At 39.2% G+C, this 72,089-nt stretch overlaps 1 protein-coding gene and 2 long non-coding RNA genes across 5 annotated transcripts in view; 1 reads left to right on the top strand and 2 right to left on the bottom strand.

Annotated features, from left to right (window-relative positions):
* Positions 1-22,788: 22,788 nt before the first annotated feature.
* Positions 22,789-35,041, bottom strand: LOC110903475. 3 transcript variants are annotated; one of them, XR_004884443.1, is made up of 10 exons: positions 34,606-35,041; positions 34,292-34,346; positions 33,957-34,044; positions 33,583-33,879; positions 32,620-33,486; positions 32,465-32,511; positions 32,349-32,385; positions 23,144-23,201; positions 23,026-23,070; positions 22,790-22,868 (listed from the first exon to the last, which is right to left on the bottom strand). It is a non-coding gene; the product is annotated as an uncharacterized LOC110903475 (long non-coding RNA). The 3 variants fall into 3 exon arrangements; XR_004884442.1 differs by having other exon boundaries at positions 22,789-23,070; positions 34,606-35,027; XR_004884444.1 differs by lacking the exons at positions 22,790-22,868; positions 23,026-23,070; positions 23,144-23,201 and adding an exon at positions 31,469-31,567 and having other exon boundaries at positions 34,606-35,028.
* Positions 35,042-64,888: 29,847 nt separating this feature from the next.
* LOC110919806 (CENP-B homolog protein 2-like) lies at positions 64,889-65,664 on the bottom strand. The gene is made up of 3 exons (XM_022164058.1): positions 65,560-65,664; positions 65,204-65,447; positions 64,889-65,127 (listed from the first exon to the last, which is right to left on the bottom strand). The coding sequence occupies exons 1-3, from the start codon at positions 65,662-65,664 to the stop codon at positions 64,889-64,891; spliced, it is 588 nt and encodes a 195-aa protein (XP_022019750.1).
* Positions 65,665-67,960: 2,296 nt separating this feature from the next.
* Positions 67,961-72,089, top strand: part of LOC110918060 — a 12,349-nt gene continuing 8,220 nt past the window's right edge. Inside the window, exons 1-2 of the long non-coding RNA XR_002581048.2 lie at positions 67,961-68,174; positions 68,257-68,528. This is a non-coding gene — a long non-coding RNA (uncharacterized LOC110918060). The remainder of the gene's footprint in view (positions 68,175-68,256; positions 68,529-72,089) is intronic.

Consider the following 72,089-nt stretch of genomic DNA (forward strand, 5'->3'; position numbering starts at 1 on the left):
TGCATGTTTGAAAGTTAAAAACTAAAATTGACAAATTTTAAACTTTCAAACTGTCGGACGGTGTTTGATTATGACATGGTCATTCGTGTGTCATGAGTGTATAATAACTATATTCCAAGCAGTTGTTCTCATTATGCGTTTAGATTTCTTGCATGTGCAGATTCTAAAGGCTGGGAGAACATAGTCGATGACAAGCTCTGGAATGAAGACACGACGAGAAGGCGCTCAAGTGATGAAAATGATCGAGTTGCCGTTGGCCATCATCAACACCACAAGGATCTCACTTCATAAAGATAAAGTCTTTTCACGAGCATAACTCAAGGGGGAGCTTATGTTAAGGGGGAGTTTGTCAACACACTTCCTACATGATACGGGTAGTTTGTTGATACACTCTCTGCTTTCAAGACGTGAAGACTTTGAAGATCCTCCGACTTTGAAGACTTGAAAGGACATCAGAGTTTTGAGAACTCGAAGACCCAAGACCGTCGAAGTTCGAGACGAGTCCACAACTATAGAAGATAAAGACAAAGCTACAGCCAAGGGGGAGTTTGTTGGTGCACTTGTGTCTGTACTTTGTCTGTATTCGGTCTGTATGTAACGATGTCCTGATTTGTGTTGTAAGTTGACCAAGTCAACCATCCTCCGGTTTGACTTGGACAACAGATTGTATGTTGAAAGATGTTCTGATCGAAGGATAGTTCCTCGAAGGATGGTGTTAATCCTTCGAGGTGCACGAAAGATATGGTTCGACTGATTAGACCTCGAAGGATGATCCTTCGAGGTCAATGCTCATCTTTCGAACATGTTGTGATCGATAGATGATCCTTCGGACCATCTATCGGATCCTTCGATCTGGCATCATGGGCTGGGTATATATATACCCATGCAGTGTATGTGTGAGTTAGTTCTGCCATTTGCACATTCGAGAGATAGAAAGCTTTGAGAGCATTCTGTCCAGAACTCACACACACACTTAGAGAGAGTTTATAGAACATTTCTGTAAACATTGAGCTTGTAACCGAACCCTCATTGCATTAATACAAGTTGTGTTAATCGGTGAACTTGTGTGTTTCTTTCTCTACTTGCTACTAACTCGGTTTGCTTGCTAGCTTGGATTCCGCACTCGCTAGTAGGTTTGTATAACAAGGTTTAGGTTCGTAATCCTCCGCGAAAAGGGACCTACAGATGGCAATAGCGTGGATGGTGCCATAGTCACTGATTAAAGTTTTGAGACTATGTTTTCTCAAAATTAAAGTTTATTCTATTGAGATTTTGCTTTCTTACCTATACGAAAGGTACTATTAAAGTTTTGAGATTTTGCTTTCTTACCTATACGAAAGGTACTATTAAAGTTTTGAGATTTTGTTTTCTCAAAAAGATTTATGCTATTGAATATTACACTGTTAAAATTGAGTTACTTGATAAGAATACAATCTGTTTGAAGATTTCTATGTTTCCAGAGATCTAAATGATGGTTCGTTTAGAGAGTTTTGTTAAGATCAAGTAAATTTGTTTATAGTGGTATCTTTGTTATTGCATTTTGCGATTTCTAGTTTCCAACGTAACCAAACTTACAAAACTGGAAGGATACTCTATGTGTGCTGTTTGTCTAATTTGTAAATTTTATTTCAATATAGATGAATAAAAGATGCATTTCAATAAATTTCTTACACTTTTAAAATTTTCAAGATTGAAAAATTTTCAAGGTTGTGTAAATAAACTAATCTTGTTCTCGCATTATTTTTTCTTATAAATCGAGCCTTTCCATATATTACCAGGAGCTTGAATAGTCAGTTTTCCTTCAATACTGTAGGGATGTCTGGAAAGCAGAATCAAAATGCAAGCAAAAGGAAGAGATCCAAGACTATTACGAAGATGATGATACACCATCCTGGTCGATCCCAGAAATTCCCTTGTTAATCATGATGCGGCTGGGAGTTGTCGACTTTCTTGCATTCAGTGGTGTGTGCAAGTTGTAGCGGACAAGTGCCCCATCAAACAGGAAAAAAGTTCATGTTGTCTAGACAACCGATGGCCATACACATCTCCGCTCGAGTGGCTAAAAGAAAAGAGTGCTGGTTAGAGGACTGTGACGGAAGAATGTTCCGGACCATCCTTCCCTGTTCTAACGGAAGAATATCCTTCCCGGTTCACGTGGTTGCTGATCTAAATGCCTTTCAGGGTACCCTTGTCTTTTCACAAACAGCGGATAGTGGTTGCTGATCTAAATGCCTTTCAGGGTACCCTTGTCTTTGTGATCTCATCCTGACACTCTAGGACAATATGGTTCTCGTTTAGTGGTAAACGAGCGAGCTGGACTCATCTGTCATCCAATGTCCCAATCAGTGATTTCACATGTTTTAAAGGAAAGATATATACCCTGAACAAAGACATCGGTTTATGTTAAGTGAGACTCGATCCTAACCCCGCCCTGACACCGCTAAAAATGAAGAATTTGTTGACGTCACATGTCTTGCTTCCAGAATTTGGAATTTTGGGTGAAAAGCTGCTCATTACGGGTTACCGGCCATTCGATCCATTCCCTGTTGAAGTTGACGTTGACGAAATGCGATGGGTGATTAAAGAACCAGAATTCTGCGGGGATCCTCACATGCTATGCGGGTGGGTTAGTTACGTTAATCGCAGTGGTAAAGGTAGAAAAACGCGGGTGATAGACATGCCGTACTTCCCTCATGAATGTTGGGATGCTAATATCCTACATGAGTGATTGTTCTCTCTGTTTTTTGTCGAGTTTTGCATGTCTTCAAACTTTTTCAATCCATACCTATTTCTAAGATATTTGAGAACCACCATAGATGGATTTGTATCTTTGTATTTTTGGTTTGAACAGTCATGTCTCGCATTATTTGTTTTAGCTGTGCAGAACTGTTACGTTTACTCTTTTAGCCAGTTGCAGAAAAATCGAATCATGACAACAATTGATTGAGAAAATCAGACAAAATCGAATTTGCTTGAATCCACCTACTTAATTAACCGAACCGAACCGCATCAACATAAAAAACACCATTATTTTTTATAAGTAGTATGTTATGTGTCCAATATATGATTGGATTTATTAATTGAAACTAGCTTGAATCCGCCTACTTTATGTTGGTTCGGTTTATACCAAATTAACCAAATTGTGATTTAGATTTATTAACTCGATTATGAACAGTTTGGCTTATTCAGTGTCAGTGTCGGTGAATTAATTGAACTATTTTCTCCAACAACAACTGAGGGGTTGTTAGGTTACCTCTTATTCATTCAGAGGGTTTTAACCATTAAGAGGTAGCATCTGAATGGTCATTAAGAGGCTACCAAACAGCCCCTAAATTAAGCAGATTGTTTGTAATCTAATCATATTGGTTATGAAATCTAAAAACCGTTTACAAACTTGGTTTTAGCTCAAACCAAACCAACAAATGCTCACCTCTAGGTATATATGTATAATATGAAATAATTGAATTAAAAGGTAATGAAAACCCAACTTTTATATTTTCTGTAAATAATATCTTATATGTCAGTAAGCTTTGTTATAATTTTGTATTGTATATATAGTATATCATTTTTCTCTTTTATAGAGCTTATTTATATTGTTTTTATTTGGCTCATAAGTTGGTCTGTAAACGAACCGAACGTTCATGTAGGTGCATATTTTGTGTCTGTAACTTGTTCTTTATTAGCTTTGTTATTTTACGGTCTTTTATTTATCGACTCTGTATGTATTCGTCAGTCGACCAAGTCGTATATCCTCCTATCTAACTTACGTCCGACAGTTGTCTCTTTTGTATGTATGTTTAAACTGATGCATGTTGAATTTGGTCAATAGTTTATGTCTCGTCGTACATGTGTGTGACGAAAAACCTCTTGACTCATCACACTCTCTTTCGTCCCAACAGTGATGAAAAACCTGGTTACTTGTCGACCAAGGTTTGTCGTCGGGTCCTTTATGTTTTTCGTCATGATTGGGCTGGGCTGCCTATACAAACCACACTTGGTCTTCTGTGTGAGGTCATGAGAGCATAACCTACTGTGAGTTTATCTTCAAGCATTGTGTGTATATGTTTGATGTTGTTCTCATCCGTTTTATCAATAGATTGTGAATCTTTGGTTACTTCGTGTTCTTGATATTTTGTGTTTGGTTTTGCGTCATCACGAGGATTCCGCACTCGTGACCGTGTTTGTTATAAACAGGGATTTGGTTTCATAATCGATCCTCCGAAAACGGACCTACAAGTGGTATCAGAGCATTGGCTCTGCTCTTATCCTTGTTTAAAACCAAACATAGTTGTGTTTTCATCAAGTGTTGTTTGTGATTTTTCAGATTTGTGTTCTTGAAAAACATTCATAATTTTCTGAAAAATTCCTTAAAATCTGTCTAGATCTTGTTATTTGCTAAAAGTTTTATCAAAAAACTTTGTTATATTGCTTATTCACGTGATAGAACTGGGGTTTCATTGAAAGTTTGAGCAAATTTGCGTTTCGGAAAAATTCTCTAGTGAAAATTTTGGCCGGAAACTTCATATCTGCATCAGTTATCCTTCAAACCTTCAAAGTGTTCTTGATTTTAAAATTAAAAGATAATTGATTAAAATATATGGTACACCATCATGGGTTGGTAAGATGGGTGTATTGTTAGGTTGAACGAGTGTCCTTGTCTGTACAAAAGATAAGATTTACTTTTTGAAAAATCTCACCAACTCTCTGTGTCTTTGACCATCTTTGACGAAAAACCCAGGCGACGAATTACCTAGTATTTCGTCAAAGTAACTTCCTGTTTTCGTAAAAGTGTTTTTGACGAAAAGCCTGTTTTTCGTAGCAAGTGTTTTTGACGAAAAACCAGTTTTCGTCTAATTTGTTTTTTCGCGAAAAACGTAGTTTTTCATGGGGGTCTCTAGTGATATTTTCAACAGAATGATTGCAAAAGTCATTTAACAGTTTCTTTTCAAGTGTGTGACTAGGTATTCAAATTCATACATCAAACATGAGTTCTAGTCCATGGGATTGGAGCACTGGCTCAGGCTCGTGTCTGGATCCGACCTCCGCAGTAGCTTGGATGAAAATGATGATGCCACAACAATCTATTACTGCAAGTCAATGGGCATGCATAACGAATCAAAATCAAAGCATTCATAATTTGTTATTAAGTGAAAGTGAAACGGATAGCAGCAATCGCCCACCAAAGCTCAATCATATGAACGACTATCCATCATGGAAAGGTTGATTTCACACTTATGTTCTAGGGCAAAACACCGAGCTATGGACGTGTTTCACTACGCCATATAACACAGCTCTTGAAGAAGCAGGATCAAATCCAACAACCTTGGTAAATATGCAGGAAAACGACAAAAAGGCATATGATTTGGAAAAGAAGGCGTTTGCTATCATCAATTCGTTTATTGTACTAGCACGAAAGCCTTATGGGACGCCTTGGTAGCAAGAGGAGAAGGAAATGCGGCTGCAAGAAAGACACGCCACGATTTGTTGAAAAAGGAATTTGAAGCATTTCAATTCATGGAAAACGAAACATTAGATGATATGACAAGAGTCTGAGAGTGTGAATTTGCTATACACTCTAGTTGGTGATGATAAAGTTTATTCAAACAAATATTTTCCGATTAAAAACCTGCTGATAAACACATTATCCACGAAGAACCATGTTGGTGTCTACCCTCTCACGAAGAACCCATGGTCTACATGAAGAACATACTTCGTGAAGGTGTTTGTTGTTTGATGTTGTGATGTAGTGCGTGGTACGATAAATGAAGATCAAACACGTTGATTCTACGAATATACCTCTTGAGAATCACATTCTATGTGATCCTACTGCAAAACCTGCTAAGACTGTTCGGGTCGAGTCCACTTCTGCACAAGAGTCTGAGAGTGTGAATTTGCTATACACTCTAGTTGGTGATGATAAAGTTTATTCAAACAAATATTTTCCGATTAAAAATGTAAATCAATCTTTGATCAGTAATGTTTTTAAGGATTCGACAAATAAGTTTTTGGGAGAGTCGAGTTCACGAGTTGTGGTAAAAAGCTAAAGTTCGAAAACAATATGGAAACCAGAAATTACCAACAGAGAAAATTCAGCAAAATCACACCAAACCAAAAGGAAAATCGACAACTCAAGGTCGAAAGGAACAAAACCAGAGAAAGAACAAAAAGGTGAACTTTTTGAAGTCGAAGGGAACTCATTAAATTGAAACATTTGAAAACAAATCTAACATAGATTATGTTAAGCAAGTTGAAATTTTGAAAAGAGATGGCAAAATAACTCAAGACCAAGTACCTCGAAATCACAAAGTTCATCAACAAGACATCAAAAGAGATACTTCGGGGTTTGTTGAACGAAGATCATGTTTCGAGTGTGGTGAGTTTGGAGATATAATTCGAAATTGTTCATATCTTCATAAGTTAAAGGCTAAAGTTGATGTTCCCCGTGAGCAAAATTACCAAAAGCGATTTGTTTCTTCAAAACAAGATCCCCGTGTTGTGAAAGAAAGGGAGAAGAAACAGAAATGCAAGCAAATCAAGGTAATTGAAAAGGCTCTTAAAACCGATGTGGTTCAAAAACAATCTGTTTCAGTCAAACCAAAAATTTCAATAATTTCAAAAACTTCAAACAATCATGAAGTTAAAGTTTCAAACAATCAAACTGGTAAAACTCAACAGACTTGGAAACCTAAATTGGTTAAAACTCAAGGGGAGCATCACCATTTCCAAACCATCGCGAAGTTGAAATAACTTTTGTCGATGAAAATGGAAGACCCAAGTCCACGAAGGCTTGGGTCCCCATCTCCAACTGCTCGTTTGAGTACATGTGCAGGGTGTTCCAGGAGGAACTATCAGTAGTCTTTGGATTGTTGATAGTGGGGCATCCAGGCACAAGACCGGCGACATGAGACTTCTCTACGACGTCAAATCTATTAGATGAGGTTATGTTGATTTTGCTAGAGATAAAGGCGGGTATACTACAGGTGAAGGAATGGTATCCAACGGGGTTGTCAGTTTTGACAAGGTCAACTTTGTGCAACAGCTTGATCACAATCTTTTAAGTGTTTCTCAAATCTGTGATAAGAAGTTTTCTGTGCACTTTAATGCCAAAAAATGGATTCTCTTATTTGCTCCAAGGATTAATGATTTGTATGTCCTTAATATGAGCCAAACAATTACAACATCTACACAAGTAACGTGTTTTGTTACTAAAGCCACAGAAAAGGAAACAATCTCTTGGCACATGCGGATGGGACACATTCACCGAAGGAAAATGAATCATCTGGTGAAGAATGAGTTAGTAACTGGAATCATCTGGTGAAGAATGAGTTAGTAACTGGTGTTCCCGTCAAAAACTTTCATCTACAAGACGTCTGTGTTTCGTGCCAAAAAGGAAAACAAAGAAAGAAATCGCACCCTATAAAGAAGATCAACACGGTAGCAGTGCCGATTGAACGCTTGCACATGGATTTATTCGGTCCTGACAAGCATAAAAGCATCAGTAATGACTCGTACTGACTCGTGGTGACCGATGATTATTCCAGATTTTCTTGGGTGGCGTTTATGGCACACAAGAGTGAAACATTCGAAATTATCAAAAACTTGATCACAATGAGAATTTGTATACTTTGAAAGTGAGATGCATACGCAACAACAATGGAACTGAATTTAAAAATCATGCTGTAGAGGAGTTCTGTAAATCTAAAGGCATTCTTCTTGAATTCAGTGCCAGATACACTCCTCAACAAAATGGCGTCGCTGAGCGTAAGAATAGAATATTGATCGAAACTGCAAGAACTATGTTGGTAGCATCATAGTTGCCCGTTCCTTTCGGGAGTGAAGTTGTGGCCTCTGCTTGCTACACGATGAACCGAGTCCTTACACTAAAAAGACACAATAAGACCTACTTTGAGCTACTGCACAAACGGAAACCAGATTTACAATTTCTTGAATTGTTTGGGGCTCCTTGCACTATGATCGATCCTGATGGTAAATTTGGGCCAAAAGCAATTGAGGGATACTTTCTTGGGTATGCCACCCCAAATTTAAGAGTTTGGAATCTTGAAACGAAAAGGATCGAGGAATGGTCTGAAGTCAGAGTACAGAGGCACACATTGCCAGTCAGATGTCCGGGTCAGCCATGGATGTTTGAGTATGATGACTTTTTCAATTCGATCAATATTGAGGAAGAAGTAGTAGATGCTGCAGCACAGATATTTTCCGAGAGTGACAAATCAACAGATTCACCATTGGTTCGTCCAATTATTGTCAACAATCAAGAATCATCATCAGTTAACAATAATGCTCTCGAGAATGAGGATTTTCACGATGCTGCTGAACTAAACGAATCTTCAGATGATGATGAATTTCTCGATGCAGACCAAGAAGCTCCTGCAACAGTTGTGCATGGTACTTCTGAGGCTACACCTCCTGAGGACTGCACTAAAATAGCTGAAGCTACTGCATCATCCTCTTCGCTAGTTCAGGGTATTCATTTGGTTGTTGATCTCAACTTCAACAATCTGGGTATAAGTATTCCAGTTTCGGATAATCCAGAAACAAAAATCCATAATACCCATCCTTAACAAAACATCATTGGTAATGTTCACAATGGCGTGCAGACGAGGAATCAGTTGAGAAACAACAACAATGCTGGTTTGTATGCAGCGATCAAAGAATCGGGTTTGCAGAATGATTGGTCCTTCACGTGTTATGTCTAACAAGAAGAACCAAGGTCTTGGAAAGAAGCTATAAAAGATAATTCTTGGGTGGAAGCTATGCAGGAGGAACTGCAACAATTCTAGAAGCTTGGTGTCTGGAAACTGGTTGAGAAAACTGAGAACTACAAGAAGATTGGCACCCATTGGGTTTTTAAATGCAAAAAAGATGACCATGGAGTAGTTGTCCGAAACAAGGCGAGATTAGTTGTTCAAGGTTTTCGTCAGGTTGAAGGGATAGACTACAACGAAGTTTATGCACCAGTTGCACGTCTTGAAGCTATTCGGATCTTTCTAGCCTATGCTTCCTTCAAAGGATTCAAGGTTTACCAAATGGATGTGAAAAGTGCATTCTCACATGGTGTGGTTGAAGAAGATGTGTATGTCGAAAAACCTCCGGGTTTTGAAGATCCTATTCATCCTGATCGGGTTTGGTTGCTCAACAAAGCTCTCTACGGATTACATCAAGCACCGAGAGCTTGGTATGCAACCTTATCTAATTATTTGCTGGAGAACGGTTTTCGCTGGGGTCTTATCGATTGCACTCTCTTCATCAAAGAAAAGGATGGAGATCTTCTGTTGGTTCAGGTATACGTAGATGATATTATCTTTAGTTCAACTAACGATGTTTTGTGTAGGGACTTCGAGTGTGTTATGTAGGAGAAATTCGAGATGAGCACCATGGGGGAAATGAGTTTCTTTTTGGGCCTACAAGTTTAACAAACAAAGTCTGGGATATTCATCCATCAGACTAAATATGTAGGTGACATCTTGAGCCGGTTCCAGATGTCCGAAGCGACGCCCATTGGTACCCTACTTCTGCAGAATCACAGGATTACTCCGGACTTGAAGGGTGAAAGCGTTAACTCTTCACTTTACCACGCAATGATCGGATCTCTTATGTATCTCCTAGCCTCGAGGCCCAACATAATGTATCCTACGTGCCTGCTCGCCCAATATCAAGCCAACCCGAAGGCCTCACATCTAGCAGGTGTAAAAAGGATTTTCCACTATTTGAAGGGTTGCCCGGACACCGGTCTGTGGAACCCTAGGGATGATAGCTTCAACTTGATCGCGTTCAGTGATTCTGACTTTGGTGGCTACAAAACAGACGGCAAATCCACAACGGCTGGATGTCAGTTTTTAGGAAATCGCCTGGTCACATGGCAGTGCAAGAAGCAGACTTGTGTCGCTACATCAACCTGCGAAGCTGAATACATTGATGCCTCAAGTTGTTGCTCCCAAGTCCTGTGGATCCAATAACAAATGCGCGACTACGGTTTTGAATTCCTATATACTCCTATTTTCATTGATAATTATGCCGCATTACAGATCACTAGAAATCCTGTGCAGTATTCAAAGACCAAACACATTGAGATCAAAGTTCCCTTCATACGTGATTGTTTTGATAAAAGACTTATCGATGTTGTTAAGGTCCACACCGATGACCAATGTGCCGACCTTTTTACCAAAGCATTTGACAAAATCACGATTTAACTATTTACTAATGGTAAACGGCATTAAGGTCAAGCCAGAGTAAAACCAACATCGGAAAATCATTTTTGTAAATACTAATTTGTGTTTTCTTAATTTCTCGTACTTTTTGGGTTTTAGGGGGGGTAAATTCGAAAAATTTCAAAAACACAAAAACAATAGAAAAACAAAAATGGGTTTCCTGGTGAGAAAAAACGAAAATGATAGTACATTGGTGGTCTGGCGAAATCTCTTGGAACTTATGTTGATACATATCGTGTGGATACAGCTCGGCTCGGTTCGACTCGGCTGCGAAGTGAAGGCCGTAGTCAAGACAACCTCCTGTCTTGACTCGGTATGCGATTTACTTTGTATCGTTTGATGAACATGTAACTGCGTGTGTGCAGTATACATGATTAGTTTGTGTTTAGATTAAGTTTGTATGTTGTCTGTTTGGTTGCTTGGCCCATCATTGATGAAGCCCATGTCCAGGCCCAACACATGTGACGAAATCACATGTGATGAAAACCAAATAGGACGAAATCCATAAGTGGTGAAAACACTTATGGATGAAAACCAAATAGGACGAAATCACCTGATTTCGTCCATATTCTTGATTTCGTCCATGTGTTTTCGTGGGTCTTGATTTCGTGGACCACTTTACTATATAAACACAGACAACAGACATAACTTAAGAGAAGTCTGAATAGATTTCCACAGAACACACACACGAGAGAGAGAGTTTACAGAGCACATTTGTAAACGTTGATTTGTATTTTCATAGTATTAATACAGTGGTGTTAATCGTTGAAATCTCGTGTCCATATTATCATTGCGTGTTCTATCTCGGTTTGCATCTCCGGTAGGATTCCGCACAACCGGGTGTGTTTGTACACAAGGATTAGGCGACTAGATCCTCCCCTAGCCGGACCTACAAGTGGTATCAGAGCCTTGGCTCTTCTCACCGAGAGTTTTGGGGTGTGTTTCGGGTGTTTGAAGTTTTTATTTTTTCTTGAAAAATCTGGTTAAATCTTCAAATATCTTCATATTTTGCTGGAAGTTCACATAAAAACTTTGTTATTTTTCATTCTTACATGTTAAAAGTTGGTTTTTAGTGAAGTTTCGAGCAAAACCGCGTTTCAGAAATTTGTCGGTTCACCGGAAAACTCATAGTTTCACCGGATAAACCATTGTGTTCTTGACATATTCAAGTGTTCTTCAAAGTTTTATACTTTTTGATCTTTGAAAGTTATTGTGAAAGTTGTTGTTGTTTTGAAAATTGTGATTGATTAAAATAATCCATCACCTTACTGCATTGGTAATTGGATTTGATTATAATATTGTTCATCATCATTTGGTTGGTAACTTGAAAAATGTGAGCCTAAAGCAAGACAGTGTGTAAGGGTAAGGTAGCTTTGACAAAGAAGTCTTTGTGTCAGTAAGAGATAAGGGTTGGTGTTCAAAATATCTTCTTGTCTGGTTCAATTGTCAACGAAAACCAGCTGGACGAAATCACCATACATATCTCAGTCAACGAAATCATTTTTGTTCAGTCAACAATATCAAGCATCCTTTCAACGAAATCAGAAACAAATCACCACTTCTGGACGAAATCACCAAGTCTTCATCAACACTTGTTTGGACGAAAACAGCCCTGATTTCACCATACATCCTAGACGAAAACACTTCTGGATGAAATCAACTTATTCTAGTCAACGAAATCACATTTAGTCAACAAAATCAAGCTGTTGGACGAAATCACTTGCTGATTGGACGAAATCACTTGTTGTTGGACGAAATCACTTTTCCTGACGAAATCAGAAGTGTCAGTAAAACATTTCAGCAACGAAATCACTTTTCCTGACGAAATCAGAAGTGTCAGTAAAACATTTCAGCAACGAAATCACCATTTCAGCAACGAAATCACCATTTCAGCGACAAAATCAAACATATCAGCAACGAAAACCCCTATTTTCGTCACATATCTTTTCATATTGTTAACAGAAGCTTTTTAAATCATATTTAACTGTTTGATTTAAGTGTGTTTTTCAGGTACTCACTCTTACATATCAAAATGAATCCGAGTTGGTGGGGTACTCCGTCTGTAAATGAAGGAAATCCGAGTTGGTGGGGAACTCCGGCTCCGGATGAGGGAAAGTATAGAAATACAAGTTCATCTCCCTCATGGTGGGGAACTCCGGCTCCGGATGAGGGAAAGTATAGGAATACAAGTTTATCGCCTTCATGGGCCGAATCTCCCACACGACCTCGAATTACGGCAGAACAATGGGCATCGGTTACTAATCAAAAGCAAAGTGAGCCGAAAATGACAACAGATTTATATGGAAATCCATTACCACCAGTTGCCTCACAATGTCATCCCTTTCTACTGAAGCACCATCATGGTGAATCCTCGGGAGGTAATGACAGTTCTGAACATAGGATGGATCTGAATGTGAATGAGGGTGATACAACTTCAAGTTCAAGCGAGGATGGATCTGAATGTGAATCATCAAGGGAGGTTATTAATTCTGATGCAGAAAGGCCAACACCTGAGAGTGATTCCAGTCAGGTATGTGTCGATGAACCCACTGCTGTAGATTGTGATAATTGTGCTAGATTAAGAGTTAAGTGTGCTGATTTAGAAGCAAACATGTCTGAGTTGCAAGGGAAACATGATGCTTTACAAGCTAGTTTGTTTGACTTGCAAGACAAACATGTTTCTTTGAAGGATCAGTGGTGTGAATTGCATAGCAAACACGAGGCTTTGCAAGAGAAATATGATGTGACATTCATCCACAATCAGAAGTTGACCGTGGATCTTTCAAAATGTACTGAAGCCAACATGTTTTATGAGAACCATGAAAAAGAGTTTAAGTCGGTAATTGAGAACTTGAGGAAAGATAAAACCGAATTAACTAAAATGGTTTCCAGAAAACAAACTGACATTAATTTATATATATCTCGCCTTGAGATAATGCAAAAGGAGATGGCTTGTGTCAAAACTGAAAGTGAAGCGATCCAGCTTAAGCTAGACAGTTATTTGAGCTCTAGCTATGTGTTGGATCACATCATTGACGTTCAGAAAGAAAAACGGGATGTCACATGCATAGGCTACAAGAAATGTCCACCACCAGTGAGACACAATTATGATGCAATGCCTGACGAGGAGGATAGAGTGTTCTTTGAACCATCTGTTCCTCTAGATGTAAAGGAGTTTGCAACAGGACTCGAATATAAGAAAGATGTATCATCCGATTCAGATGTATCAGCAGATACATGTGTGTCTTCTGCTGAACTGAATCAGGATCCTCCAGTCATTACTGAGGATGCTGATTCTTCTGATGATGAATCTGATGATGCTGTCCCAGCAAAGTCTGATGCGGTAGTCAAAAATGGGGACATACCTCTCGAGAATTACATTCTATGTGATCCTCCTTCAAAACCCGCTAAGACTGTTGCAATCGAGTCCTCGTCTGCACAAGAGTTGGAGGGTGTGAACTTGCTGTACACTCTTGTTGGTGATGATAAAATCTACGCTGACAAAGATTTTCCTATTAAGAATGTTAATCAATCTTTAATAAGTAAAGTCTTTGAAAATTCGACAAGTAAGTTTTTGGGAAAGACAGGACCACATGTTACAGTTACACAGTGTCCTCCTATTCCAAAGGCCGAAATTCGAAAACAATATGGCAATCAGAAATTACCAACAGAGACAAGGCAGCCAAATCATACCAAACCTAAAGGAAAATCACCGACTCAGGGTCAGAAGAAACAGACCCAAAAGAAAAACAAGAATGTGAACTTTGTGAAATCTAAGGGAACGGACAAAATCGAAACTTTTGAGAACAAATCTAACTTAGATTTTGTTAAACAAGCAACAGTGTTGAAAAGAAATGAACCAGACTGTTCAAAACCTAGTACCTCGGGATCACAAAGTTCATCATCGGCAAGACGATCACATGATACTTCGGGGATTGTTGAACGAAGATCATGTTTTGAATGTGGTACAATTGGACATATAATTCGAAACTGTCCATATCTTCATAAGTTGAAAGCAAAGGTTGATGATCCCTGTGAACAAAATCATGCCGCCTAAGAGAATGGAAAAGGCAAACAGGGCGAAAACCAGAAAAAGGTCCGGAAGATAAACTCCGTGAAATCAAGAGGGACTGATAAAATTGATACTTTCGAAAACGAATCCAACAAGGATTCTGTTAAACAAAGTAAAATTTTGAAAAGAAACAGTCAAAACAACTATACACAACAAACAAACGATTGTGATGTAGGACCAAGTACCTCAAGATCACGAAGTTCATCATCCAGCTATTACAGTTATGATACTCCAAGGTTTGTTGAGCGGAGATCATGCTTTGAATGCTGTGAGTATGGCCACATCATTAAGAATTGTCCATATCTCACCAAGGGAAAGTCAAAAGTTGATGCCCCCCATGGTAACAATTACCATAAAAGATCTGTTTCACCAAAACAGGACCCTCATCTTGTTAAACAGCGAAAAAAGAAACAGAAAAAGAAACAAAGAAAAGAAGTTGAAAAGGTTTTAAAACCAGAGGTTATCCAAACAAAATCTGTTAAATCGGATGTTAAACATGAAAAACAGAAACAAATTTGGATACCAAAACCGGTAACTGTTTCAGGGGGAGCTACATCAATTTCGAATCATCAGGAAATGGATGTTACAATTCTCGATGATGACGGACGACCCAAGTCCGTGAAGGCTTGGGTCCCCCTCTCCAACTAATCTCTAAATGAGTGTGCAGGATGTTCCAGGAGGAACTATTGATAGTCTTAGGATTGTTGATAGTGGAGCGTCCATGCACAAGATTGGCGACATAAGGCTCCGAAATATTGTTACAAACTAGGAGAATGTTGTTGCCATTGATGGAGAGAGAGGAAAGGAAAAAGAAAAGAAGACAAAAATGTCTGATGAAAGAATGTGTTTGAATGAAGTTACAAAATTCGACCAGATGAAGAATGTGCCAAAATTTGGTTGTTATGGTTTTTGATCGGGTCCTCAGGAAAGATTCCAATGAAATGTACGCACCTGCAGAACGTCTAAAGTTCAAAATCAACAAAATGGACATGTAGTGTACATTTCTTCGCGGTGTGATTGAAGAAAATGTGTTTGTTGAACAAACCACACCGGATGTGCGAATGTCTTGGCATGGATTGAACAACCGCACACTACTTCTCAAAAGGAAGACAAAGACCTTCGCTGGTGCAATGTGGAAGACCAGCCGGATCCAAAGGTTTTTGATCGTGTTGCTGTGAAGAGATTTCTCAGTAGCTACAAAAATCGGCCTTGAAGTCCACAACGGGTGGATATCTAGTTTGGGAGAGTGCTCAGATTCCTTGCAATGCACCAAGCAGTTGCAGGATACGGTTTTGAATTTCTAATCTCTCCTATGCTTGTCGATATTTAAGCTTCCTTATGAATTATTATCATCTCGTACAGCACTCTTTGGCCTGACACGTTGATCTCGAATATCACCTCACACGTGTTTGTTTCTCTATGAAACTTGTCAATGTTGTCATGGTCCGCACCGCTTACCGACATGCCAACTGATTTTTCCAAAATTCAATAGAATCATTTCTCATTAAAATTAATTTTGGTAAACGGCATTGAGGTAAAACACTAGTTAACCAACATCGGAAAATCATTTTTGTAAATACCTTTGTGTTTTAAATTTATCTTAGTTTGTTGATTTTAGGGGGAGTAAATCCAAAAATTTGAAAATCCAAAAACATCGAAAAATTTCAAAAACACAAAAACAATAGAAAAGCAAAAATGAGTTTCCTGGCGAGCAAAAGAGAAAATGATAGTACATCAGTGGTCTATCCAAACCTCTTTAAACCTTAAAATGCAAAACGATAAGCAGCTCTATATAAGATGTATTGGTAGGCTCACAATCATTTTAAAGTGTGCAGGGTGATATAAATCTTAAATCGACTGAAGACCAGGTGGGAACCATTCATTGGCATATGGTCTTAGTACCGAAATTTCGTTTGATAGATTGCCGAGGTTCTGAGATATTCGGTTTTTATGCTGCTTATCATCTGGGTATCATGGTTATATCTTTTACCGAAATATAACGGGGACGCAAGTCTAGATCTTCCATGATACTATACATACGTGTACATATTGCATACGACCTCAATAAGTGATCAACAATCACATGTCCCTCAAAATAAGTGATAATATATCACATTTATCCAGGAGTCAAGTTCGTCTCTCTGCTGTACGAAAGTACTGACCTGTTCACGGACTTGCTCCTGTGCCCTTCATGCATCTGAAAATCAAGTTCCTCATCAATAAGTGATTATATCATATAGGGCTTGTTTTCAATCAAAATAAGTGAGAATCTCACATCATATACGGTCAAACAGATGATAAATGGTATACTCACCAGTAAGATGAACTCTCGTGCATACCTTGATACGGGAATGTGTCGTGATGTTGATGAACACCGATCGATAAGTATAAATCATACCTTAACGTATCCCCTCGCCATGATTACATATGATAAGTTGAGCTTATGTGGATAACAATACCGATAATCGTTATGGGATGTTTATCAACTGTTAACGAATTGAACAACAAGAGCGTTTTGGCATGACCGTACACTGATATGATTCTCTTACCCTCGAAACTCGCAAAAAGAATGTCTGTAAATATTTATTTAATGCTTTCAGTTTCTGCATCTTTGTATATATTTATTTACTGCTTTCAGTCTTTAAGTTTGAAATATTCAAAATACCAAAAAGATTTTAGGTGTGTTTTAATATAAACTTTCTAAAAGTCAAAAAGATTTTATTTCTGCTTTAGTTTTGATTAACCGATGTTGGAACTCAAGTCTTCGTTGCCTGAAATCTGTTGAAAACCGCATTGACTAAATCTTCATAAACGGTCGAAATTTGCAAGTTTTGAAAGTGAGAAATTAAAATTGACAAATTTGTTAAACTTTCAAGCTGTCGGACGGTAGTTGTTTGAACATGGTCATACGTGTGTCATTTGTTTATGCTAACTATATTCCAAGCAGTTGTTCTCATTACGCGTTTAGATTTCTTGCATGTGCAGTTTCTAAAGGCAAGGAGAACATGGTCGATGACAAGCTTCGGAATGAAGACACGACATGAAGGCACTCAAGTGATGAAGATGATCGAGTTGCCGCTGACCTTCATCAACACCACAAGGATCTGAAGAATTGACAAGTCGAAAGATTCACGAGCATAACTCAATGGAGAGTTTATTTTAAGGGGGAGTTTGTTAACACACTTCTTAAATGAAAAGGGAGTTTGTTGATACACTTCTACTTACGACGCGTGAAGACTTTAAAGATCCTTTCCGAGAATGAATGCACCATCAAGAGATGGAGAACGAGATTACGAACCTCGCGAGCAGCATCCAAGGGGGAGTTTGTTGATACATATCGTGTGGATACAGCTCGGCTCGGTTCGACTCGGCTACAAAGTGAAGGCCGTAGTCAAGACAACCTCCTGTCTTGACTCGGTATGCGATTTACTTTGTATCGTTTGATGAACATGTAACTGTGTGTGTGCAGTATACATGATTAGTTTGTGTTTAGATTAAGTTTGTATGTTGTCTGTTTGGTTGCTTGGCCCATCATTGATGAAGCCCATGTCCAGGCCCAACACATGTGGCGAAATCACATGTGATGAAAACCAAATAGGACGAAATCCATAAGTGGTGAAAACACTTATGGATGAAAACCAAATAGGACGAAATCACCTGATTTCGTCCATATTCTTGATTTCGTCCATGTGTTTTCGTGGGTCTTGATTTCGTGGACCACTTTACTATATAAACACAGACAACAGACATAACTTAAGAGAAGTCTGAATAGATTTCCACAGAACACACACACGAGAGAGAGAGTTTACAGAGCACATTTGTAAACGTTGATTTGTAACTGACTTTTCATAGTATTAATACAGTGGTGTTAATCGTTGAAATCTCGTGTCCATATTATCATTGCGTGTTCTATCTCGGTTTGCATCTCCGGTTGGATTCCGCACAACCGGGTGTGTTTGTACACAAGGATTAGGCGACTAGATCCTCCCCTAGCCGGACCTACAACTTAAAATGAAAAACGATAAGCAGCTCTATATAAGATGTATCGGTAGGCTCACAATCATTTTAAAGTGTGCAGGGTGATATGAACCTAAATCGACTGAAGATCGTGTGGGAACCGCTTATTGGCATATGGTCTTGGTACCGAAATTTCATTTGATAGATTGCCGAGGTTCTGAGATACGTGGTCTTTATGATATTTATCATCTGGGTATCATGGTTGTTTCTTTTACCGAAAACAACGGGAACGCAAATGATACCATACATACGTGTAAATATCATTCAAACATGTATATAATACATGATGCATACGACCTCAATAATAAGTGATAAACAATCACATGTCTCAATCAATAAGTGATAATATATCACAGCTTTTATACGGGAGTCAAGTTCGTCTCTTTGTCGGTACGATGGTACTAACCTGTTCACCGACTTGCTATTGTGCCCTGCATGCATCGAATATCAAGTTCCTCATTAATAAGTGATTTTATCACATAGGGGTTGTATTCATCCAAAAATAAGTGAGTATCTCACATCATATATGTTGAAAACAGATGATAAATGGTATACTCACCAGTAAGATGAACTCTCGTGCATACCTTGATACGGGAATGTGTCGTGTGTGGATGAACACCGGTCGGTAAGTATAAATCATACCTTAACGTATCCCCTAACCGAGAGTACATCTGATAAGTTGAGCTTAAGTGGACAATAATACCGATAATCGTTATAGGATGCTTATCTAAATATTAACTAATTGAACAACAAGAGCGTTTTGGCGTGACCGTACACTAATATGATTCTCTTACCCTCCAAACTCGCAAAAAGAATGTCTGTAAATATTTATTTACTGCTTTCCGTTTCTGCATCTCTGTATATATTTATTTACTGCTTTCAGTCTTTACATTTGAAATATTCAAAAATATCAAAAAGAGTCTTTACATTTCAAATATTCAAAAATACCAAAAAGATTTTAGGTGTGTTTTAATATAAACTTTATAAAAGCCAAAAAGATTTTATTTCTATTTTATTTTTGATTACCAGATGTTGGAACTTGAGTCTATTCTACCTAAAATCCTTATTGAAACCTAAAACAATTGCATCTTCATAAACTTTAAAAGTTAACGAGTTTTGAAAGTTTAAAACTAAAATTGTTCAAATTTTACAACTTTCAAACTGTTGTCGGTCGGTAGTTGATGGAGAGTTGGTCACATGTGTGTCGTTTGTTTATGTTAACTATATTGAAAGCGGTTGTTCTCATTATGCATTTAGCTTTCTTGTATGTGCAGATGCGACATCAAAACCAGTTAATGGCGAAGAGAACATGTTAGAAGATAAGCTTTGGAATGCAGACACGACATGGATACAATCAAAGGATCAAGATGATCGAGTTGTCGCTGACCACTCATCAACACCGCAAGGATCTGAAGATTTGAAGATCAACATCTCACGAGCAATGTCCAGGGGGAGTTTGCTGATGTACTCCATGTCCGTGACACGTGAAGACTCTGAAAGATCCGACGACAATGTGAAAAATGAACCATCACGAGCAGCGACCAAGGGGGAGTTTGTTGATACATATTATGTGGACGCGACTCGGTTCGGTTTGATCTCGTTACGAAGTGAAGACCGTGGTCAAGATATCCCCCTATCTTGACCCGGTATGGTGATTAAACTATGTTTAGTGTAAAACAGTTACATATGAGCAGACTGTTTTATGATAGTGTTCTGTTAAACTGTTGTTTGCAACAAATCTGCAAGTATGTGTCTGCATGCAGCTTCCTACGAAGAACTGAGATACTTTGTTATGATGGTTTGCTGAGTATGTTCACTACGAAGAACCATCATCCACGAATAACCTCACTTCAACGAAGAACCTGCTGATAAACACATTATCCACCAAGATTCATGTTGGTGTCTACCCTCTCACGAAGAACCCATGGTCTACATGAAAAACATATTTCGTGAAGGTGTTTGTTGTTTGATGTTGACTCCCACGAAAGACCATCCAGCCGAAGAACCACATGCACAAGATTGGCCGCAGAACCCCTCACCAAGAACTCATGTTCTTCGTAGGCTTTCATAACAGGCCCAGTAGGTTATTCGTGAGCTGTAGATAAGTTTAGTATATAAAGGCAGCAGTAGCAAACAGATCTGGGAGAACACACAGAGAGAACCTAGAGTGGGTGTATTCAGAGAGTTTGAGAGTTTTCTTGTAAATCTTTGTGTTGTAACTCTTATGAATATAATACAAGTGAGTTTTAACATTGAATCTTGTTCTTGTATCTCGTGTTCTTGTCTTGGTTGCATACCCGTTCGGATTCCGCACTTGCGGGTGTATTCTGTAACAAGGATAAGGTTACTAGATCCTCCTCTAGGGACCTACACATTCATTAGGCTACGTTACTATGGTCATTTGATCATAATTTTTTAACGACAAATTTGGACTACTGACGGACTACTGGAGTATTATCGTGCCACCAGTGGAACCACACGATCATGTCCATCTCCACTAGGCATAAATGCCTATACACCGTTTAGCCTTAAGATTTGCTTAGACATGGTTTCTTCCCTCACTCTCACGTACTTGTGTTATAATACATATAAGGAGAATAAAAATGGTAATTTTACGTAAGACTTTAAATAATTACAACTTTTAAGACATAATGTAGGTTCTTAAACTAATTTCTCACAAGGATTTTAAACAGTTATAACTTTTTTACGTTAATATTCTTTTAAGTAAATCAAACAACAAATATATGAGTATTTTATTTTCTTTAATTTTATATTATTATAACTAGATTAGAACCCCGTGTGTATTACATGGGCTGAATAAATGTTAATTTATATACTAAATAATAAAATAATATATATCTTTAAAAACTTTGTTTATTACACGAATTGAATACATAAAATTTTATATACTAAAAAATAAAAAGTTATATTTTTAAAAACCCCGTGTATTGTTGTACAGGTTGAATAAATGTAATTTTATACATTAAATAATGAAAAAAATACTAAATAATAAATTATTTATATATTTAAAAAACCACGTGTATTGTACGGGTTGAATAAAAAAGTTATATTTTTAAAAAACCTCATGTATTACACGAGTCGGATAAATGTAATTTTGTATAGAAAATTATAAAAAAAGTTACATCTTTAAAAAAACACGTCTATTACACGGGTTGAATTTATATATCAAATAATAAAAGAATTATATTTTTAAATACTTCATGTATTACACGGGTTGGATAAATGTAATTTTGTATAGTAAATAATAAAAAAAAAAGTTATATCTTTAAAAAACTACGTGTATTACACGGTTTGAATAAATGTAATTTTATATAGTAAATAATAAACAAGTTATATCTTTATAAAAGCTCGTGTAATACACGAGTTGAGTTCTGATTAATTTTAGATTTTGATTTCGTGCATTTTATCTCCTATTAAATAATAATAATTTTTCTCTCCTTAAAATTACATCTTTAAGTATAAAACATATTACTGATTATATAAAGTTAAATATATTTAAAACATATTACTGATTATAAAGAGTCATAGACAATTTGAATATTTTGCCTAAATTTGAATGTAAAAGTATAAACTTAAATATTAAAATAAAATCTCTCTACGATATAATAAAACTATCATGTAACGAATTACTATATCTAAGGAAATATATTATAAATATAATAAATTAATATTAATAGTATATTTTCTAAATAATATATATACATAATGTATACATGGGTTGTAGTGGTTTGATTCCGCTGCGTTGCACTGGCTTGACGAACACAAATTTATAACACCAACTAATTCACACGACGTAAAGCATAGATGATTGCAATCGAACTTATACCGACACATATTAGAAAGTCAAGAGGATGAAGGAGATAATATACAAAAATTTTAGAAAGGGGAGGGTGAAAATGATTGAAAGTTGAGGGGAAGCAAGAAACTCTTTCACTAATAGATGAAAAAAATAATTAAGTGGCTTTATGGTATCAATACACTGTTGACACTCAGTGTAACAATCGAAAGAAAAACTCCCAAAAATAAAGTTGCTATATCGAAAACCATAAAAAACAAATCAGCAATAGCAGTACTATGATACTAAATTATTTGGATTGCACCAACTCGGTTCCTCACGTTCTTTCAAATTAACGAAATATAACATAGAAATTATTATTTAAATATATGTCTTTAAGGTAAATGAAAAATCAAATAAATCAAACTTTAGTGGTGGAAAGGCAAAAGTCAAAAAGAGACCTGGCGCAAACTATCGATGGTACTTGATATATATAATAATATATATACATATATATATATATATACATCTTAAATAATAATAATATAATCTAACATGACTCTTTTTATTATCATTATCAGTATTTTTAGTAACTAGTGGGGAGCCCACGCGTTGCAGCGGAGTCGACAATACAGACGGGAATATAAATCAAAAAATGGTTCTGTATACCAGGCTGACCCGTTTATAATCCTTAATTCAGCTGCACCAACCATTGGGTCTGCAGCGAAGAAATGCTAACTGTCCCAGCATGTCCCTGTGATCAATAGCCAATACTTTCGAACAAACTGGGTGATAAAAACATATTTATTGATTGATAGGATTACTACATAACTACTTGATTGAATGACTGAAGTTAAAAAGTATGCCATATATATGAAACTATGAAAGATCGAAAACCATATTTTGCGTACATCTGCACTCAAATATTTCCACTTCTCTCCAGCAGGTTTCCCGACCTATACGCGCAAAAATATTACACATAACATGTAAAACCACCCAAAAAACCACCAGCAGTTATGTAACCTTTACAGCTGAAACAACTTTCACATTTCAATTGTCTTTCTTGAACGTCTTCCTGAACTCTTCGCTGTAACCATGTAGAAGTGTACACCCTTAACCCACCTTATTTTTTATGATTATTTGTGAACATGAATATATTTACGGCTTTTTTGGACTCATTTAGTGTTGATACACTTTGTGTGGACGCGACTCAGCTCGGTTCGACTCGGCTCGGTTCGACTTGGTTTCGACACGGTTAGGTCCGGCTCAAGCCCGACGTCACGACATTCCTTCGTCGTGTGCCCCAGAGTTCGACACGCGAAGCACGGAGCGCCGCAAACCAAGTCCCGGTGACACATCACAATGACATCATCATTGTGATGTCATGATGATGTCATGGTCATTGAATTTGTGAAAATTGTTGAACGAAACATGTGCTGGGCCAATCAGTTTGTTATGTAAATGTTGTGTGGGCTTGCATTTGGGCCGTAACTTCCTTGAATTTGGGCCAAATTACAATCGACGAAACAGGAAGTGGATTTAATATGTATGTCGACGAAACCGATAGTGTTTCGTCGACTTTAGTGTTTCGTCGTGGCTTCGTTGCGTTTCGTCATTGATCTGTGTGTCTGTTAAGTATAAATACCCCTCATTGTTACTGTGTGAAACAGATGAGCACAAAGAGACTTAGTGAGAGTCCGTTAAAACATTGTTTGTATATGTTTGTGGTTGTACTCATCCATAATCAATAGATATTGAATCTTTTGGTTACGCGTGTTCTTATTTTACACTTTGTTTGGTTTGCACCGTCACGGGGATTCCACACCCGTTACCGTGTTTGTGATAAACAAGGATAGGTTTTCGTTATCGATCCACCGGAAAAACGGGACCTACAATTGGTGTCAGAGCTTTGGCTCTAATCCTTGTTTAAAACCAAACAAGTTTGGGTTTTTATCAAGTGGTTTTTGGTGAATTTTCATATTTTGTGCTTTAAAAATTTATATATTTTCTGGAAAAGTCACTAAAATCAGTGTTTATCTTGTTGTTTTTGCTATAAGTTTTAGTGAAAACCTTATTATTTTGCATGTCTACATGTTAGCATTTGGTTTTTTATTGAAGTTTTAAGCAAAATCGTATTTGATAATTTTTCCGGTGACGAAAACCCATCGAGTTCATCACTGTTTTTTGGATCTTCAAAGAGTTCTTATCGTTCTTCATAAATTATTTGATTTTGATCTTTAAAGTTGTGCATGAATTATTGTTGTTAAAATATAATATCATTGTTTGAATTTAGGGTACAAGGCATGGTGTATGGTTGGTAAACACATGTGTCTTGGTAAGGTGTGTCTGACATTTTGGTTCACGAATTTCCATAAGTGATAAGATTTGATTTTCAAAATATCATTTCATTTGTTTGTGCACTAAAGACAACGGAAACTAGGTTTGAAATTTGTGGCCTTTTGTCAGAGGGATAAGGTTTTGTGTTAAAAAAAAAAAAACTAGCCAAAAGATAAGATCACATCAGTTTGGTCAAAAAGAGTTCACACATATAAATTCCATTCTGTTTCGTCGCACACTCCAACATAATTCTGTTTCGTCGCAATACTTACATCATTCTGTTTCGTCGCAATAGTTATATCAAACAGTTTCGTCGCAAAATCTGTTTCGTCGCATAAAATTCTTAAATCAGTTTCGTCGCAAAATCTGTTTCGTCGCATAAAGTTCTGAAATCAGTTTCGTCGCAAAATCAGTTTCGTCATATATATATATCAGTTTCGTCGCAAATCATTCTGTTTCGTCATATATATATATATATATATATATATATATATATATATATATATATATATATATATATATATATATATATATATATCAGTTCCGTCGCAAATCATTCTGTTTCGTCATATATATATTAGTTTCGTCGCAATTCATTCAGATTCGTCATATAAATCAATTTCGTCGAATCATTAATTTCTTTTGAGTTTCGTCGTTCATTAACATCAGTGTTTCGTCGAGAAACTTATCAATTTTAAACAGTGGACTTCCAAAAGTGAGATAACAGTCTGTTTTCAAGAGTGTGATCGGTTTTCACATACATACATCAATCATGAGTTGTACTAGCCCTTGGGATTGGAGTACGGATCCACAAGCAGGTCAAGATCAAACTTCCGCAGCCGCGTGGGCAAGAAATATGATTCCTCAACCATCCATAAGTGCAAGTCAATGGGCTTTGTTGTCGAATCAAAATCAAAACATACAAAATCTTTTGGTAGCGAGAGGAGAAGGATATGCAGCTACTAGAAAGACACGCCATGATCTGTTGAAGAAGAAATTCGAATCATTTCATTTCTTAGAGAATGAAACCCTAAATGATATAACTACTCGTTATTATCATTTGATGTGTGAAATGTATTATTTTGGTGTTCTTGCATCTCAACAGGAAATGGTAGCACGGTTTGCTGATGCTCTACCTCCAAAGTGGAGCCCATTCATTGAGCTTTTAAAGCATACGGGCGTTTTAGATGCTGTCAATGTTAATATCTATGAATTCATTCAGAAGTTGGAGCACAAAAACGAAGAGGAAATTCGGAAAGCTAAAAGGATTGCACCCACTCAAAACACAGAAATGTATTTGCCTGGTTTTGGTCCTTCAGCTAGCTCTAGTTCCGTTCAGCAACCGAAGCTTCAAACGGCGTTTGTATCCAATACAAGCTCTTCTCCGTTTCCACAGTTCAATCAAGCCCAACCACAGTGGGATCAAAGTGCTTATCTTTCACAATCCATACCTCCACCTCAAGTTACCACTACTCAATCACTGTTCGATCAAAGTGCCTATCTTTCACAATCAATACCCACACCACAAGCCCAAGTTTCCACAACACAACCTCAATTTGATCCAAGTGTCGATTGTGGTCCGCCCATACAGTTGGGAAACGGTGATCAAACAGGAACTGTGTTTTATGCTGAAATTGTCAAGAATGTCAATGATGGTGAATCTTCAGGAAAGATGATAGTTCGGAATACAGTGGCAGTTCGGATGACGAATCGAATTTGAATGAAAGAACTGATTCTAAAGCTGATAATTTGCCGAATGATGCTAACAAGAAATCTGACTTGATCAAGAAAGCTGATGCTACATCAGAAGAAATGGAGAAGATTCTCACTGAAGATGGATCTTTCTCTTCTCAAACTGCCTTTATGGCAAATGTCTCAGCCTCTACAAGTCAGGTAAAATCTGAAACTTCTAGCATATGTAGTGATTGTGCTGATATAAAACTTAAATGTGCTGAATTGAAACGTGAATATGAAACGGTTCATAGTCACAATCAGAGTTTGGTTATTGAACTGTCAAAGTGCAAAGAGGCAAATATGGCTCTGGTTAGAAACGAAAAGGAATTTAAATCTGTAATTGAAACATTAAAGAAATGTGGTTCCGAAGTGAAAAAAGTTGTTTATCATAAACAAGTTAGTATTAATGATTACATTAACATCATTGAGGAAACCAAAAAGGAATTAGCCATTGCCAAATGCGAGCATGATGCAATCAAACAAAAATTGGAGAGTTATTCTAACTCCCGATTTGTGCTCGATCACATAATTGACGTTCAACAACTGAAAGGGAACATGAAAGGCGTAGAGTATAAGGCGTGTCCACCTCCTTTGAGACACAACTATACCAAAATGCCCGATGAAGAGGATATGCCTCGGTATGAACCCAGTGTGCCTCTTGATTATGAGGAAGTTACTACTGGCCTAGGGTTCAAACCGGACAGTTCATCGGAGGGCTCATCTGATAACAAAGAAAAGTCGTCATGTGCTTCAAATCAAAGTCCTCCAACTATTGAGGACTATGATTCTTCAGATGTGAGTGACCAGGATGAATCACTTGATGAGACGAAAGGAGTAGAAATTCCAATTGAGAATCATATTCTTTGTGATCCTCCTACTCCTGCCGTGCAACCTGTTGCCAAGCAAGTGATAAATCTTGTCAAGGATGTCAAAGATGACAAGGAAGGTGTGTCTGCTGTTAAGAGCAATAACTTGTTGTATACTTTGGTCGGTGATAGTAAAATTTATTCAGACAAAGATTTTCCAATAAAAAACGTCAGTCAATCTTTGATTGACAAAGTGTTTGAAGATACTACAAACCAGTTTTTGGGAAAGACAATTCCGGGAGTTACTGTAACTCAATGTGATCCAATTCCAAAAGCTGAAATCAGAAAACAATTTGGAAAACAGAAATCACCGACAAAGCAACAACCAATTGCTTTTAAGGGTAAACAACAACAACGAGCTTCAAAGCCAAAGGCTAAGGTTGAATCAAAAGGAGCTCGTTACAAGAAGAAAGCAAAAGATGTTAAATTTGTAGCATCAAATGGTACGGATAAAATTGAGACTTTTGAAAACAAATCAAACACTGATTTTGTACAACAAGTCAAGATTTTGAAACGTAATAGCGATAACAATTACACCCAACACACAAATGGGTGTGATGAAAGAGCAAGTACCTCAGGTTCTACAGGTTCGACATCTGCTAGTCGATCAAATTCTCCTAAGTTTGTTGAAAGGAGAACGTGTTTTAAATGTGGGAAGTTTTGGCACATCATTAAAGACTGCACAAACTCGCCCAAACGAAATTTTGTTGAAAGAACCCCTTCTGAACAAGGTCACTCACAACGTCGTCCTGTTTCTCCAAAACATGATAAAAGAACTGTTAAGGAACAAGAAACGAAACAAAGACGTCATAACATCAAAGCTGTTGAAAAAGCTTTAAAATCTGAAGTCAAAACGGTTAAAAGGAAACCTAGTTTGTCACAACCATTAAAACCAGAAATTATACATAATACACAATCTGGTAAACGGAAACAAGCTTGGAGACCTAAATCGGGTGAAAGTTCAGGGGGAGGTGCTGTGTTTGAAAACCTTCAAGAAATTGAAATTACATTTCTTGATTCTCAGGGGCAACCCAAGTCTATGAAGGCTTGGGTCCCCCTCTCCAACAAATCTCTGAGTGAGTGTGTAGGATGTTCCAGGAGGAACTTTCGATAGTCGTAAGATTGTTGATAGTGGAGCGTCCTTGCACAAGATAGGCGACAGAAGAAATTGTTGCCTTTGATGGAGAGAAAAAGAAAGGGGAAACAGAGTTGTCTGTTAAAAGAAATTGAAAGCTTCGACAAAATGAAAATCATTTCAAAGTTTGATTGTTTAAGGCTTTAATCGGGTCCCCGGGATAGATTCAAATCAAAATGTACGCACCTGCAGCACGTCTGAAGTTCACAATCAACAAGATTAACGTGCAGTGTACATTTCTTCGCGGTGTGATTGAAGAAAATGTGTTTGTTGAACAAACCAACCGGGTGTGTGGATGCCTTGGCGTGGATTGAACAACCGCACACTACTTCTAAAGGAGAAAGACAAAGACCTTCGCTGGTGCAATTGGAAGACCAGCCGGACCCAAAGGTTTATGATCTTGTTGCTGTGAAGAGATTTCTCAGTAGCTACAAAAATCGGCTTTGAAATCCGCACCAGGTGGATGTCCAGTTTGGGAGAGTGCTTAGATTCCTTGCAATGCACGAAGCAGTTGCAAGATACGGTTTTAAATTTCTAATCTCTCCTATACTTGTCGATTTTTAAGCTGCTTTATGAATTATTATCATCTCGTACATCACTCTTTAGCCTGACACGTTGATCTCAAATATCACCTCACACGTGATTGTTTCATTATGAAACGCGTCAATGTTGTCTTGGTCCGCACCGCTTACCGACGTGCCAACTCATTTTTCCAAAATTCGATAAATCATTTCTAATTAAAATTAATTTTGGTAAACGACATTAAGGTAAAACATGAGTTAACCGACATCGGGAAATCGTTTTTGTAAATATCTTTGTGTCTTTTAAATTTTATCTTAGTTTGTTGATTTTAGGGGGAGTAAATCCAAAATTTAAAAAATCCAAAAACATCGAAAAATTTCAAAACACAGAAACAATAAAAAATCAAAAATGAGTTTCCTGGCGAGAAAAAGAGAATATGATAGCACATCAGTGGTCTGTCCAAACCTCTTTAAACCTAAAATGAAAAACGATAAGAAGCTCTATATAAGATGTATCGGTAGGCTCACAGTCATTTTAAAGTGTGCAGGGTGATTTAAATCCTAAATCGACTGAAGACCAGGTGGGAACCACACATTGGCATATGGTCTTAGTACCGAAATTTCGTTTGAGAAATTGCCAAGGTTCTGAGATATTCGGTCTTTATGCTGTCTTATCATCTGGGTATCATGGTTGTATCTTTTACCGAAAAATAACGGGGACGTAAGTCTAGATCTTCCATGATACTATACATACGTGTACATACTGCATACGACCTCAATAAGTGATCAACAATCACATGTCCACAAAATAAGTGATAATATATCACATTTATGCGGGAGTCAAGTTCGTCTCTCTATTGTACGAAAGTACTGACCTGTTCACGGACTTGCTCTTGTGCCCTCATGCATCGAAAATCAAGTTCCTCATCAATAAGTGATTCTATCACATAGGGCTTGTTTTCAATCAAAATAAGTGAGTTTCTTACATTCTTTTATACGGTAAAACAGATGATAATCGGTATACTCACCGGTAAGATGAATTCTCGTGCATACCTTGATACGGGAATGTGTCGTGTGTGGATGAACACCGGTCTGTAAGTATAAATCATACCTTAAAGTATTCCCTCGCCATGATTACATCTGATAAGTTGAGCTTAAGTGGACAACAATACCGATAATCGCTATAGGATGCTTATCTAAATGTTAACTAATTGAACAAAAAGAGCATTTTGGCATGACCGTACACTGATATGATTCTCTTACCCTCGAAACTCGCAAAAAAGAATGTCTGTAAATATTTATTTACTACTTTCAGTTGCAGCATCTTTGTATATATTTACTTATTGTTTTCCGTCTTTACTTTTGAAAAATGAAAATTCCAAAAAGATTTTAGGTGTGTTTTAAAATAAACTTTATAAAATACAAAAGGATTTTGCTTCTAGTTTATTTTTGATTGACCGATGTTGGAACTCGAGTCTATCCTAACCCAAAATCCCGATTTTAAGCCGGAAAACAATTGCATCTTCATAAATGTTCGAAGTTAACAAGTTTTGAAAGTTAAAGGATTAAAATTGATCAATTTTTAAACTTTCAAACTGTTGTCGATCGGTGTTTGATTGAGATTTGATCTCACATGTGTCGTTTGTTTATGGAAACTATATTCCAAGCGGTTGTTCTCATTATGCGTTTAGATTTCTTGCATGTGCAGATGCTAAAGGGGAGGAGAACATGTTCGATAACAAGCTTCGGAATGAAGACACGACATGAAGGCACTCAAAGGATAAAGATGATCGAGTTGCCGATGACCCTTCATCAATACCACAAGGATCTGAAGAATTAACGATCAAAAGATTCACGAGCATAACTCAATGGAGAGTTCATTCTAAGGGCGAGTTTGTTAACATACTTCCTAAATGAAAAGGGGAGTTTGTTGATACACTTTCTTCTTACGATGCGTGAAGACTTTGAAGATCCTCCGACATGAAAGACACAGAAGACGAACAATCACAGAAGACGAACCATCTCGAGTAGCGTCCAAGGGGGAGTTTGTTGATACACTTTGGGTGGACGCGACTCGGCTCGGTTTGACTCGGCTCGGTTCGACTTGGTTTCGACACGGTTAGGTCTGGCTCAAGCCCGACGTCACGACATTCCTCCATCGTGCGCCCCAGAGTTCGACACGCGAAGCACGGAGCGCCGCAAACCAAGTCCCGGTGACACATCACAATGACATCATCATTGTGATGTCATGATGATGTCATGGTCATTGAATTTGTGAAAATTGTTGAACGAAACATGTGCTGGGCCAATCAGTTTGTTATGTAAATGTTGTGTGGGCGTGCATTTGGGCCGTAACTTCCTTGAATTTGGCCCAAATTACAATCGACGAAACAGGAAGTGGATTTAATATGTATGTCGACGAAACAGATAGTGTTTCGTCGACTTTAGAGTTTCGTCGTGGCTTCGTTGCGTTTCATCATTGATCTGTGTGTCTGTTTAGTATAAATACCCCTCATTGTTTCTGTGTGAAACAGATGAGCACAGAGAGACTTAGTGAGAGTCCGTTAAAACATTGTTTGTATATGTTTGTGGTTGTGCTCATCCATAATCAATAGATATTGAATCTTTTGGTGACGCGTGTTCTTATTTTACACTTTGTTTGGTTTGCACCGTCACGGGGATTCCACACCCGTTACCGTGTTTGTGATAAACAAGGATAGGTTTCGTTATCGATCCACCAGAAAAACGGGACCTACATTTAGGTTGTTTTTAAGTAGGTGGTGCAAACAACCCGACCTACTCGAACTCGGCTCGAAAACAAGCTTAACCAGGCCGAGCTTAAAACAGCGCGACTCGAATCCTAAAAAATACAAACACGCTCGTTTAGTAAAGCCCGACCGACACTTATCTACCACAATCTAGGCCACGAACCTAATTGAGCCCACAATCTATATAACTTTTACTAAATAGTTATAATTACTAATTATAATATAAGTTATTAAAAAACAACAAGATTATATATAAAAACTAATTAAAATCTAATATAAAGTTATAATTAATAAACAAGCCAAAGTGGAGCCGACGTTGAACTTGAAAAATTATCGACCAGCCAACCTCGAGCTCGAGCATTCATAACTTAAACTTGAGCTGACCTTCATCTCATCGTCAAGTGGTTGTAATTTTGCGTTATTAACGCAATAACTTCTCTTTTTTTTTGTTCTTTCTGTACCAGAAATACCATTTTAATAGCATCATTTGCATGACTTGAGCGTCCTAGTTTGTTAAATCCATTCTTTTTGCTCAAAGTGAAAGAAAACTTAGGTCGTCGAGTTAACCGGTAATGATTTAAGTTTTTCTGATAAAACAATAATGAAGTTGCATGCATTAGAAGTACCCTTTACTATTAAAAAAAACCGAGTTAAAACAAAAGGGGCCGAAAATAGATTGTTACTGAAATAATATTACTCCTGTAACAAAGAAGATAGATTATAAAACTGTAAAGATTTCTAACAAAAAAATGTTTCGGCTCAACCCAACTGGCTTCGACCCATATCCGACAATGACCCGTTTTGACCCATTACGCAACCCGCCCGACCCATGTCCCCACCTGTAGTAACTGTATTCATACAATAAACTCATACCTGATAGCAACATTCAACTCCTTGGCATCAATGGTACCTACATTTTAAACAGATTAAAGCACTCAACTTTAATAACTTTAACTAAAACAGTATACAATAATGAATAAACAACATACCAGACCCATCAGTATCAAACAACTCAAATGCCTCTTTGATCTCTTGCCTACAGAATATTATCAGCAGCAATAACAATGGATTAACGCATGATATTACAGTTAAGAAAAGGCAATCTTGCATGTGAAAAATTGTTCAAAAGCAAACTGGTACGGACCTAAGGTCTAGCTCGACACCTCGGACGCCGCTTGCCTCGATGACTGTTGTGTCTCCACTTCCAGGTGACGAACTCACCGATACAAAACTCAAATTGCATCTTGGTTATTAATCAAAAGCTTCCAAGAAATCAAAACTTTGGTACAATCTTCACAAAAATTTACTAAAGTTAGTCAGGTCTGGTCGGGTGGGGCCACAGAGTATATCATTACAAAAATAAATATATATTATTGAATAAAACTATTTAGAAGGTGGCATAAATTGAAACGGGCCAGTGTGGGTTGATGGAGACAACCCTTTCTAATGAAATGGGTCACAATGGGTCGGTGTTATATTTCAAATGGGTCAGCATGGGTTGGTATTATTTTTCAAACCGGGGGAAACTGTGTGTTTCTTTCTGCGCATATCAATGAATAAATTGAGATGGAAGAAGATAAGACCTTTTGAACAAATCCAATGTCGCAACCCGGTGCAAGCGTAGCCCAGAACCGCACAAGTCGAGCGTTGGGTTAAGCGCTCAAGCCCGATCCGAACAAAAGTAACCCTTACTGAACCAACCTGTTTTGAACTACCCATTCTGACCCGCATCTCAAACCCGCCCGGCCCGACACCATGCCTAATGCCTAGTTCTGTAGAGTAAAATTGAGGTTATCTAACTACATGAAAGTTGTTGAGTTTGAATAGAAAATCATCAATCAACAATATAAATATCATCACTGAACGCCAACTGAGTGGTTTTATATTTGGCTGATAGGTACATTTATGAGCTATTGGGTAAATCTAAGTTTTAAGAGACACTGCACAAACACTTTTTGACCATAGCTTTGCTTGACTGCAGACATAACTCTTCAAGTAAGTCATAATATTCCTACATAAATGATAGAAAAGAATAGGCATGATTAAGATAATACTAAATCTGGACAACTTCTAGGACCCTAATTTAGTGCGAGTAGTCTTGATGTACCTTTCGAGTGGCATTCTTGTGTTTGAGACCAATATAAAACTCATCAAGCAATAGTTTTTGGTTGTTAATCCCCACATCAATGGTGATAAGCAAGCATTACATAATCCCCAGGAGTTGGTTGCGTCACAAGTTTTTTCTTCAATATCGACCTGCACGCGTACTTTTGACCCGTCAACTTCTCCATGTTTATGAAGATATATGCTTCCAGCCTTACGAATGACACTTCTTTCTGGGATTCCAAGTCTTGGTTGCTGTCTACTTCGCAAGCCGTTTGACATAACACCAATAGACATATGCCTATTCATGTTTGTTATTCACTAAGTAGAAAATAATAAAACCGTATAATATATTAATATAACTGATAAAAAACACACCTGAGCCAAAGATCCTTTAATTATGTGATGGAAAAAGGATCCCTTGTAGTGCAGGGTCTTCCAGTTTTCTGACCATTCCCCTTTTCTCCTGAAATTTAATTAAGCATGCATTACTATAAGTTGATGAAATAAACAGTCCCAAAACCCGCCAAACTTAATAATAACAAAGGCCTTATAAACCTGACCTTCAAATTTTATACTGTATATTCATCAATGAACTAAAAAAAATATAGTTGACCAAATCATATATGTTCAAGATTATATAATGATAATAGATCAGAAATGTCACAAAAGTTTCAAAACACGAGTACCAAGACATGGTGTAAATATTTTACCAGTACAAAGTGCCCGAAAATTCTCAGCAGTTTTAGGAACAGTACCTGAGAAGAGCTGCAAAACCATACAGAAAAATAAGTTTATAGCCATTGCAATGCCTTAACAGTAATAAGTTGGCATTTATAGCATTACTATGTAAATGACAGATCAGAAGTATATATACATCATGCAAACTGAAAAAAGAAACAAAAAAAATTGTCATTCAGGGCACAAGAAACACCTGAAAACCCATTAAAAAATAAATAACCGGTCACGGCAACATCTAAAAAACAAATAATATTAATAAAAGCTGGTAATGGCACAAAAAGAGCACCTCAAAAACCATTCTTTCAATAGGATCTCCATCTATAGACACGTCCAAGTATACAAGTGGGTTCTTCTTGCTCATCTTCCTTGTATTTGAGTTAAGTCAATCCAGCACTCCTCCTCCTGAAGCACTCTGCGAGAAAACACAATAAAATAATACCTGTCGATCCAATAACATCGCATGTAGCCAATAGAGTTAGCATAGCAGAGCCAGAATTCGATCGGTTTGACCCCAATCGGGATGGAGATCCTGCTCTGACCCCATTCCACCTAAAATATGGCAAAACCCTAGCCGCCGCTCGCACATACCAGCTTCCTCTGCTCTACGGGGAATCCAAATCAAGTTGTTGATTACTGTGTTGTTTAAGAACATCTTCCATCACATTTAGCTACCGAGAATGATAGTGCCGTCAATTTCAATGATTATCAATTAGATTGGCTTGAATTGGGGACAATCAAAACGCTTGGGTTTCTTGAGAACTGTTGGGAAAATATGATTCCGAGAATGACTCTGTAGGCGTCTTAAAATGACTCTTCAATTCCAATTGTGTTGCTTAAACTCCTATGTACATGCTGCTTAAGAACATGTATATTTGGTGAAATTACATTCTTATCCATCACTTCTCCTTTTTATAATAGTATAGATTATATATAGTAAATGGATAACTCTTCGTATATATCTCATAATATAACATTTTCAGAAACAATTATTTAATTTTAATAGGCTAAAAATAGATGGCTCCAATGAGTGACATGTGTCCTATAAATAGTTTCTTTTATTATAGTAGATACAGTAGAAACTCGATAAATTAATACTCGAATATTTAATAAATTCTCTAAGATAATATTTTTTGCCGGTCCCGACTCGGGGATAGGGTGCTAAATTAATAATTCGCTAAAATTATAAGATAATACATTTTTGATAATTTCTTTAGACCCCATATAAATATAAATCAATAATTCCTTATATATAGCATATTACATGAATGATTTATGAAAGTTTCTTGAAAAATGACTCAATTGTCTTTTGTTTTTTTGTTGAAATCAATTTCCCCTTGAATCTCGTCTCTAATTTTCCTTAGCATGGTAAGAACTTCTGGTGTTGTTTTCTCATAGTTAGCACGGTACTCACAGTTCAGTGTAGGTCCCTCGGAGGATGAGGTTAAACCTTAACCTTGTTATGTTAACACACTAGCAAGTGCGGAATCCAAGCTAGAGTGCAAACCGAGATGAAACAAGCACAAACAAGACACACAATATTCACCGATTAATACCACTTGTATTAATACGAATGAAAGGTTCAGTTACAAAGCTATGTTTACAAATGTGTTTTGCAAACCCTCTAAAACAGTGTGTGTGTGTTTTGTGTTCTCTGTCTATCTTGTCTCTCGTCCCCCAAATGAAGTGAACACATTACACAGGTATATATACCCAACACAGGTCGTCTGGTCGAAGGATCAGATAGGCTGATCGAAGGATCAGATAGATGATCGAAAGATCATCTATCGATCTGAAACCTATCGAAGGATCCACATATACACCTCGAATGATGATATCCTTCGAGGTCCATCAACATCCATCGAAGGCTTATCTTTCGAGCTCATCGAAGGATCTAAACAATCCTTCGATGACTCATCCTTCGATGAGTCATCCTTCGACAACTCATCTACAACCATTGTCTAACTGTTTGGCCAAGTCAAACCAGGAGGATGGTTGACTTGGTCAAACTTACAGGACTAACAAAGGACATCGTTTTATATCGTGACAAAATACAGACAAAGTACAGACACAAGTGCACCAACAAACTCCCCCTTGGCTGTAGCTTTGTCTCGATCTTTGTGTCTTCAAGTCTCTGACGTCCTTTCAAGTCTTCAATGTCGGAGGATCTTCAAAGTCTTCACGTCTTGAAAGCAGAAAGTGTATCAACAAACTCCCTGTTTCATGTAGGAAGTGTGTTGACAAACTCCCCCTTAACATAAGCTCCCCCTTGAGTTATGCTCGTGAATGACTTGATCTTTATAGCTTGAGATCCTTGAGGTGTTGATGATGGTCAGCGGCAACTCGATCATCTTCATCATTTGAATGCCTTCACGTCGTGTCTTCATTCCGAAGTTCGTCATCGACCATGTTCTCCTTGCCTTTAGAATCTGCACATGCAAGAAATCTAAACGCGTAATGAGAACAACTGCTTGGAATATAGTTAGTATAAACAAATGACACACGAATGACCATGTCACAATCGAACACCGTCCGACAGTTTGAAGGTTTAATAAATTTGTCAATTTTAGATTTAACTTTCAAAAACTTGCAAATTTCGACCGTTTATGAAGATTTAGTCAATTAGGTTTTCAGTCAGGTTTCAGGTAACGAAGACTCGAGCTCCAACATCGTACGATCGAAAATAAAGTAGAAATAAAATCTTTTTGGCTTTTATAAAGTTTATATTAAAACACACCTAAAATCTTTTTGGTATTTTTGAATATTTCAAATGTAAAGACTGAAAGCAGTAAATAAATATATACAGACATTCTTTTTGCGAGTTTCGAGGGTAAGAGAATCATATCAGTGTACGGTCATGCCAAAACGCTCTTGTTGTTCAATTAGTTAACATTAAGATAAGCATCCTATAACAATTATCGGTATTGTTATCCACATAAGCTCAACTTATCAGATGTAATCATGGCGAGGGGATACGTTAAGGTATGATTTATACTTACCGACCGGTGTTCATCCACATCACGACACATTCCCGTATCAAGGTATGCACGAGGGTTCATCTTACCGGTGAGTATACCGATTATCATCTGTTTGACCGTATATGATGTGAGATTCCCACTTATTTTGATTTGAAAACAAGCCCTATGTGATAGAATCACTTATTGATGAGGAACTTGATTTTCATATGCATGAGGGCACAGGAGCAAGTCCGTGAACAGGTCAGTACTTTCGTACAGCAGAGAGACGAACTTGACTCCCGGGTAAATGTGATATTTTATCACTTATTTGTTTGGACATGTGATTGTTGATCACTTATTGAGGTCGAATGCAGTATGTACACGTATGTATGGTATCATGGAAGATCTAGACTTGCGCCCCCATTATTTTTCGGTAAAAGATACAACCATGATACCCAGATGATAAGCAGCATAAAGACCGAATATCTCAGAACCTCGGCAATCTATCAAACGAAATTTCGGTACTAAGACCATATGCCAATGAATGGTTCCCACCTGGTCTTCAGTCGATTTAAGTTTATATCACCCTGCACACTTTAAAGTGATTGTGAGCCTACCGATACATCTTATATAGAGCTGCTTATCGTTTTTCATTTAAGATTTAAAGAGGTTTGGATAGACCACTGATGTACTATCATTTTCTCTTTTGCTCGCCAGGAAACTCATTTTTGTTTTTCTATTGTTTTTGTGATTTTGAAATTTTTCGATGTTTTTGGATTTTCAGACTTTTGGATTTACTCCCCCTAAAATCAATAAACTAAGACAAATTTGAAACACAAAGGTATTTACAACAATGATTTTCCAATGTTGGTTTACTCTTGCTTGACCTTAATGCCGTTTACCAATAATAAAAAGTCAAATCTTGATTTGTCAAATGCTTTGGTAAAAAGGTCGGCACGTTGGTCATCGGTGTGGACCTTAACAACATCGATTAGCCTTTTTTCAAAGCAATCACGTATGAAGTGATATTTGATTTAGATGTGTTTGGTCTTTGAGTGCTGCACAAGATTTCTAGTGATCTGTAATGCAGCAGAATTATCAACGTAAATAGGAGTAGTTAGGAATTCAAAACCGTAGTCGCGTGATTGTTGTTGGATCCAAAGAACTTGGGAGCAACAACTTGAGGCAGCAATGTATTCAGCTTCGCATGTTGATGTAGCGACACAAGTCTGCTTCTTGCACTGCCATGTGACTAGGCGATTTCCTAAAAACTGACATCCAGCCGTTGTGGATTTGCCGTCGATTTTGCATCCGCCAAAATCAGAATCACTAAAGCGACCAATTCAAAGTTATTATCCCTAGGGTACCATAGACCGGTGTCAGGGTAACCCTTTAAATAACGAAAAATCCTTTTGACAGCTGCAAGATGTGAGGCCTTCGGGTTGACTTGATATCTGGCAAGCAGACACGTTGGGTACATTATGTCTGGTCTTGATGCTTTGAGGTACATAAGAGATCCGATCATTGCGCGGTAATATGAGGGGTTAACAGCTTCACCCTTCAAGTCTGGAGAAATTCCGTGATTTTGTGGCAGTGGGGTACTAATGGGCGTTGCATCAGACATCTGGAACCGGCTCAAGATGTCACCAACATATTTAGTCTGATGGATGAATATCCCAGACTCAGTTTGTTGCACTTGTAGGCCCAAGAAGAAGGTCATTTCCCCCATAGCACTCATCTCGAATTTATCCTGCATAATGCGCTCGAAATTCCTACACAAAACATCATTAGTAGAAACAAAAATAATATCATCAACGTATACCTGTACCAGAAGAAGATCTCCATCTTGTTCTTTGATGAAAAGAGTACAGTCAATAAGACCTCTTCGAAAACCGTTCTCCAGCAGATAGTTAGATAAGGTTTCATACCAAGCTCGCGGTGCTTGATGTAGACCATAGAGAGCTTTGTTGAGCAACCAAACCCGATCGGGATGGATAGGATCTTCAAAACCTGGAGGCTGTTCAACGTACACCTCTTCTTCAACCACACCATGTAAGAATATACTTTTGACGTCCATCTGGTAAACCTTGAATCCTTTGAATGAGGCATAAGCCAGAAAGATCCGAATTGCTTCCAGACGTGCAACAGGTGCATAGACTTCGTTGTAGTCGATTCCTTCTATCTGACGAAAACCTTGAACGACTAAACGTGCTTTGTTCCGGATAACAACTCCGCAGTCATCCTTTTTGCATTTAAACACCCAACGGGTACCAATCTTCTTGTAGCCAGCAGGTTTCTCTACGAGTTTCCAGACACCAAGCTTCTGGAATTGTTGCAATTCTTCCTGCATTGCTTCAACCCAAGAGTTATCTTTCATGGCTTCTTTCCAAGTTCTTGGCTCTTCCTGTGAAACATGACACGCGAAAGACCAATCGTTTTGTTGCCCGGATTCTCGAATAGCTGCATACAGGCCTGCATTGTTGTTGTTTCGCAACATGTTTCTTGTTCGAATGCCACTTTGCACATTTCCGATGATGTTTTGTTGAGGATGGGTATTATGAATCCTTGTTTCTGGATTATCCGGAACTGGAATATTTATACCCAGATTGTTGAAATTCATATCAACAACTAAATCAATGCCCGGAATTGATGAAGAGGATGATGCAGTAGCTTCAGCTGTTCTATGGGCATCCACTGGAGGAGTACCCTCTGAAGTACCATGAACTGCTGTTGTTGGAGCTTCTTGATCTGCATCTAGAAATTCATCATCCTCTGAAGATTCGTTCAATTCGGTTGCATCATGAAAATCCTCATTGTCGAGAGTATTATTGTTCACCGAAGATGGTTCTTGATTGACAAGAATTGGACGCACCACTGGTGAAACTGTTGCATTGTCACTCTCGAAAAACATCCTTGCCGCAGCACTTTCTTCAACGACTTCAACATTGATCGAATTGAAAAAGTCATCGTACTCAAACATCCAAGGCTGACCAGGACATTTGACGGGCAAGGTGTGCCTTTGTACTCTGACCTCAGACCATTCCTCGACCCTTTTAGTCTCTAGATTCCAGACTCGTAAGTTAGGGGTGGCATACCCAAGAAAGTATCCGTCAATTGCTTTAGCCCGGCCCAAACTTTCCATTAGGATCGATGATTGTACATGGAGCTCCAAACGGTTCAAGATAAGACAAATCTGGTTTCCGTTTTTGAAGAAGCTCAAAGCAGGTCTTATTGTGCCTTTTGACTGTAAGGACTCGATTCAATGTATAACATGCAGAGGCCACAGCTTCAGTCCAGAATCGAATGGGCAACTACGACTCTACCAACATTGTCCTAGCAGCCTCGATCAATGTGCGGTTCTTACGTTCAGCGACGCCATTCTGTTGAGGAGTATAAGCTGCACTAAACTCATGAAGAATACCCTTTGAAGTGCAAAACTCCGTCATGGCATGATTTTTAAATTCAGTACCATTGTCGCTACGTATCCGCCTAACCTTCAACTTATACAAATTCTCAATCTGAATTATCAAGTTTTTGATAATACCAAAGGTTTCACTCTTGTGTGCCATGAACGCCACCCAAGAAAATCTTGAATAGTCATCAGTAATCACGAGGCAGTATTGATCATTCCGAATACTCTTGTGCTTGACAGGACCGAACAAATCCATGTGCAAACGTTCAAGAGGAACTGCCACCGTGTTGATCTTCTTAGAAGGATGTCGTTTCTTCGTTTGTTTTCCTTTCTGGCACGAAACATAGACGTCTTGAAGATGGAAGTTTTTAAGAGGAACACCATTCACCAATTCATTTGAAACCAAATGATTCATTTTGCGTAAGTGAATGTGACCCATTCGTCTGTGCCAAGAGATAGAGTCTTTTTCTGTGGCTTTGGAAACGAAACAAGTTGCTTGTGCAGACGTAGTAATAGCTTGGCTCATATCAAGGACGTACAAATCATTTATCCTTGGAGCTGACAAGAGAATCCATTCTTTTGGAATTTTGAAGCCGGGTTTTAGCACATAACATACATTAGCATCAAAGTGTACTGAGAATTGCTTGTCACAAATTTGAGAAACACTAAGAAGATTGTGATCAAGTTGTTGCACAAAGTTGATCTTGTCAAAGTTGACAATCCCGTTGGATATCATTCCTTCACCCGTAATATAACCACCCTTATCTCCAGCAAATGCAACATAACCTCCTCTAATAGATTTGACGTCGTAGAGAAGCTTCATGTCGCCTGTCATGTGCCTGGATGCCCCACTATCAACAATCCAATGACTACTGATAGTTCCTCCTGGAACACCCTGCACATGCACTTAATTGATTAGTTGTAGATGGGGACCCAAGCCATTGTGGTCTTGGGTCTTCCATTTTCATCAATAACAATAACTTCTTGTCTTTGATGATTGGTAAATTGTGATGGTCCCCCTGATTCATTAACCGTTTTTGGTTTCCAGGTCTGTTTTGTTTTACTAGTGTTATTCTTTAAAATTTTAACTTCATGGTTGTCTGAAGTTTTTGAATTTTCTGGTTTGACAGAAACAGATGTTTTGTTAACCACATCGGCTTTAATTGCCTTTTCAATTTTCTTGACCTGTTGACGTCTCTGTTTCATTTCCCTTTCTTTTACAAGTCGGGGATCTTGTTTTACCGAAACAGTTTGTCTGCGGTCAGTTTGGTCACGGGGAACATCAACTTTTCCTTTTTGTTTATGAAGATATGGACAATTTCGAATTATATGTCCAATTGTTCCACACTCAAAACATGATCTTCGTTCAACAAACCCCGAAGTATCATGTGATCGTCTTGCCGATGATGATGAACTTTGTGATCCCGAGGTACTAGGTTTTGAACTACTTGGTTCATTTCTTTTCTGTACAGTTGCTTTCTTCACAAAATCTAAGTTGGATTTGTTTTCAAACGTTTCGATTTTGTCCGTTCCCGTCGACTTCACAAAGTTTACATTTTTGTTCTTCTTTTGATTCAGCTTCTTTTGAGCTTGAGACGGTGATTTTCCTTTTGGCTTGGTGTGATTTTGCTGTTTTTGCACTGTTGGTAGTTTCTTATTGCCATATTGTTTTCGAATTTCGGCCTTTGGAATAGGAGGACACTGTGTAACTGTAACACGTGGTCCTGTCTTTCCTAAAAACTTACTTGTCGAATTTTCAAAGACTTTACTTATTAAAGATTGATTAACATTTTTGATAGGAAAATCTTTGTCTGAATAAATTTTATCATCACCAACCAGAGTGTACAGCAAATTCACACTCTCCGACTCTTCTTCAGAAGAGGACTCGATCGCAACAGTCTTAGCGGTTTTTGCAGGAGGATCACATAGAATGTGATTCTCAAGAGGTATGTCCTCTTCTTTGATTTCCGCATCAGACTTTGCTGGTGTAGTATCATCGGATTCATCATCAGAAGAATCAGCATCCTCAATGATAACTGGAGGATCCTGATTCAGTTCAACAGAAGACACACATGTATCTGCTGACACATCTGAATCTGAGGATACTTCTTTCTTGTATCCAAGTCCTGTTGCAAACTCCTTTACATCTAGAGGAACAGATGGTTCAAAGAACACTCTATCCTCCTCGTCAGGCATTGCATCATAATTATGTCTCACTGGTGGTCGACATTTCTTGTAACCTATGCATGTGACATCCCGTTTCTCTTTCTGAACATCAATGATGTGATCCAACACATAGCTAGAGCTCAAATAACTGTCTAGCTTAAGTTGGATCGCCTCACTTTCGGTTTTCACACAAGCCATCTCTTTTTGCATAATCTCAAGGCAAGATATATACAAATTAATGTCAGTTTGTTTTCTGGAAACCATTTTAGTTAGCTCGGTTTTATCTTTCTTTAACTTTTCAATTACCGATTTAAACTCCTTTTCATGGTTTTCATAGAACATATTGGCTTTAGTGCATTTTGAAAGATCCACGGTCAACTTTTGATTGTGGATGAATGTCACATCATACTTTTCTTGCAAAGCCTCGTGTTTTCTTTGCAATTCACACCACTTGGCATTCAAAGAAACATGTTTGTCTTGCAAGTCAAACAAACTAGCTTGTAAAGCATCATGTTTGCCTTGCAACTCAGACATGTTTGCCTCTAAATCAGCACATTTAACATGCAAACTATCACAATTATCACAATTAATAGCAGTGGGTTCATCGACACATACCTGACTTGATGAACTGTCGACATTAGCCATAAAGGCTGAATGGAGAGAAGACGAAGAATAAGCAGCTTGATCCACCAGGATAGATCTTCTTTGAGTTCCTGCTGCAGCTTCCTCCAAAAGCTCATCAATATCTGCATCGACTGACGCATTTGATGTCTCACCCACATGATCATCGCCTGAACTTGAGGATTCTTCATCTGAACTCCTGCTATATCCCGAAGAGTCTTCATCCTCAGAAGATTCACCACCATTGGTGGAAGATTCTCCACCACTGATGTGAACTAAATCCTTAACCACTTCAGCAAAACATGCTGTTCCATCTGGAGCATCACCACTCAACTGGATTGACCAGTCACAACCTTCATCCACTTGAACCACAAGCGCCCGGTTGGCATTTGATGTTCCAGCTTGGCTCTGGTTGTTGACAGGTATCAATGTACGCTCATTGTTCCTGTTCTGGTTCTGCTGGTTGCCCTGGTTTCTGAAGGGATTCTGGTTCCCATGCTGTGCTGGCTTTGTACATTCCCTTTTAAAGTGACCCCGTTCACCACAATCGAAGCACTTTACTGCCTGTTTATCGAACCCATACTTGGTGTCTTTCTTACTCTCCAAGCTGGTTTTGCCAGTACTTTCCATGAAATCCTTTGCCCTTCTTACAGCACTAGCAAAGGCCCACTTGATATCCATCAAGTCCATCTCTTCCTTGTCAATCTGCCTATAGTCTTCTTGTGTCAGATTAATGTTGCCAATCTGACCTTCCACTAACCCACAGTACGCGCTCACTATAGTGTTAAGCAGCTCCATGTGTTCCCTTGCTACTTCTACACTGACCTTAGAGAAGCTTGAAGTGTCGAGCTGTACTGTATTTGGTTTTGATTGCTGACCAGCAGATGATGTTCCTCCATAACACGCTTGTTGTTGAGCAGAAGGAGATGGTTGTAGAGGATTTCCATACATGTCTGTGGTGGGAGCCGGCTTAACAGGAACTTGTACTGGATTGCCATACATATCCGTGCTTGTGACGAACGCCGTTTGAAGTGGAGCATGTGGACCGGTTCTTACAGACGAAGAACTGGAAGTTCCATAATACATCTCTGGATTTTGTGGCACTGGAACTCTTTTTGCCTTTAAGGTTTCCTCCTGATCCTTGTTTTCTAAAAGCTGCACGAAGTCATTGATGTTTGTAGTCCTCAACACTCCGTTATAGTTCAAGATCCAAGAAACTATTCCATTGGGGAGGCAATGCATCAGCAAACTTCTTCACCACCTCTGCTGTAGTTGTCACTACTTCAAAATTGTTCAACTCTGTAAGCAAATGATAAAACCGGCTTGTCATGTCTCCCAAAGATTCCTTATCCATACACGTGAAGCCATCGAATTCTTTCTTGAGAAGATCATGACGCAATTGACGTGTTGCTTCATTTCCTACCCCTCTGGTCTTCAACGCGTCCCACAACTTCTTCGTTGTCTTGAAACTGACAAACTGGTGGTAGATATCTTTGCTTAACGCCTGAGTGAGAATGGCGTATGCTTTCTTTTCCAGATCATACGTCTTCTTTTGATCTTCAGGAAGATCGGCAAACGTGCCGGCAGATGAAGCGGCAACCTCTATTGTTTGATCGAAATCTGTGGTGAAACGTAACCACAATTCTGTATTTTGCCCTAGCACGTAAGTGTAGAACCTATCAACCCAACCCGGATACTCGTTTAAGTGCATCAACTTTGGAGGTCGATTCAAACTTCCGGTTTCGCTTTCGCTCAATAAGTGTAGGTCCCTCGGAGGATGAGGTTAAACCTTAACCTTGTTATATTAACACACTAGCAAGTGCGGAATCCAAGCTAGAGTGCAACCGAGTTGAGACAAGCATAAACACAATACACACAAAGTTCACCGATTAACACCACTTGTATTAATACGAATGAAAGGTTCCAGTTACAAGCTCAATGTTCACAAATGTGCTTTGCAAACTCTCAAAGTGTGTGTGTGTTCTATCTTGACAGAATGCTCTCTATCTCTCGTATCTTTCTGTCTGTGTGCATCTGTCTACAAGTGAACACATTGCATGGGTATTTATACCCAAACACAGCAAGTCTTGTCGAAGGATCAGGATGACTGATCGAAAGATCATCTTTCGATCAGATTGCTATCGAAGGATTCACAGGGACCTCGAAGGATGATCTATCGAGGTCCATCAATCATCCATTGAAGCATATCTTTCGTGGTCATCGAAGGATAGAAGCAATCCTTCGATGGTCCAACCTTCGACACAGACATTGTACAACCATATACTAACTGTTTGGCTAAGTCAAACCAGGAGGACGGTTGACTTGGTCAAACTTACATGACTAACAAGGACATCGTTTACATCGTGACCGAATACAGACAAAGTACAGACACAAGTGCACCAACAAACTCCCCCTTGGCTGTAGCTTTGTCTCGATCTTGATCATCTTTGATCTTCGTGTCTTCAAGACTCTGATGTCCTTTTAAGTCTTCAATGTCGGAGGATCTTCAAAGTCTTCACGTCTTGAAAGCAGAAAGTGTATCAACAAACTACCCGTATCATGTAGGAAGTGTGTTGACAAACTCCCCCTTAACATAAGCTCCCCCTTGAGTTATGCTCGTGAATGACTTGATCTTCAAAGCTAAAGATCCTTGTGGTGTTGATGATGGTCCGCGGCAACTCGATCATCTTCATCTTTTGAGTGCCTTCGCGTCGTGTCTTCATTCCGAAGCTTGTCATCGACCATGTTCTCCTAGCCTTTAGAATCTGCACATGCAAGAAATCTAAACGCGTAATGAGAACAACTGCTTGGAATAGTTAGTATAAACAAATGACACACGAATGACCATGTCACAATCAAACACCGTCCGACAGTTTGAAAGTTTAATAAATTTGTCAATTTTAGTCTTTAACTTTCAAAACATGCAAATTTCGACCGTTTATGAAGATTTAGTCAATTCGGTTTTCGTTCAGGTTTCAGGTAACGAAGACTCGAGCTCCAACATCGTAAGATCGAAAATAAAGTAGAAATAAAATCTTTTTGGCTTTTATAAAGTTTATATTAAAACTAATTTTAGGTGAGTTTTAATATTTCGAAAAGTAAAGACTGAAAGCAGTAAATAAATATATTCAGACATTCTTTTTGCGAGTTTCGAGGGTACGAGAATCATATCAGTGTACGGTCATGCCAAAACACTCTTGTTGTTCAGTTAGTTAACATTAAGATAAACATCCTATAACAATTATCGGTATTGTTGTCCACTTAAACTCAACTTATCAGATGTAATCATGGCGAGGGGATACGTTAAGGTATGATTTATACTTACCGACCGGTGTTCATCCACATCACGACACATTCCCGTATCAAGGTATGCACGAGGGTTCATCTTACCGGTTAGTATACCGATTATCATCTGTTTGACCGTATATGATGTGAGATTCTCACTTATTTTGAATGAAAACAAGCCCTATGTGATATAATCACTTATTGATGAGGAACTTGATTTTCGATGCATGAGGGCACAGGAGCAAGTCCGTGAACAGGTCAGTACTTCCGTACAGCAGAGAGACGAACTTGACTCCCGGACAAATGTGATATTTTATCACTTATTTGTTTTGGACATGTGATTGTTTATCGCTTATTGAGGTCGAATGCAGCATGTAATATGTACACGTATGTATAGTATCATGGAAGATCTAGACTTGCGTCCCCGTTATTTTTCGGTAAAAGATACAACCATGATACCCAGATGATAAGCAGCATAAAGACCGAATATCTCAGAACCTCGGCAATCTATCAAACGAAATTTCGGTACTAAGACCATATGCCAATGAATGGTTCCCACCTGGTCTTCAGTCGATTTAAGATTTATATCACCCTGCACACTTTAAAATGATTGTGAGCCTACCGATACATCTTATATAGAGCTTGTCACACCCCCAGGATACCACCTAGGGAGTGTCCCTGCTAGGCGTGTGACGTACCAACAACGAGCCACTAATTACATCGAACCCATACAAGTATCCAAATAAAATCCTCAATTATTAATTAAAAATATCGTCAACAAGTTTAAATGAAAACCAACATGTTCAGCGGAAGCAAATAAAAGAAATCATATTTTAACTGTTTCAAATCAAATGTATGTAATAAACCAATCGTTCATATCCAATCAGCGCGACCCATGACCACTCCAGCTACTTCAGACAGCAAGTTCCAAATCCAAGTAATCTAACGACCTGCGAGCATGCAACAAGTGTATCAGACAACGCTGGTGAGTTCATAGTTTTACGAAAACGTTGGTTACCCAGTATTTAGTTAATCCATTGTATTTAATTTCCGAAAGTAATGTTGAAAACAATGTTGATAATACCCCAATACAAGACGGCTTCTGATTATTTTGCCCTTTCTCCAATGCTCCTATCAAAGCATTGGTCATGACTAGGTCATTAGTTCAACACCCGTCCTCCCAGGTACGGGGTGAGGTTGCCAAACCTAAGTAGCGCTACTAACTAATACCATGTTACCTTCCCAGTAACCAAACAACACGGAGGGACTTTAAAGCTGATAGGAAGAGTATATTATCCAACATTCCTGTTTTTACCCAAAACACTTATCCCGCCCCGGGATACCCACTGACTGTCCCAACCACCGGGACGCATGCTCAAGAGATGAACTCACCTTTGGTTTGCTCGGTAAGATTAACTACCCATTTATCAGTGGATCAAACACGCCCGAATGCAAGATGTGATGTTTCGAGGGTAAGAGGGCTTCGATGAGAAAGGCTGTCGCCACCCCACGAGAGGGGATTAGGGTGCTAGGGTTCGGCTTCCAAGAATCAGTGTGGGATAATGAAATTCACGTACAATCTTGGGTGTGTATGACTTCGACTAAGTGGGCCAAGCCCGCTTAGGTTTTGCTTCGAGCTCAAAGGAGATGGACCAAGAATAATTTAAAACCATAGAGGAGGTGTTCGGCCCATGCACAAGGTGTGCGACTTATCATAATGTGCGACCAAGCGTTGCAATCATAACCATAATCATATAATAACTCGCGACCAATAAATAGAACCAACTTCATTATCCACTGCATATCACATACACGAAATCACGACATACAACGAATCATGAGAAGGAGGCTAAACTTCGGAAACCTCCGGAACCGCGAGTTGTTACATCATCCCCAACTTGAAAAAATTTCGTCCCGAAATTTGAATAGCAAGCACAAAGAAGTGAGGTGATAGATCAAGATTGCTGCAGATTTCCCTCAAGTGCCACATCATCCCCAACTTGAAATGGAATTTCGTCCCGAAATTCGCCAGTGCTACCAGAATTAGATTGGCCATTAAGAAAAAGTTGAGGATACTTAAGCTTCATCTTATCCTCGCGTTCCCACGTGAACTCCGGTCCACGTCTTGCGTTCCAACGAACTCTCTCGATTGTCGTACAACTATGCTAACGAACCTTGACCTCCTGGTCCATGTTTTCGATAGATTCCTCAACATCTGCAACTTGTCTTTAACCTCAGACGCTAACAAAGTATGACAAGCGTTCCATCGAACAAACACCCCCTTAGATTCGAGGCATAAATGATATCATGTACGTTACCCAATTCGTCGTGTAACTCAAGTTTGTAGGCGACGCGACCGATTCTTTCCAGAATTCTGAATAACTCAGTGTACGTAAATTAGGCTTGCCACGCTTCCCAAGCGTGCCACACCCTCCCAGGGTGAGACTTTCAATATGACACGTTTACCTGCAGCGAACTTCCGGTGTCTCATAAGCCATCCGGGTTCCTGGCGATCACGCGTTGTCGCCACACAATTCCCAATACCGTGTGCAAGTCCTAGACCCGTGATTAGGTTGTCTTCCACCTCAATCCACAAGGAGGTTTATCACCCACGCAATGCCTCAAACAGAGCTGTATGCATACTAAAACGGTAATGACTGCAGTAGAGCTTACCCAAAGATAATTGTCCTTCCCAGATGTTTACTAAAGTCAATCACGCACATGCTCGCAGCATGTTTTCGTGTGTCAGGATGGCTCGTTACTCTATCCGGTTGTCCTACAGTGATAAGTAATGCTCATGTCTAGATGTGAGCCGAGGGTGTTGTGTATTGCCTGCCATAAATCAGGTATAGCTCAAAATCAGAGATACAGGGGTTGGCACCTCGTGCCTAGATAGCCGCCTCTCTCAGAGGAGTATCCACAAGCTGTGAAGACTCGTCAGCTTTTTTTTTTACTGCAAGAAGGTGTGCTGGTAACGTGGGACAATCAACGATCACCCAGGTGATAACGATAATGTTCCCGTTTCGAGTTTTAGGTAGACTAGCGACAAAATCCATGGCAGTCTGTTCTTATTTCTCTATGGGTGTTTCCGGTTACTGATACTCCACCTCGACTTTCCCACAAGTCAAACTTCGTCCCCATGCGTGGCTATGTGGGCCTTCAGGCCCGGTCACCTGTACATGGTCTTCAGGTTTTAATACATCCTATCAAAACTCAGATGAATAGGATATCGGGGCCCGTGTGCTTCGCCTGCACCAATTCCCTAAGGTCGCTGTATAGTGAGGTCCATATTCGTTCCATGAAGCAGCAAATATCGTCTGATCTGCCAAAGGTTGCTTCCCCATACCCTGCATGGGTCAATCTTGAGAACTCTCTTCCTTCAGTTCTTCAGTTTGGGCAAGGCGAGTCTGATCAGGTATGTTAGAGTGGATAGCGAGCTGCAAAGCTCGTGCACGTCCAGGTTTCACGATCATATTCATTCAAAAGTTCCATCCAGCGTTGCCATCACATGTTTAGCTCTTGAAGCAAGGGTATGCGGGAGGCCCTTGTGATCGGTCTAAATAACGCACCTGGTACCGTCCAAGTAATGCCTCCATCTAAATCCCAAGACCACGGTTTCCACCGCCAGTTGTGTGTCGTGCGGTTCCTCTTTGTAACTCCATCACGTAGGTCATCACTTTCTCGTGTTGCGTCGGTGTGTAACTAGGACTCTGATTCGGACCATCATGGTTTACCACTAAATCACCTGCACCCTCGGGTAAAGACGATGCTCAGTGCATTGCAGAGTGGAAATTCGAAAGCTGAAAAGACGTCCTCCTGTTTCGTCTTTCATGAACACAACACCCTGTTGTGCTAAAGAGATTTAATTTGTGCGACCTTCGAAAATCCTTTGAGTAAGCTGCGATAATATCTAGTGAAACCAAGGAATTGCTGCATCCCCCAAGGAATCATTGGTGTCGATCAGTTTCTAATAAAATGGATCTTTAGCAAGATCCACGTGTGTTCCCACTTCATTGGTTACATGCTCAAAAATGTATATCTCGAGTCCAGATGCTACATTCAACAAGACTTCACACGGAATGGCTCCTCCCTCAGGAGCTCTAAATTAAGATAAAGATGCCGTCCATCACTTCGTCAATAAGTATAGCCAATTCATGTTGTCCCTACAGCTGCTGATGTGAGGATTAGCCCAGAAGTCATGGAATACAAAGTCACAATAGCCGTGCTGCGTTCGATATGCTGTTGTAGGTATCATTTTTCCTTTGGACTTCCATCCGATGAGTTCGTTCGTTAGTCATCCCTCGAATAGGAGCTTAACCCTCGCAGCTGGTCAACCGGTTGTCAATACATGGTCGAGGCAAACAGTTTTTGACTGTCACCTTACTGAGCTCTCTATAGTCAGTACACATGTCCAACAATAAGGCTCATCTTTACGAATATAATCGAGGCTCCCAGAGCGAAAACTAGAATCGACAAAACTCCTGTCCCATAATTCATGTAGTTGATTAGGCGGTTCCTGCAACCTTCCTGATGTGAGGCAGTAAGGAGAACTAGTAATAAGGGCTGCTTCTGACATGATACCGATCTGATATTCCACCTGACGATGTGAAGGTAAACCTGTTAATCCTTCTGGTAGCACATAGGAAGAAATCACGAACTATTGGTGGATCCTCGATCCTCTTTTCCTTAATATTAACATCGGTAACGGTTGCTAATATAGCGGGGTAATCCTTCCGTGGACACTTCTAGCCTTCATTGCTGAACTGGTGCTAACCTCTGCACCACTCGGATACTTTATGACAGACGATAACTTTCTCCTCACATGGTATATCTGCACGATATCTGGATAACCAATCCACACTGACCACTGCAGCAAAACTATCAAGGGTTGTAGAAGGTCGATGTTGAACACTTGTCCCACAAGGTCGAGTTTGCATCCAAACAAACATATGTAGTCTTAATTGACTTGTCATCAGCCGATCCCACAACAGCTTGGTTTCAAGAAGCATCAGGGTTTAACAGGACAAAGACGAAGCGATTAGCTACTCTTACTAGCTACCACGTTGCTAAAATCCTGGCGTCGCCCACGCCAATCCTAAATGCTCTCCCACGAACCACTTCTAGTGTTGCTATTTTCGTTACGAGAATTCCCAGTACTGTCGTCATCCCCTTGGTTGTTGTCTTGAATTATCAACGGCCAATCCATGTCGTAGGCACCTTCATTTCCATATCATAGGCTACGGTTACAAGTACCTTGATGTGGCCATGACTGTTGACTGTAATGTCGTTGCTTGAAACAGAGCCCTACGATCTTCACCAACCAAGTCCATCTTTTCACATTCTGGGCTACGTCTTGATGTGCTACTCACTTTGCTGGTAGTCACTCATTCCACACTATAAGGATTCGATTGAGGTCAATTCACTGGTGTTAAACGCTGGTAGTCAGGGTCGTCCAAATACTGAGGTCGGTAAAGTACTACGCTTATCTTCTTGTCCATCGATCTAGTAAGTTGATTGAGTAATACACAGTATATTTCCAGAATGTTGCAGAAGTGATCACACTTCGGGTTCTAAAACGTCAGTATATTGAGTTCCAGCAACCAAAGAGGAGTGAGAATGATATAGACCAATCATTGACGCTGCAACATCCAACTCAGGGACGTTCGTACAAGCACCTAACATTCTACACAGTTCGCTAGGCGTTCAGATGTGTGCTCGAGTGACACTCGATAGCATCGAGTTTCGTAAGCATTCAGAAAGGAGTGAAAGATCATGTTCGAGTAGAAGGCAATTTACTGCTTGGACTCCTAGAGATTTGCTACGTTTCACATTGTTCAAATAACGGAACAGAACCCCTTTTGCACTCGTTAGGCCTCACCGGGACTCGCATGCACCCCACATTATTATTATGTGTGCACCCACAATAATATTGTGATTTGCATGCTCATCTCAGCTCCTCCTAACTCATGTCAAATGGTTCCTCCAACTCGAATGCCAGACAGAGGTTATCAAGACGATAAATCACAAGAATGTAAGGACTATGACATGCTATCCACGCATCATATGTAAGCAAACAATTCATGCAATCATGCTATAGTGACGAGTGTGTGTTTGTACGCTACACCATACACAAATTTAAACTACTCATGTAATGTATACCACAGGTGAAAAGACGAACCTTGCAGTCTGGAGCTGTGTGTCATGGTCGTATTCCCGTTTTCAGAACTGTTCGGTTATAGTCTGATTTTATAAAAACATTTTAAAACCAAGTTCACTATAACCAGTGGCTCTGATACCAAACTGTCACACCCCCAGGATACCACCTAGGGAGTGTCCCTGCTAGGCGTGTGACGTACCAACAATGAGCCACTAATTACATCGAACCCATACAAGTATCCAAATAAAATCCTCAATTATTAATTAAAAATATCGTCAACAAGTTTAAATGAAAACCAACATGTTCAGCGGAAGCAAATAAAAGAAATCATAGTTTAACTGTTTCAAATCAAATGTATGTAATAAACCAATCGTTCATATCCAATCAGCGCGACCCATGACCACTCCAGCTACTTCAGACAGCAAGTTCCAAATCCAAGTAATCTAACGACCTGCGAGCATGCAACAAGTGTATCAGACAACGCTGGTGAGTTCATAGTTTTACGAAAACGTTGGTTACCCAGTATTTAGTTAATCCATTGTATTTAATTTCCGAAAGTAATGTTGAAAACAATGTTGATAATACCCCAATACAAGACGGCTTCTGATTATTTTGCCCTTTCTCCAATGCTCCTATCAAAGCATTGGTCATGACTAGGTCATTAGTTCAACACCCGTCCTCCCAGGTACGGGGTGAGGTTGCCAAACCTAAGTAGCGCTACTAACTAATACCATGTTACCTTCCCAGTAACCAAACAACACGGAGGGACTTTAAAGCTGATAGGAAGAGTATATTATCCAACATTCCTGTTTTTACCCAAAACACTTATCCCGCCCCGGGATACCCACTGACTGTCCCAACCACCGGGACGCATGCTCAAGAGATGAACTCACCTTTGGTTTGCTCGGTAAGATTAACTACCCATTTATCAGTGGATCAAACACGCCCGAATGCAAGATGTGATGTTTCGAGGGTAAGAGGGCTTCGATGAGAAAGGCTGTCGCCACCCCACGAGAGGGGATTAGGGTGCTAGGGTTCGGCTTCCAAGAATCAGTGTGGGATAATGAAATTCACGTACAATCTTGGGTGTGTATGACTTCGACTAAGTGGGCCAAGCCCGCTTAGGTTTTGCTTCGAGCTCAAAGGAGATGGACCAAGAATAATTTAAAACCATAGAGGAGGTGTTCGGCCCATGCACAAGGTGTGCGACTTATCATAATGTGCGACCAAGCGTTGCAATCATAACCATAATCATATAATAACTCGCGACCAATAAATAGAACCAACTTCATTATCCACTGCATATCACATACACGAAATCACGACATACAACGAATCATGAGAAGGAGGCTAAACTTCGGAAACCTCCGGAACCGCGAGTTGTTACAGAGCTGCTTATCGTTTTTCATTTAAGGTTTAAAGAGGTTTGGATAGACCACTGATGTACTATCATTTTCTCTTTTGCTCGCCAGGAAACTCATTTTTGTTTTTCTATTGTTTTTGTGTTTTTGAAATTTTTCGATGTTTTTGGATTTTCAGATTTTTGGATTTACTCCCCCTAAAATCAATAAACTAAGATAAATTTAAAACACAAAGATATTTACAAAAATGATTTTTCGATGTTGGTTTTACTCTTGCTTGACCTTAATGCCGTTTACCAATAATAAAAAGTCAAATCTTGATTTGTCAAATGCTTTGGTAAAAAGGTCGGCACGTTGGTCATCGGTGTGGACCTTAACAACATCGATTAGCCTTTTCTCAAAGCAATCACGTATGAAGTGATATTTGATTTCGATGTGTTTGGTCTTTGAGTGCTGCACAGGATTTCCAGTGATCTGTAAAGCAGCAGAATTATCAACGTAAATAGGAGTAGTTAGGAATTCAAAACCGTAGTCGCGTAATTGTTGTTGGATCCAAAGAACTTGGGAGCAACAACTCGAGGCAGCAATGTATTCAGCTTCGCATGTGGATGTAGCGACACAAGTCTGCTTCTTGCACTGCCATGTGACTAGGCGATTTCCTAAAAACTGACATCCAGCCGTTGTGGATTTGCCGTCGATTTTGCATCCGCCAAAATCAGAATCACTGAAAGCGACCAATTCAAAGTTATTATCCCTAGGGTACCATAGACCGGTGTCAGGACAACCCTTCAAATAACGAAAAATCCTTTTTACAGCTGCAAGATGTGAGGCCTTCGGGTTGACTTGATATCTGGCAAGTAGGCACGTTGGGTACATTATGTCTGGCCTTGATGCTGTGAGGTACATAAGAGATCCGATCATTGCGCGATAATATGAGGGGCTAACAGCTTCACCCTTCAAGTCTGGAGTAATTCCGTGATTTGTCGGCAATGGGGTACCAATGGGCATTGCATCAGACATCTGGAACCGGTTCAAGATGTCACCAACATATTTAGTCTGATGGATGAATATCCCAGACTCGGTTTGTTGTACTTGTAGGCCCAAGAAGAAGGTCATTTCCCCCATAGCACTCATCTCGAATTTATCCTGCATAATGCGCTCGAAATTCCTACACAAGACATCATTAGTAGAACCAAAAATAATATCATCAACGTATACCTGTACCAGAAGAAGATCTCCATCTTGTTCTTTGATGAAAAGAGTACAGTCGATAAGACCTCTTCGAAAACCGTTCTCCAGCAGATAGTGAGATAAGGTTGCATACCAAGCTCGCGGTGCTTGATGAAGACCATAGAGAGCTTTGTTGAGCAACCAAACCCGATCGGGATGGATAGGATCTTCGAAACCTGGAGGCTGTTCGACGTATACCTCTTCTTCAACCACACCATGTAAGAATGCACTTTTCACGTCCGTCTGATAAACCTTGAATCCTTTGAAGGACGCATAGGCTAGAAAGATTCGAATTGCTTCAAGACGTGCAACAGGTGCATAGACTTCGTTGTAGTCGATCCCTTCAATCTGACGAAAACCTTGAACGACTAAACGTGCTTTGTTCCGGATAACAACTCCGCGGTCATCCTTTTTGCATTTAAAAACCCAACGGGTACCAATCTTCTAGTATCCAGCAGGTTTCTCTACGAGTTTCCAGACACCCAGCATCTGGAATTGTTGCAGTTCTTCCTGCATTGCTTCAACCCAAGAGTTATCTTTCAAAGCTTCTTTCCAAGTTCTTGGTTCTTCCTGTGAGACATAACACGCGAAAGACCAATCATTTTGTTGCCCGGATTCTCGAATAGCTGCATACAGGCCTGCATTGTTGTTGTTTCGCAACATGTTTCTTGTTTGGATGCCACTTTGCACATTTCCAATGATGTTTTGTTGAGGATGGGTATTGTGAATCCTTGTTTCTGGATTATCTGGAACTGGAATATTTATACCCAGGTTGTTGAGATTGAGATCAACAACTAAATCAATGCCCGGAATTGACGAAGAGGATGATGCAGTAGCTTCAGCTGTTCTATGGGTATCCACTGGAGGAGTACCCTCTGAAGTACCATGAACTGCTGTTGTTGGAGCTTCTTGATCTGCATCTAGAAATTCATCATCCTCTGAAGATTCGTTCAACTCAGCAGCATCGTGAAAATCCTCATTGTCGAGAGTATTATTGTTCAACGAAGATGGTTCTTGATTGACAAGAATTGGACGAACCACCGGGGAAACTGTTGCATTGTCACTCTCGAAAAACATCCTTGCCGCAACACTTTCTTCAACGGCTTCAACATTGATCGAATTGAAAAAGTCATCGTACTCAAACATCCAAGGTTGACCAGGACATTTGACTGGCAAAGTGTGCCTTTGTACTCTGACCTCAGACCATTCCTCGACCCTTTTAGTCTCTAGATTCCAGACTCGTAAGTTAGGGGTGGCATACCCAAGAAAGTATCCATCAATTGCTTTTGCCCCAAACTTTCCATTAGGATCGATGATTGTATATGGAGCTCCAAACGGTTCAAGATAAGACAAATCTGGTTTCCGTTTTTGAAGAAGCTCAAAGCAGGTCTTATTGTGCCTTTTGACTGTAAGGACTCGGTTCAATGTGTAACATGCAGAGGCCATAGCTTCAGTCCAGAATGGAATGGGCAACTGCGACTCTACCAACATTGTCCTAGCAGTCTCGATCAATGTGCGGTTCTTACGTTCAGCGACGCCATTCTGTTGAGGAGTATAAGCTGCACTAAACTCATGAAGAATACCCTTTGAAGTGCAAAACTCCGCCATGGCATGATTTTTAAATTCAGTACCATTGTCGCTACGTATCCGCCTAACCTTCAACTTATACAAGTTCTCAATCTGAATGATCAAGTTTTTGATAATGCCAAAGGTTTCACTCTTGTGTGCCATGAACGCCACCCAAGAAAATCTTGAATAATCATCAGTTATCACGAGGCAGTATTGATCACCCCGAATACTCTTGTGCTTGACAGGACCGAACAAATCCATGTGCAAACGTTCAAGAGGAACTGCTACCGTGTTGATCTTCTTAGTAGGGTGCTTCTTCTTCGTTTGTTTTCCTTTCTGGCATGAAACACAGACGTCTTGAAGATGGAAATTTTTGAGGGGAACACCATTCACCAATTCATTTGAAACCAAATGATTCATTTTGCGTAAGTGAATGTGACCATTCGTCTGTGCCAAGAGATAGTGTCTTTTTCTGTGGCTTTGGAAACGAAACAAGTTGCTTGTGCAGACGTAGTAATAGCTTGGCTCATATCAAGGACGTACAAATCATTTATCCTTGGAGCTGACAAGAGAATCCATTCTTTTGGAATTTTGAAGCCGGGTTTCAGCACATAACATCCATTAGCATCAAAGTGTACTGAGAATTGCTTGTCACAAATTTTAGAAACACTAAGAAGATTGTGATCAAGTTGTTGCACAAAGTTGATCTTGTCAAAGCTGACAATCCCGTTGGATATCATTCCTTCACCCGTAATATATCCACCTTTATCTCCAGCAAAAGCAACATAACCTCCTCTAATAGATTTGACGTCGTAGAGAAGCTTCATGTCGCCTGTCATGTGCCTGGATGCCCCACTATCAACAATCCAATGACTACTGATAGTTCCTCCTGGAACACCCTGCACATGAACTCAAATGATTAGTTGGAGATTGGGACCCAAGCCATTGTGGTCTTGGGTCTTCCATTTTCATCAGTAACAATAACTTCTTGTCTTTGATGATTGGTGAATTGTGATGTTCTCCCTGATTCAGTAACCGTTTTTGGTTTCCAGGTCTGTTTTGTTTTACCAGTGTTATCTTTTAAAATTTTAACTTCATGGTTGTCTGAAGTTTTTGAATTGTCTGGTTTTACAGAAACAGCTGTTTTGTTAACCACATCGGTTTTAATTGCCTTTTCAATTTTCTTGACCTGTTGGCGTTTCTGTTTCTTTTCCCTTTCTTTTACAAGGCGGGGATCCTGTTTTGCAGAAACAGATCGCTTACGGTCAGTTTGGTCACGGGGAACATCAACCTTTTCTTTTTGTTTATGAAGATATGGACAATTTTTAATTATATGTCCAATTGTTCCACACTCAAAACATGATCTTCGTTCAACAAACCCCGAAGTATCATGTGATCGTTTAGCCGATGATGTTGAACTTTGTGAACCCGAGGTACTAGGCTTTGAACTGTTTTGTTCATTTCTTTTCAGAACTGTAGCTTTCTTGACAAAATCTAAGTTAGATTTATTTTCAAACGTTTCAATTTTGTCCGTTCCCGTCGATTTCACAAAGTTTACATTCTTGTTTTTCTTCTGATTCGGCTTCTTTTGCGCTTGAGCCGGTGATTTTCCTTTTGGCTTGGTGTGATTTTGCTGTTTCTGCACTGTTGGTAATTTCTTGTTGCCATATTGTTTTCGAATTTCGTCCTTTGGAATAGGAGGACACTGTGTAACTGTAACACGTGGTCCTGTCTTTCCCAAAAACTTACTAGTCGAATTCTCAAAGACTTTACTGATTAAGGATTGATTAACATTCTTAATAGGAAAATCTTTGTCTGAATAAATCTTATCATCACCAACAAGAGTGTACAGCAAGTTCACACTCTCCGACTCTTCTGCAGATGAGGACTTGATTGCAACAGTCTTAGCAGGTTTTGCAGGAGGATCACATAGAATATGATTCTCAAGAGGTATGTCTTCATTTTTAACTACCGCATCAGACTTTGCTGAATTAGTATCATCAGATTCATCATCAGAAGAATCAGCATCCTCAATCACAACTGGAGGATCCTGATTCTGTTCAGCAGTTACAAATGTATCTGCTGACACATCTGAATCTGAGGATACTTCTTTCTGGTATCCGAGTCCTGCTGCAAACTCTTTCACATCTAGAGGCACAGATGGTTCAAAGAACACTCTGTCCTCCTCATCCGGCATGGCATCATAATTATGTCTCACTGGTGGTGGACAATTCTTATAGCCTATGCACGTGACGTCCCTTTTCTCATTTTGGACATCAATGATGTGATCCAACACATAGCTAGAACTCAAATAACTATCTAACTTGAGTTGGATTGCCTCACTTTCCGTTTTTACACAAGCCATTTCTTTTTGCATTGTCTCAAGACGAGATATATACAAATTAATGTCAGTTTGTTTTCTGGAAACCATTTTAGTTAACTCGGTTTTATCTTTCTTTAACTTTTCAATTACCGATTTAAACTCCTTTTCATGATTTTCATAAAACATATTGGCTTCTGTGCATTTGGAAAGGTCCACAGTCAATTTCTGATTGTGAATAAAAGTCACATCATACTTTTCTTGCAAAGCTTCGTGCTTACTTTGCAAGTCACACAAATTCTCATTCAATGTAGTATGTTTGTCTTGCAAGTCAAACAAACTAGCTTGTAAAGCATCATGTTTGTCTTGCAACTCAGACATACTTTTCTCCACATCAGCACATCTAGCATGCAACCTATCACATTCATCACAATTATCAACAGTGGGTTCATCGACACATACCTGACTTGATGAACCGTCGACATTAGCCATAAAGGCTGAATGGAGAGAAGACGAAGAATAAGCAGCTTGATCCACCAAGATAGATCTTCTTTGAGTTTCTGCTGCAGCTTCCCCCAAAAGTTCATCAATATCTACATCGATTGCAGCATTTGATGTCTCACCCACATGATCATCGCCCGAACTTGAGGATTCTTCATCTGAACTCCTGCTATAACCCGAAGAGTCTTCATCCTCCGAAGATTCACCACCATTGGCGGAAGATTCTCCACCACTGGTGTGAACTACATCCTTCACAACTTGAGCAAAACATGCTGTTCCATCGGGAGCATCACCACCCAACTGGATTGACCAGTCACAACCTTCATCCACCTGAACCGCAAGTGCCTGGTTGGTTTGGTTGTTGACGGGCACCAATGTACGCTCATTGTTTCTGTTCTGGTTCTGCTGGTTGCCTTGGTTTCTGAAGGGGTTTTGGTTCCCGTGCTGTGCTGGCTTTGTACATTCCCTTTTAAAGTGACCCCGTTCACCACAGTTGAAGCACTTCACTGCCTGTTTATCGAACCCATACTTGGTGTCTCTCTTACTCTCCAAGCTGGTTCTGCCAGTACTTTCCATCCAATCCTTTGCCCTTCTCACAGCACTAGCAAAGGCCCACATGATATCCATCAAGTCCATCTCTTCTTTATCAATCTGCCGATAGTCTTCTTGTGTCAGATTAATGTTGCCAATCTGACCTTCTATTAACCCACAGTACGCGCTCACTACAGTGTTAAGCAGCTCCATGTGTTCCTTAGCTACTTCTACACTGACTTTAGAGAAGCTTGAAGTGTCGAGCTGTACTGTACTTGGCTTTGATTGCTGACCAGCAGATGATGTTCCTCCATAACATGCACGTTGTTGTTGAGCAGGAGGAGGAGGAGGTGGTTGTATTGGATTTCCATACATGTCTGTGGTGGGAGGTGGCTTAACAGGAACTTGCACTGGATTGCCATACATATCCGTGCTTGTGACAAACGCCGTCTGTAGTGGAGCATGTGGACCGGTTCTTGCAGACGAAGAACTGGAAGTTCCATAATACATTTCTGGATTTTGTGGCAATGGAACTCTCTTCGCCTTTAATGTTTCCTCCTGATCCTTATTTTCCAAAAGCTGCACGAAGTCGTTGATATTTGTAGTTCTCAACACTCCGTTATACTTCAGGATTTCCAAGAAACTGCTCCATTGGGGAGGCAAAGCATCAGCAAACTTCTTCACCACTTCTGCTTGAGTTGTTGCTACACCAAAATTATTCAACTCAGTAAGCAAATGATAAAACCGGCTTGTCATGTCTCCCAAAGACTCCTTATCCATGCATGTGAAACAGTCGAATTCTTTCTTGAGCAGATCATGACGCAATTGACGTGTTGCTTCATTCCCTACTTCTCTGGTTTTCAACCCGTCCCACAACTTCTTAGTTGTCTTGAAACTGACAAACTGGTGGTAGATATCCTTGCTTAACGCCTGAGTGAGAATGGCGTATGCTTTCTTTTCCAGATCATACGTTTTCTTCTGGTCTTCAGGAAGATCGGCAAACGTAGCAGTGTCTGAAGCAGCAACCTCTATAGCTTGATCAAAATCTATAGTGAAACGTATCCACAGTTCGGTATTTTGCCCCAGTACGTACGTACGAAATCTGTCAACCCAGCCCGGATATTCATTTAGATGCATCAACTTTGGAGGACGATTCAAACTTCCGGTTTCGCTTTCGCTCAATAAAATACTTTGGATGCTCGGAGTTTGATTCGATACTAATGCCCATTGACTTGAAGATATGGCATTTGCTTGTGAAGATGTAGACACCGGAGACTCGGCCCATGAAGGTGATAGACTTGTACACGTGTACTTTCCACTATCTGGAGCCGGTGTACCCCACCATGAGGGAGTTGAACCCGAACTTGTATATTTTCCACTGTCTGGAGCCGGAGTTCCCCACCAACTCGGATTCATATTTTATAAATTGAATTCCTGAAAATAACACTCAAAACAACTAAAAGATTATAAGTGACCAGCCGAAAGATCCAAGCTCGAAAGACAGAAACTAGTTGAACTAAAACAGACCACAATCGAAGGATCAACACTTGTTCGAAGGATCAACAGTGTTCGAAAGATCACTGTTGAATTTCGAACAGTGATTTCGAAAGATTCACAAACTCGAAAGATTCACAATTTGAAAGATCCTTATCTTTCGAGTATATATCCTTATCTTTCGACTAGATATCCTTCGAATAGATTCCTGGATCGAAGGATAGGTTTCAAACTTCGAGGGATTGCTCGAAAGATGACTATCTATCGAAGCTCCCTTGATCGAAAGATGATCTTTCGATATCGAAAGATATCCTTCGAACACTACTGACACAACTGACACTGAGATGATAGGTTGGTGAAAAGGTGATGGGTTGGTAGAGTCAACTTTCGGCAAAAGAGTACGATCAGACTGTACTTCTCTACCAACTCAGATCTTCAAATAAAATATGCCCAAAATGGCAAATCTTATCCGGAAAGTCCGGTCACCGGAACACACCGGAAATCACCAAATTCCTTAAACACAAGTTTTAAGTTACCCAACCCGCTTTTTAACACACCCGGTTGGTTTAGAACACGTTTTTATGTTTAAAAATGCAAGAAAACCACCAAAAACGGGTACTAAACCAAGTGTCCAAACACACAAAGAACTTGAACAAACCCGGTTTTTAACAAGGTAAAGAGCCTTAGCTCTGATACCACTTATAGGTCCCTCGGAGGATGAGGTTAAACCTTAACCTTGTTATATTAACACACTAGCAAGTGCGGAATCCAAGCTAGAGTGCAACCGAGTTGAGACAAGCATAAACACAATACAAACAAAGTTCACCGATTAACACCACTTGTATTAATACGAATGAAAGGTTCCAGTTACAAGCTCAATGTTCACAAATGTGCTTTGCAAACTCTCAAAGTGTGTGTGTGTTCTATCTTGACAGAATGCTCTCTATCTCTCGTATCTTTCTGTCTGTGTGCATCTGTCTACAAGTGAACACATTGCATGGGTATTTATACCCAAACACAGCAAGTCTTGTCGAAGGATCAGGATGACTGATCGAAAGATCATCTTTCGATCAGACTGCTATCGAAGGATTCACAGGGACCTCGAAGAATGATCTATCGAGGTCCATCAATCATCCATTGAAGCATATCTTTCGTGGTCATCGAAGGATAGAAGCAATCCTTCGATGGTCCAACCTTCGACACAGACATTGTACAACCATATACTAACTGTTTGGCCAAGTCAAACCAGGAGGACGGTTGACTTGGTCAAACTTACATGACTAACAAGGACATCGTTTACATCGTGACCGAATACAGACAAAGTACAGACACAAGTGCACCAACAATAAGATACTTTGAATGCTCGGAGTTTGATTTGATACTAATGCCCATTGACCTGTCGATATGGCATTTGCTTGCGAAGATGTCGACACCGGAGATTCGGCCCATGAGGGAGATAGACTTGTATTTGTGTACTTTCCACTATCTGGAGCCGGTGTACCCCACCATGAGGGAGATGAACTTGTATTTGTGTATTTTCCACTATCTGGAGCCGGAGTTCCCCACCAACTTGGGTTCATGTTTGACAAGAAAAGTGAATTCTATGTTAATATCTCGAATGATAGCAGCCAGCCGAAGGATCCCTGATCGAAAGATCTGAAAAACACAAACTTGTTAAACCTAAACAGATTAAGATCGAAGGATCAAGACTTGCTCGAAGGATCAACAGTGTTCGAAAGATCACTGTTGAATTTCGAACAATAATTTCGAAAGATTCTCCAAAACGAAGGATCCTTATCTTTCGAATAAGAACTGTAGATCGAACAATATATCTTTCGAAAAGATTCCTTGGATCGAAAGATAAGTCACAGACTTCGAAGGATGTTCGAAGGATGATTATCTGTCGAACCTCCTTTGATCGAAAGATAATCTTTCGACTTCGAAGGATATCCTTCGACCTGTACGAACACAGCAGACAAAAGGTGACAGGTTGGTGAAAAGGTGATTGGTTGGTAGAAACTTTCGGCAGAAAGTATGTTCAGACCATACTTTCTACCAAATCAGATTTGACAAATAAGATATTACCAAAAATGGAAGATCCTTATCCAGAAACCGGTCACCGGAGTAAGCCGGAATTTGGCCGGAAATCACCAAGTTTCTTAAAAGCAAGTTTTTAAGTTACCCAACCCGTCCTTTAACATACCCGGTTAGTTTAGAACACGTTTTTACGTCAAGAAAAGCGAGAAAAACACTAAAAACGGGTGCTAAACCATGTGAGTTTTGTCCAAACATACCAAAGTCTTGTATAAACTCGGTTTTTAACAAGGAAAAGAGCCACGGCTCTGATACCACTTGTAGGTCCCTCGGAGGATGAGGTTAAACCTTAACCTTGTTATGTTAACACACTAGCAAGTGCGGAATCCAAGCTAGAGTGCAAACCGAGATGAAACAAGCACAAACAAGACACACAATATTCGCCGATTAACACCACTTGTATTAATACGAATGAAAGGTTCAGTTACAAAGCTATGTTTACAAATGTGTTTTGCAAACCCTCTAAAACAGTGTGTGTGTGTTCTGTGTTCTCTGTCTATCTTGTCTCTCGTCCCCCAAATGAAGTGAACACATTACACGGGTATATATACCCAACACAGGTCGTCTGGTCGAAGGATCAGATAGGCTGATCGAAGGATCAGATAGATGATCGAAAGATCATCTATCGATCTGAAACCTATCGAAGGATCCCCATATACACCTCGAATGATGATATCCTTCGAGGTCCATCAACATCCATCGAAGGCTTATCTTTCGAGCTCATCGAAGGATCTAAACAATCCTTCGATGACTCATCCTTCGATGAGTCATCCTTCGACAACTCATCTACAACCATTGTCTAACTGTTTGGCCAAGTCAAACCAGGAGGATGGTTGACTTGGTCAAACTTACAGGACTAACAAAGGATATCGTTTTATATCGTGACAAAATACAGACAAAGTACAGACACAAGTGCACCAACATTCAGAATGTTCAAGTTTACATTCTTGAAGCACCTTGGTTTAGCATATTTCCCAATAATCCATAAAGGAAGTTTTTCGGAACCGTCCTCATTATAGCAAATAGCAACAGTTAGTCTTTCCTTGTCTTGTTTTTTCCCTTCAAGCTGCATTGTCGCAAGGGAATGATCCGGTTGAAGTCTAAAAAACAAACCTGTTTAAGATCAAAACATGTAAATAATTACATCACTAAAGTACAAAATATAAAATAAAATAATAAAAAAACAAACCTGTTTCATCCATATTAAAGATGTCTTTCATTTCAAACTGATCAACTTTGTCTCTTATGGATTTTAATTTGTCCTCCATGCCCTCCATTTCAACAGATCCACTCTCTCCACAACGCAGGAAATTTTTAATTCCATATCTTGCTTTGAACTTTCCAAGCCAACCAATAGAAAAAGTAAAGTATGGAGTATCCACTGGATACATATCTTTCATGATATTGAAGAATCCATTCATAGAGAGATTTTTCTAGGTCAGGAAATTTTGCAGGTTTATGACGCTTAACATCGCCTCTTTCGGGAGCAAGTGAGAGATACTCTAAATACCGCTTAACTGTATTCGATATTGTCGCTTGACTCACCTGCAAACCATAGTTACTATGAACCCATTCTTGCAATTGCTTTTGAGTGAGACTTAGATTATCCTTGTTGTGCTTGCATAATGCTCTTCGAATCTCGTCTGTCATTGTTGTTTTTTTCACACCTTTAAGATGGGAAGCCATGTTGTGTGTATGATTTGTTTGTGTTAACCTATTTTGATCTTGTATTTATATAGAAAATATTTTTAATGTCTATAAAGTGATACATTGAACACAAGAAGCATAATAAGGTGGGAGATTGAAGGTTTCTTTCAAATTGGGCCGTTCATTTGATATACATGCATTGTATACAATAATGTAGGTCCCGAAATCGGAGGACCGATTTACACAACCAAATCCTTGTTTATAACAAACAAAGTCACGTGTGCGGAATCCACGTAACTAAGCCAAATCAAACATAGAAAACAGTAACAACAATGGTTTAACCAAAGAAACACAATCGTTTGATTAAACTGTATGAGAATACAAACTGATACAAACACAGTCTAGACAGAATGACTTTTTGGGTATGCTCTCATCTCTAAGTTCTAAACGAAACAGAGGGTGTCTATTTATAGCAGCCTGGGCCTTAGTGATCGACGAAACACCAAGTGGGCCGACGAAACACAAGGGTCCATATACTTGGGCCTGAAGAATCCCAAAGTCCGACCAAACAAGTTTGTTTCGTTGCAGACCACGACGAAACACAGTGAAATGGACAAGAGCCTGTTTCGTGGTCCTGTGTTCGACGAAACAACCTGTTTCGTCGAAGGCTGCAATAGTTCAGTTGTTTGCTACAAACAGACAGCAAACAACAGTTAACAAATAAACACCTACCAAACACAGAACTACCCTTTACATGCAACATGCATTGTTCATAGAGCATTACAAACCAAAAGGAGACAAACAAGTCGGACACAAGTGGATAGGATGATATCCGACTTGGTCGACGGCAAATACAGACTCGATAAACGATAAAAGACCGTGCAAAATACATCGTAAATTACAAGACTAATGACAGACACAAAAATGCATCAACAAATAATTAAGTGGAAGCTTGAAAGGTGTTTGTAAACTAAGTATTCTACTATAAATTAATAAAATATTAATTAATATATAAATTAATAATTATTAATTTAATAATTATTAATTTATCGATTAATTAATGAATTTTGTTGGTCCCAAATGTATTATTTTATAGAGTTTCTAATGTAGATAGATTATTTTCTAGTTTAAAACAAATATTAAAATGTTATGTGTTCCATCAACGTCTAATTTGTCTGGGCCCTAATTTCCAGTCGCTATTTGCCATTGTCGCGACTGTTCCATCAACGTCTCCATTTTCAGCGCCGCTTGTTTGCGATTGCAGGTATTTGTTCGTTCATGGTTTCTCTGTTTGAATGTTTCCACTTTGCTTGTTTTCTTCCATAGATCTATCCGTTAAATCTTTTGGCCTTATGTTCTTTCTGATTTAGGGTTACAAAGTCTAGTTTCATTGTTACGCATTCAATTTCACATTTTACCTATTTTCGTCTACAAATCGGATATTTTAATCCAAAATCTTATTATTTTGCATAAGTTTGGGTTAAGTTAGTTTGACTCTTGTGTATCTCTAACCTACCTAATCGCTGTTTGCTATTGTCGCAAACACTGTGTTTTTTCTTTTCTTGTTGACTTAGCTTCCACAGGTTTCTCAGTTAAAACCTGCTGACTTTTTTTTTAGATTTAGGGTTACAAAATTTAGTTTAATTGTTGCCGTTACAATGTAACATCTTACCGATTTCCGTCTATGAATCTGAACTCTGATTATTTTGCCTAAATTTGGTTTAACCTATTCTTACATGATTTTAGTTTGTGCTCTTCTTGAGTCAGTGAGATCTAATCGGTTTGATTTGGTTTATTAAATTTGCCTAAATTTGGTTTATACAATGTTTGATTTTCATGGACGCCGCAGCCTGCTCTAACACAGTAACTTTAGGGCAAGATGAGATATCCGATTCAATGTCCATGTAAGTCATTTTCCGATTGTTATCTAACTATACATCATGTGCATTAAGAGTTCAACTATAATCTTTGGTATACATGTATCAAAATAGCGACTTGTTTTCAAAACCCTCTGATCTGTCGATTTTTGCTTTTCATAATTTAAAGGAATACATGTATAGATTTTATTTTTACATTTTCTAATGTGTTTGTTTTAGGATTTTCGGTTTTCTAAATTAAATGTGTTGGCTAATTGAAAACATTAATTCACGATTTGGTCTGAGGGTTTTCTGTCACGAACGTGTTCTGATTATAAAAGTATATATTTTTTGTGTGTGTTAGCCATCAATCCACTCAGGGTATCCATTGATTTCACTCTAGTCCGAGGATTGGATCATAACATGTTGCTTGTTCATGGGGTATCTCTCAGGTATTATAAATTCAAATGTCCATATCCTTGTTATATGATTTTTTTTTTCTTTTCAGATTATGATTTTGTATTTTTGAATGTTAAATATGCGCTATCATAAATCAGATGTGTACGTACACGGAAAAACTATGCGACGTGGCGTACTATTCCATGCATCTTATGCCATGAACACAAGAACTAACTTGGAAGTAATTTACCATCCTAGGTATCCTTCTCTACCCCAACACCTCTTCACTTAAATGCAAATGGTCTCATCGTATGTAATTAAACATCAAAATTTACTGCAGGGTGTGTGCTTCTGCTTTTATAGTTCCCTATGATAAGGTCATGGAAGCACTTAACGTTAATTATTCTCCCGGAATGTGTTTTGAAATGCTTGTTGATGAAGGAGAAGACCCTGAACATATACGGAATAAGTTGTTACTTCTTGCTTTTAGATCTGAGTAGAGATGGCAATAGCGTGGATGGTGCCATAGTCACTGATTAAAGTTTTGAGACTATGTTTTCTCAAAATTAAAGTTTATTCTATTGAGATTTTGCTTTCTTACCTATACGAAAGGTACTATTAAAGTTTTGAGATTTTGCTTTCTTACCTATACGAAAGGTACTATTAAAGTTTTGAGATTTTGTTTTCTCAAAAAGATTTATGCTATTGAATATTACACTGTTAAAATTGAGTTACTTGATAAGAATACAATCTGTTTGAAGATTTCTATGTTTCCAGAGATCTAATGGTTCGTTTAGAGAGTTTTGTTAAGATCAAGTAAATTTGTTTATAGTGGTATCTTTGTTATTGCATTTTGCGATTTCTAGTTTCCAACGTAACCAAACTTACAAAACTGGAAGGATACTCTATGTGTGCTGTTTGTCTAATTTGTAAATTTTATTTCAATATAGATGAATAAAAGATGCATTTCAATAAATTTCTTACACTTTTAAAATTTTCAAGATTGAAAAATTTTCAAGGTTGTGTAAATAAACTAATCTTGTTCTCGCATTATTTTTTCTTATAAATCGAGCCTTTCCATGTTGGTGCACTTGTGTCTGTACTTTGTCTGTATTCGGTCACGATGTAAACGATGTCCTTGTTATTGTTGTAAGTTGACCAAGTCAACCATCCTCCGGTTTGACTTGGACAACAGTTTGTAAAATGTTGTAATATGTTCTGTGTCGAAGGATAGCTAATCGAAGGATATTGTAGATCCTTCGATGACATCGAAAGATGGCAACGAAGGATACTGTCAGACTTCGAAGGATATGCAATCCTTCGAAGTATTTGTGGATCCTTCGACAGCTTTGTCATCGATAGATGATCCTTCGATCATCTATCGGATCCTTCGGACCAGACATCAGATGCTGGGTATATATATACCCATGCAGTGTATGTTAGATGGCAGATGCACACAGATAGAAAGATTGAGAGTTTGAGAGCATTCTGTCCGAACACACACACACACTTGAGAGTTCGCAGAACAGATTTGTGAACATAGTGCTTGTAACCGAAACCTTTCATACGTATTAATACAGTGGTGTTAATCGGTGAATCTTGTGTGTTTGTGTTTATACTTGTCTCATCCCGGTTTGCTTGCTAGCTTGGATTCCGCACTCGCTAGTGGGTTAGTATAACAAGGTTTAGGTTCGTCATCCTCCGGAAAGGGACCTACAAGTGGTATCAGAGCTAAGGCTCTTTACCTTGTTTAAAACCGGGTTTTGTTCAAGATTCTTGGTGTGTTTGGACACTTGGTTTAGCACCCGTTTTTGTTGGTTTTACTGGATTTTTAAACTGAAAAACGTGTTCTAAACTAACCGGGAGTGTTCAAAGGCGGGTTGGGTAACTTAAAACTTGTTTTTAAGTGATTTGGTGTTTTCCGGCCAATTTCCGGTCATTATTCCGGTGACTGGTTGTTGTCCATTTTGGGTAAGTTTTGTTTGAAAATCTTGGGTTGGTAAGAAAGTACAGTCTGCCATACCCTTTTGCCGAAAGTTGACCTTACCTATCACATCACCTTTTCACCAACCTTTCACATCAGTGTCAGTGTGTCAGAGTCGCTCGAAAGATATCTTTCGACATCGAAAGACCATCTTTCGATCAAGGAAGGATCGACAGATCATCATCTTTCGACCCATCCTTCGGAGTCCGAAACATATCTTTCGACCAGGGAATCTATTCGAAAGACAGTTCATCGAAAGATAAGGATATATACTCGAAAGATAAGGATCTTTCAAATAGTGAATCCTTCGAGCTTGTGAATCTTTCGAAATCATTGTTCGAGATACAACAGTGATCTTTCGAGCACTGTTGATCCTTCGAACAAGATTTGATCTTTCGATTGTGGTCTGTTTGTTGTTAACAAGTTTCTGTGATTTTAGATCTTTCGAACAGGATCCTTCGGCTGTGTGATCTTTCGGAATATTCACTTAGCATTTATTTTGCTTATCAATCATGAATCCGAATTGGTGGAATCCGGCACCAGATAGTGGTAAATATACAAGTTCAGGTGTCACTCCCTCATGGTGGGGTACACCGGCTCCAGACGATGGAAAATACACGAATACAAGGTCATCTCCTTCATGGGCCGAGTCTCCGGTATCGACATCTTCTCAGGGAAATCAATGGGCATTGGTATCGAATCAAACTCCGAGCATTCAAAGTATCTTATTAAGCGAAAGCGAAACAGGAAGTTTGAATCGACCTCCAAAGTTGATGCATTTGAATGAATATTCAGGATGGGTTGAGAGATTTAAAACATATGTTCTTGGTCAAAATACCGAATTGTGGATACGTTTCACTACAGATTTCGATCAAGCCATAGAGGTTGCTGCTTCAGATACTGCTACGTTTGCCGATCTTCCAGAAGATAAAAAGAAAACCTATGATCTGGAAAAGAAGGCATACGCCATTCTCACCCAGGCGTTAAGCAGGGATATCTACCACCAGTTTGTCAGCTTCAAGACAACAAAGAAGTTGTGGGACGGATTGAAAACCAGAGGAGTAGGAAATGCAGCAACACGTCAAATGCGTCATGATCTTCTCAAGAAAGAATTTGATGGTTTCACTTGTATGGATAAGGAGTCCTTGGGAGATATGACAAGCCGGTTTTATCATTTGCTTACGGAATTGGACAATTATGGTGTAACGACAACTCAAGCTGAAGTGGTGAAGAAGTTTGCTGATGCTTTGCCTCCTCAATGGAGTAGTTTCTTGGAAATCCTGAAGTACAACGGAGTGTTGAGAACCACTAATATCAACGACTTCGTGCAGCTTTTGGAAAACAAGGATCAGGAGGAAACATTAAAGGCAAAAAGAGTTCCAGTGGCGCAAAATCCAGAGATGTATTGTGGAACTTCCAATTCTTCGTCTGCAAGAACTGGTCCACATGCTCCACTTCAAACGGCGTTTGTTACTAGCACGGATATGTATGGCAACCCTGTGCAAGTTCCTGTTAAGCCACCTCCCACCACAGATATGTACGGAAATCCAATACAACCACCTCCTCCTCCGCCTCCTGCTCAACAACAACGTGCATGTTATGGAGGAACATCATCTGCTGGTCAACAATCAAAGCCAAGTACAGTAAAGCTCGACACTTCCAGCTTCTCTAAAGTCAGTGTAGAAGTAGCTAAGGAACACATGGAGCTGCTTAACACTGTAGTGAGCGCGTACTGTGGGTTGATAGAAGGTCAGATTGGCAATATTAATCTGACACAAGAAGACTACCGGCAGATTGATAAAGAAGAGATGGACTTGATGGATATCAAGTGGGCCTTTGCGAGTGCTGTGAGAAGGGCAAAGGATTGGATGGAAAGTACTGGAAGAACCAGCTTGGAAAGTAAGAGAGACACCAAGTATGGGTTCGATAAACAAGCTGTTAAGTGCTTCAACTGTGGTGAACGGGGTCACTTTAAAAGGGAGTGCACAAAGCCAGCTCAACACGGGAATCAAAACCCCTTCAGAAACCAAGGCAACCAGCAGAACAGAAACAATGAGCGTACATTGGTGCCTGTCAACAACCAAACCAACCGGGCACTTGCAGTTCAGGTGGATGAAGGTTGTGACTGGTCAATCCAGTTGGGTGGTGATACTCCCGATGGAACAACATGTTTTGCTCAGGTTGTGAAG

This window comes from Helianthus annuus, chromosome 16 (assembly GCF_002127325.2).
Source record: "Helianthus annuus cultivar XRQ/B chromosome 16, HanXRQr2.0-SUNRISE, whole genome shotgun sequence".
In the NCBI taxonomy this organism is placed as follows: Eukaryota; Viridiplantae; Streptophyta; class Magnoliopsida; order Asterales; family Asteraceae; genus Helianthus; species Helianthus annuus.

Bases quoted from the DNA above. Each gene is read 5' to 3' on its own strand.
- LOC110919806 (XM_022164058.1), bottom strand. From the start codon at position 65,664: ATGACAGACGAGATTCGAAGAGCATTATGCAAGCACAACAAGGATAAT. The intron at 65,448-65,559 runs GTGAGTCAAGCG...TTCCTGACCTAG, and splicing joins ATAGTAACTATGGTTTGCAG to AAAAATCTCTCTATGAATGG. The intron at 65,128-65,203 runs GTTTGTTTTTTT...GATCTTAAACAG, and splicing joins CTTTAATATGGATGAAACAG to GTTTGTTTTTTAGACTTCAA.